At 48.7% G+C, this 71,896-nt stretch overlaps 1 pseudogene and 3 gene segments (V, D, J or C); all 4 read right to left on the minus strand.

The window, feature by feature from the left end:
• Positions 1-23,471: 23,471 nt before the first annotated feature.
• On the minus strand, positions 23,472-24,944 carry LOC123347748. The segment is given in 2 exon segments: positions 23,472-24,286; positions 24,899-24,944. Coding segments are annotated over 2 exon segments (396 nt in total).
• Positions 24,945-26,232: 1,288 nt separating this feature from the next.
• On the minus strand, positions 26,233-27,370 carry LOC123348559. The segment is given in 2 exon segments: positions 26,233-26,806; positions 27,268-27,370. Coding segments are annotated over 2 exon segments (417 nt in total).
• An 8,059-nt stretch (positions 27,371-35,429) lies between these two features.
• On the minus strand, positions 35,430-36,175 carry LOC123347158. The segment is given in 2 exon segments: positions 35,430-35,845; positions 35,983-36,175. Coding segments are annotated over 2 exon segments (402 nt in total).
• Positions 36,176-64,760: 28,585 nt separating this feature from the next.
• On the minus strand, positions 64,761-65,760 carry LOC123347749 (annotated as a pseudogene).
• Between the last annotated feature and the right edge of the window lie 6,136 nt (positions 65,761-71,896).

A 71,896-nucleotide genomic window follows, 5' to 3' on the forward strand; every position in this document is an offset into this window, starting at 1 on the left:
AATTTTTATCCAGAGAAAGAATGGCCCAAGGACTGTGCAGCATTGTTCATGGCCGATAGGTCCATCAATGGCTATTAGCCAGGCTGGGCAGGGATGGGGTCTCTGGCCTCTGTTTGCCAGGAGCTGGGAATGGGCGACAGGGGATGGATCACTTGATGATTCCCTGTTCTGTTCATTCCCTCTGGGGCACCTGGCATTGGCCACTGTCAGAAGACAGGACACTGGGCTAGATGGACCTTTGATCTGACCCAGTGTGGCCATTCTTATGGCTCTCAACCTTTCCAGATTACCCTCGGTTATTCCTACAAGCCATTCCTTAGTTACAAGAGACTGCGGAAAGTGTTTCTTTGCTTCCTAAGGAAAAAAAATCTTCTCAGTAGATTTCACCATTTAAAACCTGCTTAGTGTAAAGTACTGTCAGTATTAGTGGTTGTAACTCTGCCATAGCCAGTCCCAAGCCGGGTTGGAAAAGCAGGAGAGTTGGCATCAGGCTGGCAGCCAGCCATAAACCTTTGCCAAATAAATCCATGAAATCAATCCTCTACAAGCCTTATATGTAGGCTTGGAAGGATTTGATTTAGCAGTAGAAGTAAAAAATGTGGATTTCACCATATGCCAGACAAGCCCGGGTACAAGTACTTCCCTTGATAACCCTTTGTCTCGCTGTAAAATTCAGTTAAGAAAAATTCTGCTTGGGAACATTTTGGAGTTTGTTGTAAGGTGCCACCAGACTATTCCTTGGGTTTGGGTTTTTTTGCTTGTTTGGTTTTCAGATATTCAGGAAATCCTTTGAAGCCTTTGTGCATTAACCCAGACTTTCCCTGAATGAGCTCCGTGTGCGCACGCAAATGTAATTTATCCTGGCGGGGGGGAAGGGGGGTCTTTGGTGAGTGATTTAATTTGAATCTTTAAATGTGATGTTTGTGGAAGCGGGGATTTTCCGAGGCGAGAAAGCTAGAAGCGCAATTTCTTCTGGTAAAAAAAACATGGGACTCTCTCCTCACTGTGCACCAATAACCAAGAATTGTTGAGAAATTGGTTGTAGGGAGGTGGGGTCCTAGATTTCTCCGACATGTAATTTACTCTATGTACAACCAGTCACTGTGCTTCCAACTTAATGTAACCGCCTGCAAAGAGTCGCACTTACCAGCAAATCAAGACACGTTAAAGGAGGGTTGAGGAAGGCAAGGATGCCGTTCACAAGCAAAACCAACCACGGTTCGTTCCGAGGGCTCTGAGTTCCACATACGCCCCTCATTAGGCCAGTAGCTGCAGAAATTGGGCGAGTCTGTCACATTCAGGAAGGACGCTGTCTCTTCAGGGCTGAAGGGTTCAGGGCGGAACTGAAATCGGAGCCACTTTGCTTAAAACTATGAGCAAACGTTTGATGTTCGGACTTTTTGTTTTCACTCTATATCCAGGTAGTTGGTCGTAGAGCTTGTCCCATTGAGCCCGAATCTCTTTCTCTCTCTCTCTTTGTACACACACAAACACACACCGCCTCCCTATTCCCATCTTTCTCTCCCTCTCTGTGCAGTTTCTCTTTCTGTTCCCCTATCGCCTCTTTCTCAATCTACTTGTCTAAGGTTATCGTGGTGAGCGCTCAGACTACATACAACTAGTATATTTTATTTCTTGTTGCAGGTGCGGTGCTGGGTGACTCGGTCCTGCCCAGGGAACTCAGGGCCGCCCAGAGGATTCAGGGGGCCTGGGGCCAGGGCCCGCTTTAGGCCTATTCGCTTCATTCCCCTGAATGGGGCCTCGGGCCTAAGAGGGCCCCAAGCCTTAGGCGCCTTTTTAATTTGTTTTACTTACCCCGGCTGCCGGGGGCGGCTCCGGGCCCCAGCGCGCCAAGCGGGTGCTTGGGGCGGCATGCCACGGGGGGCGCTCTGCCGGTCGCCGGGAGGGTGGCAGGCAGCTCCAGTGGACCTCCCGCAGATGTGCCTGTGGAGGGTCCGCTGGTCCTGCGGCTTTGGTGGAGCATTCGCAGGCATGTCTGCGGGAGGTCCACCGGAGCCGCAGGACCAGCGGACCCCCTGCAGGCACGTCCGCGGGACTGGCGACCAACAGAGCGCCCCCCGCGGTGTGCCGCCGTGCTTGGGGCAGCGAAATGGCTAGAGCCGCCCCTGCTGGCTGCGGACCCCTGGGGTCTTCTGTGGCCCCGCTCCCCTGGCCAGAGCGCCGACTGGAGCGAGGAAGCCTTGTGGTCCCGGGATCCCGGCGGGAGCTCCGGCTGAGAGCGCGGCAAGTCCCATGGACCCGGCTGGAGCTCCGGCCAAAGCTCAGCAAGCCCCGCCATTCCGCAGCTCCGGCTGAAGCACAGCAAGCCCCGTGGCCCTGGCCACAGCTCCGGCTGAGAGCACAGCAAGCCCTGCAGCCCCGGCCGGAGCTCCAGCTGAAGCCCGGCAAGCCCCGTGGCCCCGCAGCTCCGGCCGAAGCACTGCAGGACTTGCGGCCCCGCGACCCCATCCAGAGCGCGGCAAGCCCTTGCCCTGTGGCCCAGCTCTCCCGGCTGGAGCTCCTGGCCCTTTAAATAGTCCCCAGAACCCTGGAGTGTGTGTGTGTGGGGGGGGGGGTTCCGGGGGATATTTAAAGGGCTGGGGCTCCAGCTGCCTCTGCCACCCTGGTCCTTTAAATAGCCCCCAGAGCCCTGCCACTTCCCCAGGGCTCCTCCAGATATTTAAAAGGTCAGGGGCGGGGTAGAAGCAGGGGAGCCCTGGGCCCTTTAAATAGTCCCCAGAGCCCTGGGATACTGGGGGGCTTGGGGGCTATTTAAAGGGCTGGGGTTCCATCTACCTCTGCTGCACCCCCTTCCCTGCTCGCACCAGCCCTGCACCCCCTGCCCTGCCCACACCAGCCCTGCATCCTCCTACCCTGCCTGCAGCCAGCCCCGCACCCCCTTCCCTGTCTCCAGCCAACCCCTGCGGCACCCCCCTGCAGCCTTGCCTGAAGCCAGCCCATCCTACACACCCCTGTCTCCAGCCAGCCCTGCACCCCTTGCCCTGCCTACAGCCAGACCCTACCTCCAGTCAGCCCCTGCCCTGCCTCAAAGCAGCCCCATGTCCACTGGTGCCCTGCAGTTCCCAGGGCAGTAACCCTGCACACCTGCTTCAATGAGGGGGAGAGAGAGCAGCTGGGACCCACACATGTGCACACCCCTAGGGAGTGGCGGGGACCCACACATGTGAAACAGAGGTCATTAATAACCAGTCTATGAGTATTGGCTCTATATCTGTATTTCAAATATTTGCTCCTGGAGTAACTAACAAGGTAATCAGCCTGCACATCTTCATGGAACCATTCAAATTGAGTGGCCCATCCAAAGGATACTTAACCTGCAATGGACCATGGGAGATGCCCATCACACTGAGTGGACTGTCATGTAAATATTCAAACTGAAATGTGGGTAATGGTTTATCAAGGTTCCTTCCTCACTCTTAACTTTAGGGTACAGATGTGGGGGACCTGCATGAGAAACTCTAAGCTCAAATACCAGCTTAGATCTGGTCTTGCTGCCACCACCCAGATTCCTCAGTGTCTGGAACACCCTCTTTCCCCCCAAAACCTTCCCCTCCCTGGGTAGCCTTGAGAGACTTCCTCACCAAGTCCCTGGTGAACACCGATGCAACCCCTTGGATCTTAACACAAGGAGAATTTAACCATCCCCCCTCCTTTCCCCCACCAATTCCTGGTGAGTCCAGATCTAATCCCCTTGGATCTTAAAACAAGGAAAAATCAATCAGGTTCTTAAAAAGAAGGCTTTTAATTAAAGAAAAGAAAGGTAAAAGAAAAAAACCTCTGGGAGACAGCATACAGCTGACCTCACAGACAACAGATAGAAAACACAGGATGTTCCCCTGGGCAAAAAACTTAATACACACAAGAATACCCAAATTTGATAATTCCCTTAATGGTACCAAGACAAGTTACAAAGAAAATAAATATAAACCTATTTATTCCTTTCTAAAACTTACTACTCTGATAAGAGGCTGGTTCCTTGATCTTTTTCACTCCGGCTGAAACTGAAAACTGACTAAACAAAGGAAACTTCCCTCCTTCCTTTTGAAACATCTTGTTCCCCCATTGGTTCCTCTGGTCAGGTGTCAGCTAGGCTAGGTGAACTTCTTAACTCTTTACAGGTAAAAGAGGCATTAACCCTTAACTGTCTGTTTATGACATGGTTTCTGCTATATTTTTCCACAATAAGAATAATGGGATTCCCTCCACATGGGAGAAGAAATAAAAGGCCCTGGGAAAATGTCCATTTTGTCTTCAATCCTGCTTCTTTCCTCTGGAGGAACTGGACTACAAACCTGAAGCTTCAAACAAAGGATTGTGGATGTACTCCAGAGACTTGACTTAAGCCAGCAGTTTATACTATCTCTGCTAGAAGCCTGAACCAAGAACTTTGCAATTATTGTCTGTATTTGATCCCTTCAACTAATTTTATCTCTCACTTTTATTTCTTTCTTTTTATGATTAAAACTTTAGATTTTAGATACAAAAGGGTTAGTATTAGTGCGATTTTTTGGTAAGATCTTAGTTGTACATTGACTTGGGTGCATGGCTGGTCCTTTGAGATCAGAAGAACCTTTTATTTGATGAGAGTGGTTGTGAAGAACCACTCATCTCTGAACCCAGTGTTTTTGGTGGGGATATAGAAACTGGAATGCTTTAAGGAAACAGCTCTTATTTCTTCTTTTTAGCTAGTGGGGTGAAACAGTTTACTTTTCTTGCTGGTTTGGTATCTGCTATGAGGGAGTAGCCACCAGTCTTGGAGTGTATCTGCCCTATTTCTCAGCAGTTCATCCTGAGTTTGGCATCCTCAGTTGTGACCCACAAAGACACCAAGTTATAGTAGGTATATGCCCTGAAACAGGGGTATTTCTGACCCTTCCAAACTTCCACCATGTGTGCTAAGTAAGAGGGGATAAAAAGAAATTAGATCCATATTCTCAGCTGCATCCGACGAAGTGGATATTCACCCACGAAAGCTCATGCTCCCAACCGTCTGTTAGTCTATAAGGTGCCACAAGACTCTTTGCTGCTCTTATGAGCAATGTCTTACATATCCGTACAGCTTCTTTAGTGGCGGGAAACTCTAGGACAGTGATCCTAATCATAAAGCAATCTGATCTCACCCTTCAATCTGACTGTCTGGCTTCTATACCATGTCTGAGAGAAAGAGGAAAGAGAAATTTGGGGGGTAAGGGGAACCACATTAAACACCAGGCTCTGAAATGACAGCCCTGCCTGAAAGGTGACTCATTGATAAAACATTGCCACACACACACACACACACACACACACACACACACACACACACACACACACACACACACACACACACACACACACACACACACACACACACCATGTGTTAAAAAGAGGAAGTTTTTCCAAAGCAGCTTAAAGTGTTTCTCTTTGTGATGGGTCAGTTGCCCTGCACTGGTGAACAAGGGGTTAAACAGCCCTTGAAGAGGCCTGTGGCAGCAGCCAATCGGGGGCCAGGGGGGAGGTTGAAGGCAGCCAACCAGGGCCAACTTTGGAGAGAGAGGGACTGGCTACCTAGACAGGGTACCTTGGCCAGAGCAGTGCTGGGGAAGGTAGGGGCAGCCAGGGGAGCTCTGGCCTGACCAACTCCAGGCCGAGGGCCTGAAACAGGGCCTTGAGGAGGTACTAGATCTGCAGAGGGGCAGCCAGGGGAAGAATAGGCAACAGGTCCACCCCCCCCCCCATGCCAGTGATGAGTGGCCAGTTCAGACTGCTCTTTGCCCCTGAGCGAAGCAGCTAGAGGAAGAATGGCAATGGGTCACTGAGGTGAGTCGTGGGATTAGGGGTAGCTGGTTCCCTGGAGGGGAGGCACTGCCAGAGAGCAGTAACCCGGGGAAGGGCACCGTGGTCTGGGAGGGACACGGGGCCTAACCTGGTGGAGGCTTGGAAAGGGCAGGTAACGGCAGGTGAGACACTGCCAGAAGAGGGCGCTCCTGGACTGTGAGAGCTAATTCCCCAGGAAGGCCAGCAGGAGGCACCACCACTGTGAGTCTGAGCCTCTGTCACACTCTTCTACCTATTCTCATGTCTAATAGCTGCAAAACCTGACTCGTGTTACGGAAAGGGATTCATGGGGGCAGTTCTTTGGCTAGTGGCCTCTGTTGTTAAACGCCTTAAGTCCCCCCCCCCCCAAAGTAGTGATCAAAAAAAGAATTATTTTGGTCAGTTCTTTTTACGAGTTACTTCCTGCGAGCTCCAGCTTCATTATTCACTCATGCCCCAGACATTTCCATCTTTTCTGGTATCTTGGGAGATAAGAACATGTTCAGCTTCCTTACCAATCTAGTCATTTATTACAAATAGTACCTAGTAGTTCCCTGAGGAATAACCTTTTCAAAGCATTAAGATGTCTGTCTAACTGCAGTAGATTTTCAGATTTCAGATTTATATGTTAAGGTAGAAATAACATTTGAGTAGAAAGTTCATAGTTTGGCCCTTAAATTGTAGCTTTCCAATGAACAAGTCTTGTTTAAACTGGTAAATGGTTCATGGAAATTCATTATCATGTTAGCCAATGACCCTTTGGAACTCATTGGCATAAAATATATAAGTGATGTCAACAGTTTACCAGACATTGTTTTTGTTTTTTAAAAGAGTGGGATGATTTTATGGATAAATTCAGAGTTTCCCTAATGAGGACTTAAAAATTGAAAGATGGATAAACTTTCCAATCTCAGACAAACTGATATTTGTCCAGGTTTAGGGGAGAAACACCCCTATCAGAGATAATCCCATAACAACTACCCATTGGAAGGTGTCTTATCCCTTCCGCTGATACCGCTGGTAGAAGATAGTCAAAGAGTAAACAATGAACTGGATGGCCCTCTGTTCTGATCCAGTGTGGTAAATGCAGTGTTCCTATCTTCCCAATTTCTAGCTCATTCCATTTCTAAAGCCTTCACATAGGAGACACCAGAGTAGTTGCAGGAGGAATGAATTGCAATTCATTCACAATGTCATATAATTTAATGGGTCAGAGCCTCCGCTGTTGCGAACTGGAGTAGCTCAACTGTTTCCTTTGAAGTGCACTGCTTCAAAACAAATGAGAAACTCGACCATTTTTCAATGGAGCTATGGCCAGTTAAAACCAGCTTGGGCTCTGCCCCATTCACTCCAGGGGCGATAGGCAGGCAGATTTCCACCACTAGGAATCTGACACATTCACTCCATAGTTGCCATACAAATGTATATCATTTGGTCAGCTAGGCCACATCTGTGTCCCATCATCTTCCCCCAGTGGGTTATTTCTGCAGCGACCCTGCTGGGTGCAATCACTGTTTCACTCATGCCACAGTAGTAGATGGCAGAGTTGCTCAGTTCACTGGAGTTTTTTTTTCAGGTGGAAGCTCTCCTGTTCATTGGGTGTGGCGGAGAACCCTCGCCTGATCTTTCTCTCTTCCTCATCCGATGCTTCATATTGCATCAGCAAGAGGCGAGGGGCTTCATTTGGGTACAGGTCGTACCACCAGAGCTTGGGATTCAGGGTGTTGTCATAGATGGAGTAAAACGTTCCTGGAAATAAGGCACAAAGCAATTCTTTGCCATTGCTTTCAAGGAGGGAGGGAGGGAGGGAAGCAGCAGAGACTGACGACATGTACCCAAAACCACCCCTGACAACGTTTTTGCCCCATCAGATATTGGGAACTTAACCCAGAATTCCAAAGGGCAGCAGGAACTGTGGGATAGCTACCCACAGTGCACCACTCCGTGACTTGATGCTACCCACAGTATTAAGGAGGCACTCTGCCTACCTAATGCACTTACTGGGGACATGCACCATCGACTGTATAAAAATCGGTTGCTAAAGATCGACTTCTATAAAATTGATTAGGGGTTTGGAACGGGTCCCATATGAGGAGCGATTAAAGAGGCTAGGACTCTTCAGCTTGGAAAAGAGGAGACTATGGGGGCGATATGATAGAGGTATATAAAATCATGAGTGTTGTGGAGAAAGTGTATAAGGAAAAGTTATTTACTTATTCCCATAATACAAGAACTAGGTGTCACCAAATGAAATTAATGGGCAGCAGGTTTAAAACACATAAAAGGAAGTTCTTCTTCATGCAGCGCACTGTCAACTTGTGGAACTCCTTACCTGAGGAGGTTGTGAAGGCTAGGACTATAACAGCGTTTAAAAGGGAACTGGATAAATTCATGGTGGCTAAGCCCATAAATGGCTATTAGCCAGGATGGGTAAGGAATGGTGTCCCTAGCCTCTGTTTGTCAGAGGGTGGAGATGGATGGCAGGAGAGAGATCACTTGATCATTGCCTGTTAGGTTCACTCCCTCTGGGGCACCTGGCATTGGCCACTGTCGGTAGACAGGATACTGGGCTAGATGGATCTTTGGTCTGACCTGGTATGGCCATTCTGTTGTTCTTATGAACTTCTCCACCGTGATCATGGCAGAGTGCATGTGTTTATCTGTTTAGTTTCAGTGATATTGAACTATCTGGTTGCACTTTCCTTCGAGAACGGGGCTGGGGGCAGCTTTCACCAGAGCTGCTCATGAGACGGGGATGTGTTCTGGTCTTTCCTGATTTTCCCTTACTTGGTGACTCGTGACATTCACCATCATTTCTGAGATCGTGACACTCCGGATTAGGGCAAAGTAGGAAAACACCGAGAGCTAAAGAGTGAATGTGTGTGGGACAGAGATTTCTGTTTCAACTTCAGTGTTTGCAGTTCTCCCGTTTCTGCCACCGAGTCCCCCCCAGGGCCGTCTCCCGGCTGCTCCGCACAAACCCTGCGCGGTTTTTGCTCAGCGCCCCTGCCGGCCCGTGTCACTGTGTCGCTCGCGGCGCAGTAATAGGTCCCGGAGTCGCTCAGGTCGCTGGCCGGTTTCCACAGGTGGAAGGATTTGTTCTTTTTATCATGGGTGGCATTGAACCCTTTTCTGATCCCTTCATCCGAGTCCTCGCGTCCCAGGTCCCTCAGGAAGAGCCGGGGGGGCTGGCTGGGGAACTGCACGTACCAGAAGGGGTAAGGAAACCCAGAAATCTGATAGGTGCAGTTCAGACGCACCGGGTCCCCTTGGCGGGTGATAACGCTGCCTTCAGTTTGGGTCACTGAGTCTGCTCCATAGATACCTTCTGTGGGAGGAACAGAGCAGAACAGACACACTCAGATAGAACCGAAGCTGAGACACTCAGAAATAACATGCAGGTAACAGATACAAACAAGGCAGCAAAAACGCGAGATAGACTATAAACATAATAGATACAATCAGATATAAGCACTTCCTGATCTTCGGCATCTAAAATAAATTATGAAGACACAATACAGACAACATGGCTCGATAGAATGTAACACTTTTGAGAACACTCAATGTTACTCACTTAGAATAGCTGTGACTATGACAGCGGAGAGCCAAGTTGGAGCCGTCCTTGGGTTCATGATTCTTTGACTAAACAAAACCAATTTACTAACCCCGAAAGAATTAATTTGTCTTCTTGGCTAGTAGCTCCAGTTTAGGGAAGGCAAGAATTCTGTTCTATAAAAGGTGCCTTTAAAATGAATGTTGTCTCTCTCAGCAGGAGCTCTCAGAACAGCATGAACCCAACTTCACACGAGTGATTCTCTCTGCTCTGTAAATCCTCATCAGTGGTACCGTATCTAAAAGGAAACGGGGGCTAGACTGGCGCCAGGGGCGGCAGAGAGCAGGGGACAGAAGAACGGGCTGTTACTTGTATTATTTATCTTCTAGGAACACACCGCCTCCAAGCGGCAACATGTGTTCACAATAGGAATTCGCTTCAGCGGTTTTTCTGATGCAAAGATGGGATGTTCCGGTAAAGACTCACTGTTTATCAATGTATCCTGGGCAAGTGAAGATTCTTCAACTGCTCAGTACCAGTTTTCCTCTAGCATATGAACTTCTACACCATGATAATGGCAGAGTTCGTGTTTTTTTATCTGTTTAGTTTCAGTGATATTGAACTGTCTGGTTGCACTTCCCTTCGAGAACAGGGCTGGGGGCAGCTTTCACCAGAGTTGCTCACGAGAGGGGGGATGTGTCCTGATCTTTCCTGATTTTATCTTATTTAGTGATTCGTGAAATTCAGCATCATTTCTGAGCTGGCAAAATTCCGGATTAGGGCAAAGAAGGAAATCGGAGAGAGCTAAACTGTGTGTGCGTGAGAGAGATTTTAGTTCCAAGTTCATTGTTTGCAGACTCCCCGCTTTCGGCCCCTGAGTCACCCCAGACCCAGGTGCCCCGCACATCCCCTCCCTGAGCGGTTTTTGCTCAGCGCCCCTGCCGGCCCGTGTCACTGTGTCTCTCGCGGCGCAGTAATAGGTCCCGGAGTCGCTCAGGTCGCTGGCCGGTTTCCACAGGTGGAAGGATTTGTGCTTTTCATCGTGGGTGGCATTGAATCGTTTTCTGATCCCTTCTTCCGAGTCGTCCCATCCCAGGTCCCTCAGGAAGAGCCTGGGGGGCTGGCTGGGGAACTGCACGTACCAGAAGGGATAAACCGTAACACTGGAAGAAAATTGATAGGTGCAATTCAGACGCACCGTGTCCCCTTGGGAGATGATAACGCTGCCTTCAGTTTGGGTCACTGAATCTGCTCCATAGATACCTTCTGTGGGGGGAACAGAGCAGAACAGACACACTCAGATATTACAGAACAGAACTGATATACTCCGAGACAACATGCATGTAACCGGTACAAACAGCGCAGCAAAACATGGTAGATAAACGCGGTAGAGTCACTAAGACAAAATAGAAACACAAAGTGTGCCCTGAGAGACCACACAAGAAAAAATAACATCTAGGCTCAGATATAATAAATAATATTGGCGTGCTCAGAGACAACACACACACAGAAGACATTCCTCTATAACAGAAATATAATATTTATACTCGGAAACAACAGGAAACATTAACCCTCATAGACAATATAAACACACTAGGTACAATCGGATGTAATGTGAGCGCTTCGTGATCTCCGGCGTTCAGACAAACTAGAGGATGGAGGCAGGATGAAGACACGGCTCGATAGAATGTAACAAAGCTGAGAACACAGAATGTTACTCACTTAGCGCAGCTGTGACTATAACAGCGGGGAGCAAAGTCAGAAACATCCTTCGGTTGAAGGAGACTGGGACTGAAGAGAGCTAATCAGCAAAAACTAATCCCTCTAGGTGTCTATGAGCGCCAATTTAGGAAAGGCGAGAAGTTTGTCCTGTAAAAGGTGCCTTAGAATGAATGTTGTGTCTGTGAACCGCAGATGCCCATGGAACAGCATGAACCCAGCCTCACGGGAGTGAGTCTCTCCCTGTAAATCCTCCTCCACGTACTGTCAGCAACGGGGGCGCGTGAAGGACAAAGGGGGCAGGTTGGTGTCAGGGCCGGGCAGAGAACATGGGACCTGGTTACTTGTGTTATTCACCTAGCACCACAGCGCCCCCCAGCGGCAAAATGTGATCACACACATGGGAAATGGTTTCCGCAGATTTTTTTTACACCTTTGCCATAAAACAGCCTTCCCGATACAGATGGTGAGTACTTTTCTGATGCAGCAGGTGAGGAAGGTCTGCTAAAGACTCTGTCTGTCTGCCTATGTACACTGGGCTGGAGAAGATTCCTCAGCTGCACAGGGCGCCAGCCAGTTTTCCTATCGAATGTGAACCTCTCACCTGTGATCAGGCTCGAGTTCCTGTGTTAATTGGTTTAGTTTTAGTGACATTAACTGTCTGGTTGCACTTCTCTTCAAAAAGGGACCTGGGGGCAGCTTTCACCAGAGTAGTTCATGGGGGGTGGGGCGGCTTGATGTGTTCTGGTCTTTCGTGATTTTACCTTATTTAGTGATTCATGACATTCACCATCATTTCTGAGACGGTAACACTCCGGGTTAGGGCAAAGAAGCAAAACACAGAGAGTTAAAGTAAATGTGTGTGTGAAAGAGAGCAAAACAGCTGTTTCCCAGCGTAATAAGCTGTGGGAGGGAGGGAGGAGGAGCAGGAACGCAGCACGCTTAGGGGTGGAGGCGGGGAAGGGGCAGGGATTTGGGGAAGGAGTCCAACAGGGGCAGGGAGGGGGCGGTATTGGGGCGGGAACAATGAGGAAGGGGTTGGAATGGGGGCGGGGCAGGGCGGGGACAGGGTGGGGCGGGCCAAGCACCCACCGGCGCCAGAAGAAGTTGGCGCCTATGAGTAGGAGGACAACGGTACTGCTGTGCCATTTAATAGTCTATTGTTTTTGGAACACACTGGTGCCCCTCATGGCAAAACTAGTTGCCAGACGTTCGTTGACGTGAAATTGCAGTATGGTGACCAGATCCCGCCTCTAATTCCCCTAGACTCCTCTGAAAATCCCTGTCACCGGGGCGTTTCTCTGTCCTTGGGCCTCCCTCCACTCCCCTCTCTGCAGCCAAATGGCAGCCAGACAATGGGCTGGTTATTATACAGAGGCAGCCCCTGACTGTCACACTGTGTCACTCTGAGCACAGTAATACACAACAGCATCTGCCATCCTCGCCCTGCACAGGGCCAGTGCGCTGGACTTTCTGTCTGGGGAGAGAACATAAGAACATAGGGATATAAGAATGGCCATACTGGGTCAGACCAAAGGTCCATCCAGCCCAGTATCCTGTCTTCCAACAGTGGCTAATGCCAGATGTCCCAGAAGGAATGAATAGACAGGTTATTATCAAGTGATTCATGCCCTGTCACCCAATCCCGGCTTCCGGCAAACAGGCTAGGGACATCATTCCTGCCCATCCTGGTTAATAGCCATTGATGGATCTATCCTCCATGAACTTATCACATTCTTTCTTGAACCCTGTTATAGTCTTGGCCTTCACAACATCCTCTGGCAAGGAGTTCCAGAGGTTGACAGTGTATTGCATGAAAAAATACTTTCCTGTTTTGTTTTAAACCTGCTACCAATTAATTTCATTTGGTGTCCCCTTGTTTTTTTTATTATGAGAAGGAGTAAATAGCATTTCGTTATTTACTTTTGCTATACCACTCATGATTTTATAGACCTCTATCATATCCCCCCTTAGTCGCCTCTTTTCCAAGCTGAAAAGTCCCAGTCTTATTAATCTCGCCTCATATGGAAGCTGTTCCATATCCCTAATCATTTTTGTTGCCCTTTTCTGAACATTTCCCAATTCCAATATATCTTTTTTTGAGATGGAGCAATCACATCTGCACACAGAATTCAAGCTCAGGCTAAAGATAAGACACTGGCCCCATTCAAGAACACTGCTCACAGCTAAGACTTGGCTGAAAAACCAAGAAAAAGGGAGGGGCTTGAATGTGCCCAAGCAGCTATGAGATCTGCAAAACACTGCCAGGCATTAATGAAATGTGTTAGGTTTCTTTTCTCACAGGTAAAGAAGCGCTGCCCAAAGACCCTAGCAGCCCTGCCACTCTTTGGAACCAGGAGACTGGATCTATGTAAAGGTCCACCAACGAAAGACTGCTTTGGCTCCATGCTGGAAAGGCCCTTATTAAGTCCTGCTGACTACCAACACCGCTGTGAAGTGCCAAAGACTGACTGCTTGGACCCATGATTCTCACTGCAAAAAGACACCTCCACCTCGGGAGGATTCTCCTACTGATGATTAGCCTATTTCTCCTTCTAGCTCTACTGTGACTTCTGGACAGCAGGGAAAAAGGACAAGGTGAAGTGCTAGTAACCTCTCCCTTGTCCACTGACAGACCTACCGTGCCTTTGGATTTTTCTAGAAGAATCAAAACAGGGTGATGTGTTGGTAACCTCTCCCCTGTAGGATGCTGAACCATGACTGTTTCGAGAAAGAAGAAGGAACACTCACTCCACTGAAATTGCCAAAGTCCAGGAATTCCTGACTAGAAAGGACATTAAGAACTGACCCTGGTGAAGAAACAAAGAATTATACACTGGCAGGAAGAAATTTGTGCGACCCATGCCTGGGAATGTGGTATTGATTGGATTTGGGGGTTATTCTACAGGCTGTGCCCTGTGTTCTGGATAAATCCTTCAGCATGTATTGCTCTCTCTACTTGGATTTTAAATGATAAGTACCAAAGGCACTTTGCCACTGCCTCTGCCATCTCCTCCATTACACTATTACCCGTGTAATACATCCAAATACAGACAGTGCCATATAGCTGATAAAACCAATGGCCAAGGCCCTCACACTTTAGTGATTTATTTAAAGATTGTTTGGAAAAAATATGTTTAAAGTTCAGGATATCCCATATAAATGAACAATTGAGTGGGGAATAAATGGATCAGTGGAAATAGAAATCTATGATATCACTACAAATGAACCCCAAGAATCTGTAATTGAAATTGTTGGGTTCCATAGTGAAGTAGATATGATGGCTATTCTTGGAATTTGTACTGTGCTACAAGAAAGAGGGCCTGGGTTATTTCCTCTGGAAGAAGAGGGACTTGACCAGATCCCTATGGGATGGGCCCAATAGTGCAGCAGCCATTTGGAATATTCTTAAAAGCCAAGAACATGATGAGAAATTGGGCCAACTAGAAAAGGCCACTAGCCTTATTGCTAGAGCTCAGCTAACCCAAGTACAGGCTGGAGTTGGTGAGTTACATGTCATTTCCACCCTTAGTTCTATGACCCAGAAGTTACTGACAGAGATGGTATTGAATATCACTGAGGCTGGGAAGGCATTGCAGTGGGATCTAGCTTGTTCGGGAATTCAGGATTTCCTGGTGACCAGCTGATGGCCATTCGGAGTGATCTTGAGCACCAGACTTGGCCCACTGCCCTTACAGACACATCAGGAACCATCTGATCTGTGGCCATGGAGACATACTTGGACGCTTTCTGGGTGGAAGTGTGAACATTTACAGTGCTCCTTCCAAGCATATGGACCGGTTATGGGGGTGTGGGCTCCCACAAACCAAATCCTGCCGGGTCCATGGGGAGGATGCATGTGGGACTGGATTATTCACCGTGACATCTGGGAGATTAGACCACCTGGTATACCTAACTGATTTATAGTCAGTGCCCCTAGAATAACACCTGGCATTTTGGATAGGAATAGGGAGTCAATGGACATTTTGGCTGTTAGAACCCCTACAGCTTCAGTGTATCCGTAACTGAAGTCAGAAGAAGTTGTCACTGTTCAAGACTGCATTATCTGGGAGGGTAGAGGACAAGGAACTATCCTGACAGGACACCTACTTTTTTCAAGTTAATGATAGCTGTGTGTATGTTAAAACCACCGCATTGCAAGATATACATTTTAATCTCATTACCACTGCAGGCAAACATATTGTTTACTGGCCTGCAGATAGAATTTTGCAAGTAGCTTTAGGTTCCAGATACCCTTTAATTGAACCAGTTTAGTACCTGATCGATTTCAAGATTTGCTTCATTGTTACCAGAGGTTCAAAGAATCTCTGAAATACAAGGGCAAATTCATATGCTTCAGAATATATATCAAGATGTATTGTGCTTTGTGACCAAAACTGTACAACAACCCCATCATATTATTGCTATGGGAATGTTATTGCTTGTATTGCTATTAGTTATTTTAGGATTATGTTGTTCTTGTTGTTGTAAAGGATGTACTAAAAGTAATACCTTTCATGTCCATGCTAATCATGCATTGTCATTACATCCAATGAAAACCCCTAAGGTTGAAACATTTGATGTAGAATCTGAGAGCCATGGCTTAATGCAAATAGAGGTTTGAAAATATTTGTTGTACTAGAAGTACAAAATGGGGGAGTATGGAAGTACAGAAAGAACTGACAGGGATTTGTAGAGGATCTTAATGCATGACAGTCTCTGTTAGCCAGAGTTAGGCTAGCTGTAACCCTAATAACGTGAGATTTGTAGAAGCGAGGATGGTGTGAGGCGAGCAGAAAAGAACGGTGTGAGACGTTGTTTTGACCTTGTGTAGATAATGTGTAGATAGACTGGCATCTCTCAGAAGTGAGAAAAACAAGATATCAGGATGACCTATGTATAAACAAAATGCAGCTGTTGCTTATTATTGTCTGTAACAAAAGTATAAATGCTGCTGTTGTATTTCATGCTGTATCTCTTGATCACACTTTTAGTTTTGAGGACCTCCTCCCAGACCTTGGGTCATGGTTTACGGGGCTCTTCCAAACAATTGTTAAGTGGATTATTTTCCTTCTTTTCTTTCTATGTGTTATTTGAATAATGATACAATGTGCCAAATGTCTGTGTAATGCTATGACCAGAAGCTCTGCTGTCCAAAAGAAAACCCAGTATCTGTCCCTCCAGCTTGATTGCAAATTGCGTAACGAGCCTGACAATCTGGGCTTGTCAGGCCCGAAGGGGGGACTGTGAAAGTTACTGGTGGCCCCCCCTTAATAGCTTACAAGCGGCCAGTAGGGGGAACCAGAAGCCTCACGTACACAGTAACCTGAACTTTTGAACTATCTTTTCTCTTCTGCCTCAAAGCAGAGAAATCTTGCTCCAAATCAGTTTTCCCTGACCAGATAACAGAAGCACGGGGTTTGACACCCACCAATGAAGTGTTAACACAGCATGGTCTTTGTCTGAAAGTGTATAAAAAGTTTGTGAAACCTGAGTACAAGGCTCTCCTTTTTTCTGCAGAATAAAGCAATCTTTCCTTATCCCTGTCAGGCTGTTATTGGCTGTCAGCTAGACGGACCCGATTTTTCGGTAACAAGTTGAACCAGGTTTCGTTGGGTTTTTATTGGGTTGTTTGGGATGTAAGCCCCTGAGCTGGCTTTGGGGTTAAGTTTAATTGAATTGAGTTAGGTTGCACTGGTTTGGGCTGGGTTTGATTGGATTGTGTTGGGATCGGCTCAGCTGGATAAAGGGTTCAGCCAGGTTGGCTTGATTTAGGTAGGGTTGGTTTGGATTACACTGGGCTCAGGTGGACTGGATTTCATGGGGTGGAGGGAGGAGGAATGAACGCATGCCCACGTGTCTTGTTGCCACATAAGATGCTAAAATTTGTCTGTGTTTACAGCGTGTCAGTTACACCTTTATTGACAGAGTTTTTCTCCTCCTCTCTAGAAGGGTCAGACTTGTTATCGATATGTATCATAAGACTGGGAGGAAAATCCTGATTCTACTTTTCATATGAAATTAGAGTAGTGACAAAATATTATTAAAAGTTAAACTAAATGTGTACCTTCGGTCTAACGCTTGTCCTTTGTGGCTTACCTTTCTTATCGAAAAATCTATTTTAATCCAAAGCATATTCATTGATAATAATAAAAAAACAGAGGAATATACTGTAGGGCAAAATGCAGGAACTAAATTGTGTTGGAGCGGACTAACAGAATATCAGATAGGAAAAAAAATTTCTTTTAAAGAACAGATTTTACAAACACCTGTCAAGGATGATCCAAGTACATTTGGTCCTGCCTCATCACAGGGGGCTGGACTAGATGGTCTTCCACCCCTGTGTTTATATGATTCTGTCATATTGCCATGAACAGCCCCCTGCTCACTTTTTGTAGGAGCGGAGATGCAGTTCTCCCCCACTGTGGGTCTCAGAGCACAGTAATACACAGCGCTCTCCTGGTGAGAAACAGCCTCAATCTGGAAGGGAACCGTCCTATTAGCCATGTACAAAGATGCTGAGAATTTTCCCTGGACAAGCGTCTGATCCAGAGCATCAAACTTCGCTTTAGTCAGTATATGCTGGGGAGGCTGGTTCGGATACTGCCGGTACCAAAACAGATACGGGTTTATGTCAGCGGTGGTGAAGTTACAGTGTAAAGTTACACTTTGCCCCTCTGAGACTCTCACTTCTGGAGGAGACTGGTCCACGGAGTCACTTTGTGCAAGACCTGTGGGGGGGAGAAAAGCTTTAAACATCGATCTATGCGTGTCTAGAACTTTTAAACTCAGCGCTACTTGGACCCCTCACTCCCTTGTGCTCCTGTGAAAATTTCAGCCTGTATGAAAATTTCAGCCTGTATATGTGTAGGTCTGAGTCACTCCTTAAAAACATCTCTGTATTCCCAGCACACTGATGACTTAGTTTGTGATGCTAACCTGGCTGTCTCTTGGCAAAGGAAAACAAAATTCCTCCTACGATTTGTTTGTTCAGAGACCTTTATTTTTTTTTCTTTGTAAATGCCTTTACTTCAAATGAACGTTTTTAGTCTCACCTGACTGAGGAAGCAGAAGCCAGAGCTGTACAGCCACGTACAAGAGCATTTTGCAGCTTCAGGTTATCCTTGTGTTGTTACTGAGATCTGCCGCTATATCTCCTCCTCCTCTGTTTCTGTAAATGACCATTCATGTCCTAAAGATGAAACCTGCTTCCTCCGTGACCTTTGTCTCCTCCCTCTCAGATTGTGACGCTACACAACGAGGCAAACTCATTCAGCTTCCGATTCCAAATTACTTTAATACACACACGCAAAATATAATGTAAATTAAAATATGGATGCGAATGTGTGGCGCGCCCCCTTGTGGATATCAAATAAAACAACAAGAAACCATGCGCTCATCTCTTGCGAAAATCTTCTGTCTCATAGGATACTTCATCTGGGGTCTCTCTCAAGAGGATTTTTGAAAATGAGGCTATTGTTTTGTCTGAATTATGGGAGAGTTACCGGTTTTTTTAAATTACCCCCCAAAATACAAAATAATCCATCTTTGATTCCTTGCTGTGCCACAAATTTCCTGGGTGACTTTTTGGGCAAGTCATTTAGGCTCTGATTATTATGGGTACTAAAGTGCCTAATGAAGCAAAATAGAGACTAAAGCCTGGTCTACGCTAGGCGCTTAAACCGGTTTTAGGAGCGTAAAACCGATTTAACGCCACACCCGTCCACACTAAGAGGCCCTTTATATCGGTATAAAGGGCTCTTTAAACCGGTTTCTGTACTCCTCCCTAACGAGAGGAGTAGCGCTAATATCGGTATTACCATATCGGATTGGGGTTAGTGTGGCAGCAGATCGACGGTATTGGCCTCCGGGCGGTATCCCACAGTGCACCACTGACCGCTCTGGACAGCAATCTGAACTCGGATGCAGTGGCCAGGTAGACAGGAAATGCCCCGTGAACTTTTGAATATTTCCTGTTTGCCCAGCGTGGAGCTCCGATCAGCACGTGTGGTGATGCAGTTAAAAATCAAAATAAAGAAAGAGCTCCCGCATGGATGATGCGGACGTGATCGCTGTAAGGGCAGGCAAATCTGTTCTATCAGCGCTCCATTACAGAAGACGAAATTCAAAATCATTTTTAAAAAATCTCCAGACAGATGCCATAGCAGGGACTCAGCGCACTGCTGTGTGACAAGCGTAACAGAAAGCCAAAGAATCAAATGGACGCTCATGGACTGGAGGACTCAAGCTATCCCACAGTTCCTGCAGTCTCTGAAAAGCATTTGCATTCTTGTCTGAGCTCCAAATGCTTCTAGGGTCAAAAACAGTGTCCGCGGTGGGTCAGGGCATAGCTCGGCAATTTACGCAAACCCCCACCCACGCCCAGAAGTGAAAGGGAAAACAATCCTCTATTGACTCTTTTACATGTCACCCTATCTTTACTGAATGCTGCAGATAGACACGATGGTGCAGCACTCAACACCAACATCCTTGCTCCCCCCACGCTATGGATGGCTGATGGTACAAAATGACTGGTATCTGTTCTCATCATCAGTCTATTAGCACATGGGGCAGTGCAAAAGGACTGGTAACCATGCTGACTAGCATCTGTTAGGTCGATCAAGGGTGCCTGGTCCTAATTTTTCCTGGTAGATGGTACAGTATGGCTGATAACCATTGTCATCATAGCAACAGGGGGCTGAGCTCCATCAGCCCCCACCCTTCATGTGTAAAGAAAAGATTCAATTGCCCCTGAACTAGCAGAGGGATGCTGGGCTCCTCTCCTACACACTCCTTACTGTCCTGTCTGGACTATCATAGCAGCTGGAGGCTTCCTTCCACTCATATCTCACTAACAAGTCACTGTGTCTTATTCCTGCATTCTTTATTACTTCATCACACAAGTGGGGGGACAATGCTACGGTAGCCCAGGAAGCCTGGGGGAACAACGGAATCAACAGGTGGGGTTGTTGCAGGAGCACCCCCTGTGAATAGAATACAGCTCATAACTGTTCTCTGATACAGTGGTTCTCTAGTACACTTGCCTATATTCTAGGCAGGACTGTTTCTACTTTTAGATACCAAAAAGGAGGGATAGACTCAGGGAGTCATTCCCAATTTTGGCTTTTGCGCCCCTGGCTAAGAGCAGCCAGGGGCACTTATGACAGCAGCAAATGGAACAGTGCAAAAGGACTGGTAGCCACGATTATCTTATTACCAATTTATGGTATGGTAGATGGTACAATATGGCTGATAACCATCTCTGCTAACATGCAAAAGCAAAAGCATGCTGCTGTGTAGCGCTGCTGAATCGCCTCTGTGAGCGGCATCTAGTACACATACGGTGACAGTCACAAAAGGCGAAACAGGCTCCATGATTGCCATGCTATGGCATCTTCCAGGGCAATCCAGGGAAAAAAGGCATGAAATGCTTGTCTGCCGTTGCTTTCCCAGCGGAAGGAGTGACTGACGACATTTACCCAGAACCACCCGCGACAATGATTTTTGCCGCATCAGGCACTGGGATTTTAACCCGGAAATTCAAAGGGGCGGGGGAGGCTGCGGGAACTATGGGATAGCTACGGAATAGCTACTCACAGAGCAATGCTCCAGAAATCGACGCTAGCCTCGGACTGTGGACGCACACCACCGATTTAATGTGTTTAGTGTGGCCGCGCACACTCGATTTTATACAATCTGTTTTGTTAAATCGGTTTATGTAAATTCGGTATAATCCCGTAGTGTAGACGTACCCTTAGTGTTATTTTAAAATCTACTAAATGCATAACTCTCACTGAATCCCTCTAGGCGCCTATCTTCATCTTAACACGCTTAAGAGTTAGAGTCACAAAGGGATTTAGGCACCTAAAGTGGCAAGTAGGTGCCTAAATCCCAGAATCAGGCTCCTCTGCTCCAATAGACTTTTTTTTAAATTATTTATCCACTGCGGAACAGCTTCAGTAGAAGACACTGAGGTTCCCCCTCCGGCCCACCCAGAACGTCCCATAACCCAGTGAGTACCTTAACTATTGGGCTAAACGTTACAAGGGATCCCCTCCTTCCTCCCCCGCAGCTTAATGGAAAGAGGGTTTGCAAGTGAGACTCTAGACTAGAGAGGTCTTTCCCTACAGCCCAGATCTAGGCGCCCATCTCCCCGAGAGAGGCGGGGCTTAGCACACACCACTCAGCTTGGTATCTCCCTGTAGGCTAGTTTAGGGGAGGAGCCGCCTGCCTGCTGGATTTTGTGGATCCCATTCGGAGGTGTCCGTCTGTCCCAGCTCATGGTATAGGGAACCTGGGCACCCAGCTTGAGTTTTGTGACTCCCAGAGATTTCGTAGGCACCTAAAAGCATGTTCAGCTTCACCGCACCCAAGTTCTTTTGTGAGCTCGCCAGACAAACCTAGAAACCTCACTCGGTACCTCACTTTCCCCGTGTATGATAAAATGGGTGTAGTGACACTTCCCAGCATCCCAGTGGTGTTTGTGAGACAAGTGCAGTAATGTTTGTGCAGTGCTGAGATTACACCTGGCTACGGACCCGGCACAGAGACCCCAGAAGCAGGGATCGGCGGTCAGTACAGTTTAGGACAGTAAAATGGTAATAAAAAACTGATTTTAATATTAATCTGAACCCAAAATCTCAGTCATAAAGCCTAACTCAGAATCCTAATGCTCTCCATAACGCCTCACTCTGACCATAACCGACACTAGAATCCTCACCCCAAACCCTAACATCTCCCTAACCGTAACTGAAAGCCTAAACATAACTGAAGGACATAAATCCACACTGTGTAGAGGCCAAACATAGGAGTTTATTATGCACAGCACTGGCGGAGTGTCACCTCGCTTATTAGGCTCAGAGACACTGTCAATCAATTGATTAGAATTGAATATATAGATTTTCCATGGGCGGGAGAAAGTGATGGGATAGGCAGTTCCACACCCCGGGATAGGTTTTGCAGCAAGACAAGATAGCACATTAGCCAACGGTTAAAAGGTTACACAATGTCTCCGCCCATGGTCTCAAGTTAGCAAGTTAACATTTAATTAATACTTAGATATAGATATAGATATACATAATACTAATAACATTAATTAATACTTTGATAAAATGTTATTAGTATAATATATATATATATATTATACTAATAACATTTTATCAAAGTATTAATTAATGTTATTAGTATTATCTATCTATCTATCTATCTATCTATCTATCTATCTATCTATCTATCTATCTATATATGTTGAATTCTGATTTGGGGTCCATAGGAATGGAGCAACTTCTTTGATTGTCCAACAGGTACATTCCTAGGGGTTAAAGCAAAGAAACAGTGAAAGTATATGACAATAAAGATTGTCTCCTTAAGGCAGGGCATTGGTCCCTGGGAAGGGAGGTGGAAGGATGTCATATCTTATACTGACATGTGCCAACATTTCATAAACTCAAGGTTGGATCTGTGGGAAGAACGTTCCCTACAGAAGAGACTGACAGAATAGGAACAGGGATCCTTTGTTCAATTTGCAACTCTGAATAAGACACAATTATTTAGTTCTTAGTTCCAACACTTGGCAATTTGCTGACCAGGCCTATTTTAGGAAAACAAGATTATCTGTTTACTCAGCTTTCTCTTTGCTAATCACTATTCACTAGGCCTCTGGTCTCTTGACCAAACTCTGGACTTTGGGTCTGAGTAAGAGCTGGCACAATTCATATACCAGGTTGTTATATAAAATGCATATGGATTTTAACCCTTCAATAACCCTCACCCTAAACATAACTTCAGCCCCAGCCTTCAATCTAACCTAACCCTAAAAAATAATCCTGAAACTAACTCCTTCACCCTAACTTTCTTCTAATCTTAATTTTAAATCTCACCCTGTCCCTAATCTTAAACATCGCCCCAGTCCTAAACAGAACCCTAAACATTAACTTCTACCCCTACTCTGACACTAAGATTTATTTACCCCAACCATAACAAACTATATACATACCCCGAACCTAATGCTAATCCTACACACTAATCTTAAATACTAACCCTTAATCCAGCGCTGGGCAAACTACGACCTGCGGGCCAGATCGTCCTGCCCCACTAAGCAGTGGACAGGGAGCAGGGGGCAGTTGGTTGGGGCGGAGGTTGGGGGGACAGTAAGGGGATGGGGAACAGGGGGGATTGGATAGGTGTGGGAGTCCTGGGGGCCTGTCAGGGAGCGGGGGTGTGGATAGGGGTCGGGGCAGTCAGGGGACAGGGAGAAGGAGGGTTGGATAGGGGATGGGGTCCCTGGGGGCAGTTAGGGGTGAGGGTCCCTGGAGGTCTTGGTCAGGGGACAAGGAGGGGGGGTTGGAAGGATCAGGGATTCTGAGCTGGGCAGTCAGGGGGCGGGAAGTGGGAGGGGCCGATAGGGGGCGAGGGCCAGGCTGTTTGGGGTGGCACAGCCTTCCCTACCCGGCCCTCCATACAGTTTTGGAACCCCAGTGTGGGCCTCAGGACACAAAGTTTGCCCCCCATCCCCCTTAATCGGTGTAACTCTAATCTCCACCCCTCTAGCTCCTGACTGTGCCCCAACCCAAAGCGTTAACTCTAACCCTAATCCTTAAACTGACTGGTATTCCAACCCTAATCCTTAACCTCAGTGATACACATACATTTAACCTACATTAGATAAAACCGTAATAACCTTTAATCCCTGACTCCTAATTGTAATCCAAATGCTACCCAGGGCTAGGGTAAAAAAAAAGAGTTGGGGGAGAAGGTGAAGAATAAAACAAAGATATGAAGGAACAGAGATTGCACTCTGAGGGCTTGACACGCGAAATCTTGGCTATTTCAGCCCTTTGTGTTTCTGTCAGTCAGGGAGGTTTTTGTTCAGCTCCCAGGTGGCTTTGCTCACTGTGTCTCTCAAGGCGCAGTAGTAGACAGCAGAGTCGCTCACTTCGCTGGAGTTTTTCTCCAGGTGGAAGGATTTGGAGTCTTTCTCCAGTTTAGCAGAGAACCCTCGCCTGCGTCTCTTCTCCTCCTCGTCCGAGGCTCCATATTGTGTCAGCAACAGGCGAGGGGCTTCATGGGGATACTGCTCGTACCAGTAGAGTACAGGAGACCCAGAGTAATCATAGGTGCAATAAAGAAGCACAGGTTTTCCTTCATGGATGGGAACGATGCCTTCGGGCTGAGTTACTGAGTCTGCATCTGACCTTTCTGCAAAAGAAAAAATAAAATTGGTAATTGATCAGGGCTGGAAGTTTCATAGAATCTTAAGGCACTTGGGGTCCCAAGCTGAACTGTAGATCGGCTCCTCACTTCCTTAAAATCCTTCCAAAATCTCAGCCAAACATAACATGAAACATCCTCTCACGTGTGCCTTACTTCCAAAGCTCTCCTTCAATTTACTCCTACAATTACCTATCTTAAGAACATTAAAACGGCCATACTGGGTCAGATCAAAGGTCCATCCAGTCCAGTATCCTGAATGCCGACGGTGGCCAATGCCAGGTGCCCCAGAGGGAGTGAACCTAACAGGTAACGATCAAATGATCTACCCCTCTTAAAAATGGTGTCCAGATTCCTTTTACTCTTAAGCAATTTACAGCAGAAATAAATAACCATTTACACAAAAGGAAGGAATCCATCTCTTTTTCACACGAATAATTTTCTATGTCCTTCTGTTGTGTCTCTCTCAGCTAATAGTTTCATATTTAGGCACTGAAAGATTGGAAGGTAAGAAAAATAGAATAGAATGTCTTGGCCGCTGCAAAAATGCAATTTAGAAAATGGAAAACAATAAAATAGTTCAAAACAAATTATACTCACTTGAACAAAAAAATATCAAAACCACGAAGGAGAAAGAGAGCGGCATGGCCGTTTTAACTATTTGTTGTTTAATAATTTTGCAAAATCTGCCCTTTTCCCACATCCACAGCTGTGTCCTTTTCTTTCCCTGATGCACAGAAGAGCAAAGACAAAAGTTTGCTTTGGATGCGATGCCTTTAAAAATATTATATTTCTGCTTTTGCAATAGCTTAGCAGCGGTGCTAGTTGTATGCTTGTGTCTCTTTTCTGTCTGCGAGAGACCTTGAACTTTTTCTGACCGTGCCTGAGGAGAAGAATTACAGGAAGCTGCGGATGAAAGGAAACAGGCTCTGTGCCGCAGACAAATGGAATAGGTCTTGCAGCGGTAACAGCGGCCCCTTGTGTGCAAATCTGTTAAGCAGTGGGGAATACGTCGCAGAGCAGATGGAAAGCTTCAGTCGGTCTGGGCTCCACATTTGACGTTGTAGAGAGGATGTTTTATTTGTTTGTTTGGGTTTTTTTAGGGTCACTTAGTTTTACCCAAAATAAAAACTGAGGGGGTCAATTAAAATATTATTTGAGTGAGTATAGGAGGTAAACTTCCTGCTCTAGGGTGTAAAATAATGTCGAATGAGGGGGAAGTAGAAATACATTTTCTCTAAGGGCAGGTTCTCCCATATCGATCCAGCAAAGGGTTCCTTGTACCTTCCTCTGAGGCATCTTGTGCAGGCTCCTTCTGGAGACAGAATACTGGACAAGGTGGAGCCTGACCCACTATGAACCTGCGTTTCCTGGTAACTCTGAACCTTTATCCCAACCCCTTACCCTAATCCCCCCAGAGCTGTAACTTAATGCTGAAATCCTAAACAGGACACCAACCTTAACCTTAAACTTAACCTAAAAATTGCCAGAACCCTCACCCTAACCTAACCCTAACCTTAGCTGTACCACTACCCTTACCTAACCCTCACGCCAGCTCCTAATTCTAATCCTAATTTCCCCTAATCCTGTCCCCAACCCTCATCAAAAATTTAACGCTGACCCTAACACTATATGGAAACCCAATCCTAATTCTAATCCTAGTCCTAACCCTAAATCCTAACCTGACACAAAAATTGCTCTAACCCTAAGAAAATGGTAACTAGAAATGCAATCTTACCCCTAAACTACTGCTAGCACTAACTGCTTAGCACTAATCCTAAACCCGAAATTAAAACACTAACCCCAATTTCCACCCTCTAGCTTCTAACCACGCTCCAATCCTAAAGCTTTAACCCAAATCTAAACTGAAACCTTAAAATAACCATAACCTTAATCCCTAACCCTTACCAATAACAATACATGTAACCCTAAATTCTAACTCCTTGCCATATACACAATACCCCAGCCCCTTACCCCTAACCTTTGACCCTACCCCTCATCTGGACCAGAGTAAAGAATGGGGATTAGAACATGTCAGAGTTATTGAAAGTGTTAAAGAGAAAGGATTTGCATTCTCTGGGTCCGGTTATGAACATTCAAACACTTTTGAGTTCTTGAGACACCCACAACCTCAGCTATTTCAGTCCTTTGTGTTTCTCACTCAGGGAGGTTTTTGTTCACCTCCCCAGGTGGTTTTGCTCGCGGTGTCTCTCAAGGCGCAGTAGTAGACAGCAGAGTCGCTCACTTCGCTGGAGTTTTTCTCCAGATGGAAGGATTTGGAGTCTTTCTCCAGTTTAGCAGAGAACCCTCGCCTGCGTCTCTTCTCCTCCTCGTCCGATGCTTCATATTGTGTAAGCAACGGGCGAGGGGCTTCATGGGGATACTGCTCGTACCAGTAGAGATATGGAGCCCCAGAGTAGTCGAAAGTGCAGCGAATAAGCACCGGCTTTCCCTCGTGGACGGGAATGGTGCCTTTTGGCTGAGTTACTGGGTCTGCACGGGTCCTTCCTGCAATAGAAAACAAAATTGCTAGTTGATTAGGGCAGGGGTTTTCATAATTTCCTAAGGCAGGTGCGATCCCAAATGTAATTGTAGACGGGTTCCTCACTCCCGTACTTCTCAAGATCTCATTCAGTTTACTCCCACAAGTATCTATCTTATCCCGTTTATCCCGTCCCCCAGAAAAAATTGTGTCCTTTTTCCTTTTATAGCTGAAAACTATTTACATCAGAGATAAAGAACCACTTTCACGAAAGGAAGGGAAGCCCATCTCGTTTTCATTTCTCCACATTAATACTTTTCTGTGTACGTCATATTGGATCTTTCTCAATTATCAGGTTTCACATTTGGGCGTTGGGAGGTTGAGAGGTATGGGGAACGGAATACAATATAGGATATGAGAATATAACTACAGATTATAAAATGAAAATTATATAATATTTAAAGTAGCGGAATTGAATCACACTCACTTAAAACAAAAACCACTACAACCCATAAAGCAAAAATCAGAGGCATTTTCATTGTAATAATTGTTAACATTACACCTCTTCTCGTCCCCTGATCGTCTGCACAAAGAAGAAGCTGTCCCCTCTTTCTTTGCCAGATTAAAAAAAAAAAAGCACAAAGCGAAAATATTGTCTTGGCGGTGATGCCTTTAAAATCTATATCGCATCCCTTGGACTTCTCCTCTCTCCTAGCACTATGCAGGTGGGCGTCTTCCTTTTGTGCCCTCCCCTTGCTCAAGAATTCTTTCTGAGTCTCTCCGAAAGGAAGGAGGAGGTGGGGACTGTAGAAGGCAGAGTTCCAGAGCGTACAGATTTGAGAAACTGTTACTGATAGATGGGATGTATCCTGCAAATGCAACACTGCCACCACGTGGGAGTTTTCTCTTCTCTATCACTGGTTATAAGGCTGTTTCCCAGTTGAAATTGTACCACCAAAATGAGGAGAGTATTGGTATGGTGTTATCTTTTTCTTTCTTTCCTGTTTTTGTGGGATTGTTATGTATTTGTTTTGGAATGAACTAAACTCTTATATTTCAGGGCATGAGCCAACTTCTAGCTAACAGGAGTTCGGGGGGGGGGGGGGGGAAAGGCCCTGTGGACACCTTACTCAATGAGAGGGAAAGACAATAACAGAAAATGTGGAAATGGAAGAGGTGCTTAATAACGTCTTTGTTTCGGTTTTCACCAAAAAGGTTGGTGGTGATTGGACGTCTAACATAGAGAATGCCAGTCAAAATGAGGATCAGAGTCTAAAATAGAGAAAGAACAAGTCCAAAATTACTTAAACAAGCTAGATGTCTGCAAATCACCAGGGCCTGATGAAATGCATCTTAGAATACCCAAGGAGATGACTCAGGAGATATCTGAGCCATCAGCAATGATCTTTGAAAAGTCCTGGAAGACAGGAGACATTCCAGAAGACTGGAAAAGGGCAAATCTAGTGCCCATGTATAAAAAGGGAAATAAGGACAACCTGGGGAATTACAGACCAGTCATCTTAACTTCTGTACCGGGAAAGATAATGGAGCAAATAATGAAGCAGTCAGTTTGCAAACACCCAGAATATAATGTGGTGATAAGTAACAGTCAGCATGGATTTATCAAGAACCAGTTGTGTCAAACCAACCTGATAGCTTTCTTTGATGGGGTAACAAACTTTGTAGACGGGGGAGGAGCTGTAGATTTGGTATATCTTGAATTTAGTAAGGCTTTGGATACTGTCTCACATGACCTTCTCATAAACAAACTAGGGAAATACAACCTAGATGGAGCTACTATAAGGTGGGTGCATAACTGGTTGGAAAATTGCTCCCAGAGAGTAGTTATCAGTGGTTCACAGTCAGGCTGGAAGGACATAACAAGTGGGGTCCCTTGGGGATCAGTTCAGGGTCCAGTTCTGTTCAATATCTTCATCAATGATTTAGATAATGACATAGAGAGTACAATTATAAAGTTTGTGGCTGATACCAAGCTGGGAGGGGTTGCAAATGCTTTGGAGGATAGGATTAAAATTCAAAATGATCAGGACAAACTGGAGAAATGGTCTGAAGTAAGTAGGATGAAATTCAGTAAGGACAAATGCAACCTACTCCACTCAGGAAGGAACAATCAGTTGCATGCAAATTGAATGGAAAATTACTGCCTAGATAGGAATATTGCAGAAGGGGATCTGGAGGTCATAGTGGACCAGAAGCTAAATATGAATCAACAGTGCAACACTGTTGCAAAAAAAGCAAATATCATTCTGGAATGTATTAGCAGGAGTGTTGTAAACAAGACACGAGAAGTGATTCTTCCGCTCTACTCCGCACTGATTAGGCCTCAACTGGATTATTGTGTCCAGTTCTGGATGCCACATTTCAGGATAGATGTGGACAACTTGGAGAAAGTCCAGGGAAGAGTGACACAAATGATTAAAGGTCTAGAAAATATGAACTATGAGGGAAGATTGAAAAAATTGTTTAGTGTGGAGAAGAGAAGACTGAGAGGGGATATGATAACAATTTTGAAGTACATAAAAGGTTGTTACAAGGAGGAGGGAGAAAATTATTGTTCTTAACCTCTGAGGACAGGACAAGAAGCAATGGACTTAAATTGCAGCAAGGGTTTTAGGTTGGACATTAGGAAAAACTTCCTAAGTATCAAAGTTAAGCACTGGAATAAATTGCCTAGAAGGTTGTGGAATCTCCATCGTTGGGGATTTTTCAGAGCAGGCTGGACAAACACCTGTCAGGGATAGTCGCTAGATAATACTCAAGTTCTGCTTTGAGTGTAGGGGACTGGACTAGATGACCTCACAAGGTCCCTTCCAGTTCTATGATTCTATTATCCTACAACTGCTCATTTGAAGGTTTCCTGCAACTTCTTCTGCATCTTTCTTGGAGGTGGGAGACTGGGGTATATTAAACACATGATATAGTATGGTCCTATGTCTCCTGACTTAATTAAAATTTGTGTACAATAATTGTTAATTCTTAACCCTAATCCCAGTCACTAATGCTTTTTTGCCCAAACTTTACCACAAAACCACTAACACTTAATCGTAACCTTCATCACAAAGCCCGACCTAACCATAACACTAACCCTAAACCAGAACCATAAACCTTACTGTTAACTTTATCCATAAATTTGAACCATTACTCTGATCCTGATGCTAACTCTAATGATACATATACCCTAATACGAACCACAATTATCAGCACTTTCCTTAATGATAACCCCAGTTATAACCCTATACCTCACCCTAATCTAAAACCTTGACCCCTTAAATGTTTACCCTAATGCTAACCTTTAGCCCTAACAGTAACCTGGCCTAGGATACACGAGGGAATTGGAGCATGGTAGAATTATTGAAAACATTAAAGAAAACGAAATTTTATTTTGTCTGTGTCCTGTTATGAACTTGTCACACGATGAGTTCTTGAGTGACCCAGACTTCAGAGGCATCAGTCCTTTGTGTTCCTAAACACTTGGATGGCAGGAAAAGCCTGTGTATTCTTAGCGCAGGGCTAAATCTGCTGTGGGATCCTTTATTATACTCATGGAGAGGCAGTCAGTCTTTAGGTAGCTCAGGGCGCTTTCCCCCCCACCTCGAGACTCTGTATAGACCAAGGAACGCTGAAGTGAAATGAGCAGGGCCGGCTCTAGACCCCAGCGCGGCAAGCACGCGCGTGGGGCGGCCCTTTCCCGGGGGGGCGGCAGGCTGGGCCGGCGGACCTGCCGCAGTCACGCCTGCGGGAGGTCCACCGGAGCCCCGGGACGACCGGACCTGCCGCAGGCATGACTGCGGACGGTTCGCTGGTCCCGCGGCTCAGCTGGACCTCCCGCAGGCATGACTGCGGCAGCTCCAGTGGAGCCGCCGGACCTGCGAACCGTTCGCAGCTGTGGGAGGTCCAGCCAAGCCGCGCAATCAGCGGACCCTCCGCAGTCATGCCTGCGGGAGGTCCGCTGCTCCCGCGGCTCCGGGGCACCTCCCGGGCATGACTGCTTGGGGCGGCCAAAAACGTAGAGCCGCCCCTGGAAATGAGGCCCTGGGCACAGAGCGAGGGGCTACTTTAGCCTATTGTTTCGAGATGAATGAAGGCGGAAGGAGCTCCTGGGTGGCTGGGGAGGTTTTTGTACCTCCTGGAACACCCCGTGGCTCAGTGTGGGGCTCATGGCGCAGTAATACACAGCAGAGTCACTGAGCTGGGTGGAGTTTTTGCACAGAGGGTAGGAGTTTTTGTCGTGTTTGGCTTTGAATCCTTTCCTGTATCCCTCCTCGTCCTGCTCCTCAGAGTCTCTCAGGAGGAGCCGGGGCGCCTCTGTGGGATATTGGACGTACCAGAAGCTACGAGCAGGCACAGAGCTCTGATACGTACAGTCCAGAAGCAAAGATGCCCCTTCAGAGAGAAAGATGCTGCCTTGAGTCTGTGTCACCGACTGTCCATGTGTCTCCCCTGGGTGGGGAAATAAATGTGTATGAGTTGTGATAAATATGGTAGATAGATGGAAAGAAAATGGGAACTTACTAATTTCTCTGAATCGCTGGGTGAAACACATAATCTAGGTGCCGAAGGCATCACATTACTTCGGATAATAAGGTTGGAGGGTTTTTTGTTGTTTTGTTTTTGTTTTTGTTTTTTTCAAAAGTTGCACAAGGTAGAGCCATGAACATAAACCATGGACGTGTTTACTTACTGCAAGGAAGGAAAATTATCTTCCTCCATTAGCCTTCTTCTGCCCTACCCCCCAATACATTTTATAGCTTAACTTGCTGGATCGAGGGGTGAAAAATCACTCCCCTGAATGCAGCAAGTCTGAGCGCCAGCGCACACAGGCTCATGGAGGTGGATTACCAGTAGCGCTGGGAGACCTCTCTCCCAGCACTGGCGCGACCACATTCGCACTTAGCACTGCCGTGGGAGCGTTCCCCCGACAGTGCTGTGATATTTCCAGTGTAGATATACCCTTGAGACAGAGGATTACCCTGCTCTGGGTCACCTACCTCCCAGAGCATCCTGAAAGCAATGAACAACATTGACACTTAAAGCGAACCCTAACAGTGTATACACTGGCATTTGGGAATATTTCATCTCAGCTTCGGCGATGGAAAAGGAAGAATGCAGCGCTCGAAATGCAAAAGTCTGGACTTCTGCCCCCCAAAAATACTATGAGGAACTAATAATTTCCACCAAGGACAAAATAAAAAGTATATTTCCACAAGAATATTGCCAAAGTGGCTGGTATGCCTCATGGTTTCAATGCTTCCTTGATCAAAAAGATAAGTAGCTATTTTTAACAAAACTGAAATATAGTTCTCTAGTTCCTTGATAAATGCTAGGGGTAGTGGAGGAAAAATATTGTAAGCCCCGATACAATGGTTAACTTTATCATCCTCTCTTGGAAATCTTGGAATTCCCAAACAGGATCAGATCAGAAGTCCTCCCAGGACTGTGGCCAGAGCAAGTTACTTCAAAGGAAGACAGGTGCCAAACACCCTTCCAAAGCCAATTATGGGTGAAACTATCCTCATTTAGATCCCTCTTTCTACAAGGTATTTTATAGCTCAACCAGAAATGCTGGTATTATTGCAGGAAAGACTGGTGAAATTCTGTGGCCTTTATCACACAGGTTGTCTGACTAGATGAGAATGGTCCCTCCTGTATAAAATCTAAGAATCTATTAATCAGTTTGAAGTAGGTTTATGCCCTGAAGCAGGGGTATTTCTGACCCTTCCAAACTTCCACCATGTATATTAAACTAGAGGGATAAAAAGAAACTGGATTCAAATTCTCAGCTGGCTTAACCTGATTTAACTCGGCTGAAGTCTGAGGATCTGGGCCAATAGTTCTGACACATTTCTGAGTTAATACGCACCGAGAATGGAAAGGATCACAGTAACTGAGATCCAGTTGACGAACATTGTCCGGCTACCAGCTGGGATAGAACCTTCTCCCCAACACCAGCGAATTAATCTTCCTCCTTTTTCTTTCTCCAGAGATGAAGAGGGGATGGGAAGAGAGGTCTTATTCTGAGCGATGCCTTACATATATGTACAGCTTCAGTGGTGAGAAACTCTTTGATCTGTAGAATGACAGTGATCCTAACCACACAGCAGTCTGATCTCGCCCTTGAATGATACTGTCTGGCTTCTCCACAGTGTCTGAGAGAGCGTGGGGAGGAGAAATGGCGGGGATAGGGGAGACCACATTGAACACCAGGCTCTGAAATGACAGCCCTGCCTGAGAGGGGAGTTGGTGATAAAACATCGCCCCCATGCGTTAAAAGGGAGGAAGTTATTTTTCCAAAGCAGCTTAGAGTGTTTCTCTTTTAACTACTCCCATGTGTAATAGCTGCAAAAGCTGACTCATGTTATGGAAAGGGAATTATGTGGCCAGATTCTCGGCTAGTGGCCACTGTTGTTAAATGCCTTAAGTTGCCCCCTTTAAGTAGTGTTCAAAAAAGGAAAAAGAACAGGAGTACTTGTGGCACCTTAGAGACTAACAAATTTATTTCAGCATGAGCTTTCCTGAGCTACAGCTCACTTCTTCGGATGCATAGAATGGAACACACAGACAGGAGATATTTATACATACAGAGAACATGAAAAGGTGGAAGTATGCATACCAACAGGCAGAGTCTAATCAATTGAGATGAGTTATCAGCAGCAGGAGAAAAAAAACTTTTGAAGTGATAATTAAGATGACCCATAGAAGGTGTGAGGAGAATTTAACATGGGGAACTAGATTCAATTAGTGTAATGACCCAACCATTCCCAGTCTCTGTTTAAGCCTGAGTTAATTGTATCTAATTTGCATATTAATTCGAGTTCAGCAGTCTCTCTTTGGAGTCTGTTTTTGAAGTTTTTTCTTGCAAAATTGCCACCTTCAAGTCTGTCACTGAGTGGTTAGAGAGGTTGAAGTGTTCTCCCACTGGTTTTTGAATGTTATGATTCCTGATGTCAGATTTGTGTCCATTTATTCTTTTGCATAGAGACTGTCCGGTTTGGCCAATGTACATGGCAGAGCGGCATTGCTAGCACATGGCACAAAAAAGGAGTTATTTTTGGGCAGCTCCTTTGGGAGATAAAAACGTGTTCAGCTTCCTTGCTAATCTTGCCACTTATTATTAATCATTCCATTTAGTACCTAGTAGCTCCCCGATGACTAGCCTTTTGGAGGCATTTACATGTCTGTCTAACTGAGGTGGATTTTCAGCTTTCACACTGACATGTTAAGGTGGAAATAACATTTGAGTAGAAAGTTCATAGTTTGGTCCTTAAATTGTAGATTTCCAATGAACAAATCCTTGTTTAAACGGGTGAATGGTTCATGGAAATTCATTATCACGTTAACCAATCACCCTTTGGAATTCATTGGTACAAGACTATATATGTGATGTCAACAGTTTACCAGGATTTTTTGTAAGGATGATTATATGGATAAACAAATCCCAGAGTGTCCCTGATGAGGTCTCTACAATTTCAAGCAGCAAAGAGTCCTGTGGCACCTTATAGACTAACAAACGTTTTGGAGCATGAGCTTTCGTGGGTGAATACCCACTTCATCGGATGACATGTATCCTACGAAGTGGGTATTCACCCATGAAAGCTCATGCTCCAAAACGTCTGTTAGTCTAGAAGGTGCCACAGGACTCTTTGCTGCTTTTACAGATCCAGACTAACACGGCTACTCCTCTGATACTTGATACAATTTCAAGGTGGATGAAACTCTGCAGTCTCAAACAAATTGACATTTGTCCAGGATTAGGGGAAAAACTTCCCTATCAGAGAATATCCCATAATTACCCAGTGCCAGGTGTCTTGTCTCGTCCCTTCCTCAGAAGCATCTGGGAGCAGATACAGTTAAAGAGCGAACAGTGAACCGGATGGCCCTCTGTTCTGATAGAGTCTGGTAATTCCAATGTTCCTACCTTCCCAATTTCTACCTCATTCCATTTCTAAAACCTTCACACAAGAGACACCTGGGGATTTACAAAAGGAACTAATTGTGGAAAAAGTAATGACAGGATTTGCATTTTTAGGTATCCTGTTGGGGAAAAGTAACACGTTGCATTTTTAGTTTCACAATCCCATAGATATGTAACGGGTCAGAGCCTCCGCTGCTGTAAACTGGAGTAGCTCAAATGATTCCTAGGACGTTCACTGCTTCAAAATAAATGAGGAACTGGACCATTTTTTAGCGCAGCTATGACCAGTTAGCGCCAACGTGGGATCTGCGCCATTGACTCCAGGGGACATGGGCAGATTAACACCATCTTCAGGGCCGGCTCCAGACCCCAGCGCGCCAAGCGCGCGCGTGGGGTGGCATTTTGCCGGCAGGGCGGCAGGCGGCTCCCGCGGACCTCCCGCAGTCATGACTGTGGAGGGTTCGCTAGTCCCGCGGCTTGGCTGGACCTCCCGCAGGCATGCCTGCGGATGCTCCACCGGAGCCGCAGGACCAGCGAACCCTCCGCAGCTGCGGGAGGTCCACTGGAGCCGCGGGACCACCAGATCCTCCGCAGTCATGCCTGCGGGAGGTCCGCTGGTCCCGCGGCTCCGGTGCACCTCCCGCAGGCATGACTGCTTGGGGCGGCCAAATTCCTACAGCCGCCCCTGGCCATCTGGAATCTGGACCGTTCACACCATAGTTGCTACGCAGATTAAAACCATTTGGGCAGCTAAACCACAAAATCTTTGTGTCTCCTCATCTTCCGTCAGCGGGCTTTTGTGCAGCGACCCTGCTGGGCGCAATCACCGTGTCGCTCATGGCGCAGTAATAGACGGCGGAGTCGCGCAGTTCACTGGAGTTTTTCTTCAGGTGGAAGGTCTTCCCCTGTTTGTCGGGTGTGGCGGAGAACCCTCGCCGGCTCCTTCTCTCCTCCTCACCCGATGCTTCATAGTCTCCCAGCAAGAGGCGAGGGGCTTCATTCGCGTAGTGCTCGTACCACCAGAGTGTAGGCACATAGGAAGTGTCATAGGCGCATTTCAGCAGCACTGGCTCCCCTTGGGATACAGTCACTCGGTCATCAGGCTGTGTCACGGACTCTCCATTAGCCCCTTCTATAAAAATTATAATAAAGCGCTTATATAACCACGTAGACGCCTCTTGGTTTGAACATGAAATGCTTATCTACCTCCCAAGCTGAAATACTGCAGACACCCTGTTCACCCGGACACGGTGCGGACACGCTACTCACCCAGAACCGGAAGTAGTGTAAGAACAGAGACCCAGGGGAGGAACATATTTCAGGGATGAAGTGGGATGAAAAATTCTCCCTAAAGCCCAAGAATGAAGCTTCTTCCTCTCCTTCCCCAGCTGTGAGGAGGAGCTGGAGGGGCGGGGGGAGGTTTTACTCAGGGAGGAGATGCCTTAAAAACATAGGCAGCTGGCGCTGGTCTCCTCTGCTGAGTGACTGCGGTGCTAACCACGCAGCCAGTCCGGTGCTGCCCCCGCCCTCGGCTCTCTGGCTGCTGCACAGAGCTGGAGGGGAGGGGGAGGAGAAATTGCGGGGGCGGGGGGGATCCGAGACCACGTTAAACAGCGGGGCTCTGAACTGCCCGCCTGAGACCGCGCTGCCTGGGAGGCGAGTCCGTGGTCGAACAGCGGCCCCTTGTGGGGAACGTTTTGCTAAGCAGCTCGGAGTGTTTCTTATCTTTACGCCAGTCGGACTATCCCGTGTTTAGTAGCTGCACAATCCGTCTGATGCTCTGGGAAAAGATTCAGGGTCAATCCCCCAGCGGCAGTAAATCAGTGTAAATCGGCTGGAATCACTCGAGCTACACCAGTCCGGATCCGCTGTGTATCTAGCTAAGAATGTTCACAATAACTGGGAAGAAAAGATTATCGTCTGAAAGTGCAGGGAGGATTCACAGTCATACAGGGCACAGACATGGCTGCGCGATCCTTGTCTTTCCGAGGCCAGTTTCTGCACGTTCTTTATGTGGCTAAATCCCACACACTTTCCCTCTCTATCATCTAGCCCCGTTTAGAACTGCCCAAAGGCATGTGCCCAATGGCAGATGCTTTGGCTTCATTCTGCACACGTGTCCCGGCTATTTCCATCTTCTTTCCTGGATAAATTTGGCAATGAGGAGTTGTTCAGCTACTTGATAATTCTCACCATTTGTTATAAATCCGCACTTTTAAATAACTAATGGTTCCCTGGGTTAATCCTTTTGAAAGCCTTTAGATGGCTGTTTGTAACTGTGTGGATTTTCAATTTCCATGTTACTAGGTTAAGGTGGAAATCACATTTGAGTTGAAGGTTGCTTGTTTGATCTATAAGTGGGATATTTTCGAGGAACAAATCTTATTACGGATGGTAAATGTTTTATGGAAATTCATTGTCAAGTTAGGCAGTGACCCTTTGGAACTCATTGCCACCAGATTCTCAAGTGAGGCCAAAAGTTTACCATGATAAATAAACCTTGGGACATTCTTATAGATTAAAAAACCCTTTCAGAATTTCATTAAAATTGACTTTAAAATTTGGAAGGTTAAGGAGACCCTTCTACTTCAAGACATAAATCTATGACTTATTGTCAATGGTTAGGATGAAAGCGCCCGTAAGGGAAGTTCTCATAACTACCCACTTTCACCTTCCTCTGAAGCAGCTGGTAGTAGCTGCAGTCAGAGCAAATACTGCGCTAGATGGCTGTGTGCAGTAACCACAGTGTAATGTCAATGTTCCCATTTTTCCTGACTTCGCTTCCATTTCTGGATGTTTCATTTCCGAAACCAGCAAAACCGTCACACAATAGACGCCAGGGAAGTTAGCGGAGTGAGGAATTGTGGAAAAATTAAATTTCAGGATTTGTATTTTGTGTGTTCTGTTAGGAATATGTAACATTTGAATGTCGCTAGAGACCCGCAATGTCCTATTTTAATGGCTCAGATCCTCAGCTGATAGGAACCAGTGCAGCTCAGCTGACTCCTGTGCAATTCCTCACTGATTTTTAACATTTTGAGGAACTGGATCATTTGCTTCCACTGAGCTCCACCCAGTCCCAGCAGCCTGGGATCTGGCCCGTTGACTCCTGTGTAGCTCTGCACATTTACACCCTGGGGATGGGATTCACTGACTCCACTGGCGCGCTGCAAAGTCTGTTCCTCTGGGGCTCTAACCCACACATCCTTAGTGCCGCCTCCTCTCCCCCCCGCGGGTTTCTGTGCAGCGACTCTGCCGGGCGCAATCACTGTGTCGCTCATGGCGCAGTAATAGACAGCGGAGTCGCGCAGTTCACTGGAGTTTTTCTTCAGGTGGAAGGTCTTCTCCTGTTTGTCGGGTGTGGCGGAGAACCCTCGCCGGCTCCTTCTCTCCTCCTCACCCGATGCTTCATAGTCTCCCAGCAAGAGGCGAGGGGCTTCATTTGGGTAGTGCTGGTACCACCAGAGCCTTGGAGACTGGGTAGGGTCATAGGTGCATTTCAGCAGCACTGGTTCCCCTTGGGACACAGTCACTCGGGCATCAGTTTGGGTCACTGGCTCTCCATTAGCTCTTTCTGGAAAAAAAAGTCACATGGATACAGACGGCTCTTGGCTCTAACCAGGGATGTTTATCTACCTTCCAAACTTCCAATAACGGAGGGGAGGGGCTAAGATTTATAAACTGGTGCTTTAATAACAACAAATGGGCTCTAACTCCGCATCTCCTGGGGCTTGTTGTTACTCCACTGCCTTCCACGGAGTTGTGACAATTCACAGCAGCTAAGGATCTGGCCCAATAGACCTGAGATTTTACTCACCGAGAGTGGAAAATATTGCAACAACTGAGACCCAGGTGAGGAACATCTTCAGGGGCTCAGGTGAGCTAGAACCTTGTTCCCGAGCTGCAGAGAGACGCTGCTTCCTTGCCTTCCCCAGCCGTGAGGAGAAGTGGGGAAAGATGTCCGTAGAATATAGAGCCACCGCTTTCTTTGCGGTGCAGCTCTCCTCTGCTGGGTGCCTACGGTGCTAACCACACAGCAGCCTGGTACTGCCCGTGAACTAGGCTCCCTGGCTTCTGCGGGGTGTCTGAGAGCGGGGGGGGGGGGGGGGAATTGCGGGGAATCCGAGACCACGTTAAGCAGCAGGCTGTGAAATGACAGCTCCGCACTTGGGGGAGGGGCTGGTACAACAGGGCCCTCTTGCGGCACTTCCGCGGGGGAACTTGCTCAGCCGCTAACACGGTTTCTTTTACAACACCCCAGCCATACTAGCCAGCTGTAAAACCTGCCTGGTGTGATGCTGAGCCGGGTTAGGCAGCAGCTGTTGTGCTGAGACCGCAGCCTGTCGTGTTACCCAATGTCCTTTCTGTGTTTCCTTTGTGTTCCTCCCTCTGTTTCTCTGCACCCACATGTTGTCTCCGCTTCCACTTGCAGTGTAAGTGGAGTCAGGGAAGACACCGCCTGTGTTTGTTCTGTATTTGCCTGGCACAGCAGGGGCGCCTACGTGTTATCATAATCACAGGTGACCCCGGGTCCCTTCCAGAATTGCCACGTTTACGGGCTAAATCCTCAGCTAGTGTGGATTGCTGCAGGTCCCTTGACTCTGCCATGCGCATTTAAACCAGCTGTTCCCATTCCCTCATTTCATTTAAAATTGGGGCGGGGGGGTTGTGACGTTAAACCTCAATTTACAAACCAGAGAAAACCCTGCATTAACGCAGACAGGGGGCAGAAATAATCAAAAATAGGCACCACAAGGATTGGTATTTAATGTACCCTATCCCCAAATGGCCTAAAGAGCCATAGCTTCATTGAGATAAATGGATCCACACAGGCTTCCACCCGCTGAGGTTTCATACTGTTACAGATAATAGAGGTCTATGAATCATGAATGGTGTGAAGAAAGTGAGTAAAGAATTGTTGTTAAGCCCTTCACATAACTCAGAAACGCTTAAGGGACCACATCTAAACCAAAGCCTAATAGAGTCTGACCAAGTTGGGAGCGGGGTTCCACTGAGTATTGGACTTTTCAGCTTGGAAAAGAGAGGACTAAGGGGCGGATATGGTAGAGGTCTATAAAATCATGACTGGTGTAAGTAAATAAGGAAGTGTCATTTACTCCTTCTCATAACGCAAGAAGGAGGGGTCACCTAATGAATTTAATAGGCAGCAGGTTAGAAAACAAAAGGAAGTATTTATTCACACAGTGCACAGCCAACCTGTTCAACTGATTGTCAGGGGATGCTGGGAAAGCCAAAGGTATAACAAGTTGAAAAAAAGAACTAGATAAGTCATGGAGGATGGGTCAATCAATGGTTATTAACCAGGATGGTCAGGGATGCAACCGTATGTTTCCTAAATCTAGCACTGCTACAAACTGGGGGTGGAGCACTCAATACATTGCCCCGTTCTGTTAATTCCCCCTGAAGCAGCTGGCACAGGCCGCTGCAGGAAGACAGGGCTCGGGGCTGGATGGATCGTTGGTCTGACCCAGCACGGCCATTCTTATGTACATAGATTGGTAGAATCATAGTTTTAAATCCCTGAAGGGATGAGTAGATTATCTAGTCTGACCTCCTGTGTAACAGAACCTGTAAGAACATCACCCAGTTACTCCTGCCTTGAGCCCAATAACTTGTGTTGGACAAAAGCACAGATTCCAGAAAAGCAAAGAGTCCTGATTTTTAAGACTTCAAGTGCCGGAGAAGCCACCACTACCCGTGGTGGTTTGTTCTTCCCCCACCCCCACTCCCTTTTTTTTTTTTACCAGTATGCCTCATTTCTCATTTGAATTTGTCTGGTCTTATCTTCCAACCGTTGGTTCTTTTCATTCCTCTCTCCACTAGATTGCAGCTCTTTCCTCTGCTTTCCCTGCAGGTGCAGTACTTATATACCACAATGTGTCTCTGAATGTGCAGTAATAGACCGCAGAGTCGTTCATGTCACTGGAGCTTTTCTTCAAATTGAAGGATTTCTTGTCTTGGACATGGTCAGCAAAGAACCCCTGTTTGTCCCCTTCATCGTGGCCACCCCCTGATGTTTTATCTCTCAGCCATAACTTCGGTGCTTTATGGGGGTGTTGAATATACCAGAGGAGATAAAGGAATAGGATAGACTCATAGGTACACTCAATAACCAAGCGTGCTCCTCCTTTGACAATAGCTGTGCCTTCAGTTTGTGTGACCGAGTCTCCGAACGTCCCTTGTGGTGGTGGTGGTGGGGGGGGGAGAACAGATATTTATTTTAAACACTATCACTTTAGGGTGAGAATATGTAAAGTTGCCTAAGTGATTTAGATGCCTGTACCCCGTTATTTGGGGGTAACCCTAATCTTAATTGCATCCAGCCCCTTTTAAACATTTAACCCTTCCCAGCCTAGACTTTTAAAGAGTGGTTGGGTTTGGCTAAATGACAATAGAAAGTTTTTCAAGCTGGACAAATGAAAATGCTACTCACTTGAAATCGCAACCAGCAAAATAACTGACCCTGAGGCAAAGAACATGGTGGGAAGTTAATGGTTCTTGATCCGAACTGTTCTTATCACCCCCGGGAAACCCCTCCCCCCCAATAATGAAGAAGGGATCTGCCTTTTCATTTCCCACACCTACCAGGCAACTGTGTGTTTCAGAGTAAAGCCCTAAAATCACGGGTTGGTTCTCTCCTGTTTCCGTTCAGCTGTCTGTCTGGGTGCTAACAGCCTCCGAGTGGGTGGTTCCTTCAGATCTGACACTTCCCTTGAGCTGCAGTGCCAGCATTTTAAACAGGGCTCGAACAGAAAGAGGAGGGGTGGGACTGCAAGAGGCTCAGAGTTCATAAGACACCAGAGAACAGAAGAAAGGGTGGGTCATGCAGGCAGGGGCGGCTCCAGGCCCCAGCACGCCAAGCACCTGCTTGGGGCGGCAAGCTGCGGGGGGCGCTCTGCCAGCGCTGCGGGGGTGGCAGACTGCCTTCGGCGGCTTGCCTGTGGAGGGTCCAGTGGTCCCGCAGCTTCCTCAGACCTACTGCAGGCACGTCTGCCTAAACCGCGGGACCAGCGGACCCTCCGCAGACAAGCCGCTGAAGGCAGCCTGCCTGCCTTGCTTGGGGCGGCAAAATGCCTAGAGCCGCCCCTGAGTGTCCATGTTCTGTTCCTTAAATGCCTGAGTCATTTCAGCTCTCTCCCCGGGTGGGACCCCTCTGCCCCTCTCTGGGCGCCCCCCACTGCTCAGCCCTGGAGTGGGATATTAATCGCACGGAGCCTCCCCTGTGCTCACAGCACAGTAATACACCGCTGCGTATGCCAGCCTTGCCCTGCACAGGGACAGGCTGCTGGATTTTCTGTCCTCAGAGGCGTTCAAGGCTTCCTCTGGGTCAGGGCTATGAACAGTTTCCATGTGTCCGTGCCCTATATATTGGGGCCCTTGGTTCAGGAACTGCTGGTACCAGAAAATCCATCATCTGTAACTCAAGGGTGAGTACAAGTCAGGTTCAGGTCTCGTCCCTCAGACGTTTCTGCAGTGACGGGCTGCTTGATACCAGTTCTGCCCAGGGCACCTAGGAAAGGAGACAGGGCAGAGAATACATTTATTGGGGGGATGTAATGTATAAGCGGCCTGAGTGTCAACACCCCAGTCCCTTCTCATCCTTTATGTAGCTCTCATTAACCTCACAAAGATCCCTACTAAGCAGCTTAACAGAGAGAAGAATAATTTCAGAGAGCTCAGTCCATAGCCTATGGTCCTGCTTCCAGGTTCACGCTGTGTCCTGGGAACACTGGAGTTTCTATCACAGAATCGTAGGACTGGAAGGGAACTCAAGAGGTGGTGGAGGCCAGTGCCCTGCACTCAATGGCAGGACTAAGTGTGATCCCTAGACCATTCGTGACAGCTGTTAGTCTAACCTGCTCTTTAAAATTCTTCAGTGATGGAGATTCCACAACCTCTCTGTCCATCTACCTGTCTATGTGTATGTCTACATTGGGTGTGGAAGGTGTAACTTCCACGTAGAGCAAACACACCCTGTCTCACTTTGATCTGCTTGCTAGCAAATAATCAGTCCATCTATTTGTCATTTCCTAGATGAAAATAAAGTAAAATAAAAGTCAACATGGATTTGTCAAGAAAAAATCATGTCAAACCAAGGTAGTATCCTTCTTTGACAGAATGACCAGTCTTGTGGATAGGGAGAAGCAGTAGATGTGATATGTCTCAACTTTAGTAAGACTTTTGATACTGTCTCACATAACTTTCTCATAAACAAACTAAAGAAATATCATCTAGACCAGGGGTTCTCAAACTTGGTCCATGGCTTCTTCAGGGTAATCCCTTGCCGGGACATGAGATGCTTTGTTTACCTGAGCATCCACAGGTACGGCCAATCGCAGCTCCAAGAGGCCATGGTTCGCCGTTCCTGGCCAATGGGAGCCGTGGGAAGCTGCACGGTCCAAGCCACCACTTCCCACAGCTCCCATTGGCTGGGAACAGCATGCCGTGGCCACTGGGAGCTGCGAGTGGCCATACCTGTGGATGCTCAGGTAAACAAAGCATCTTGTGGCGTGCCAGGCGCTTACCCTGAACAAGCCATAGACCAAGTCTGAGAACCAATGACCTAGACAAACCTACTGTAAGGCAGGTGCACAACTGGCTGGAAAACTGTACTCAGGGAATAGTTATCAAATGTGGTTCACAGTCGAGTTATTAGGGCATATGACAAAGGCATCTGTCCTGAGTCTCATTCTATTCAGTATCTTCATAAATGGTTTGGATAATGGCACAGAGAGTACCTTTATAAAGTTTGCAAAGGATACCAAGCTTAGCTGTGAGGGGTAGTTAGCACTTTGGAGGACAGAATTCGAGTTCAGATCTTGACAAACTGGAGAAGTGTTCTGAATTAAATAGGATGAAATTCAATAAGGGTAAATGCCAATACTCCATTTCGAATCAATTGCGCAAATACAAAATGAGTCCCAGGTATCTTAATTGACCTGGAGCAGCTGCCATTTACTTATCCTGGTACCAGGGATTTGTTTAACCTGCGGCTAATATATCTATCTCCCACTACTTTTCTATAGCCATCTGGCCTTGCCCCATCACAGTTAACATTAGGAAAAGCCTCCTGTCAGGTTGTTAACCACTGGAATAAGTTAGCGAGTGAAGTTGTGGAATCTCCATCATTGGTGGTTTTTAAGACCAGGTTAGACAAACACCTGTCAGGGATGGTCTAGATCAGGGGTTCTCAAACTTGGTCTGTGGCTTGTTCAGGCTAATCCCCTGGCGGGCCGCAAGGCACTTTGTTTACCTGAGCGTCCACAGGTATCAGGGGCAGCTCTAGGCATTTTGCCGCCCCAAGCACAGCAGGCAGACTGCCTTCGGCGGCTTACCTGTGGAGGGTCCACTGAAACCACGGGACCAGCGGACCCTCCACAGGCAAGCCACCGAAGGCAGCCTGCCTGCCGCCCTCGTGGCGACCGGCAGAGCCCCCCCTGCGGCTTGCCGCCCCAAGCACGGGCTTGGCATGCTGGGGCCTGGAGCCGCCCCTGGCAGGTATGGCCACTCGCAGCTCCCAGTGGATGTGGTTTGCTGAGAGCTGCTTTTCAAATCCTCCATTCGCTCACCCATGAACCACCCATCAGTGACTGTCTCCCTAGCATTGAGAGTCATCAGGCGGCCAGCCCGCTCCAGGGGAGCTGCTGGTACCACCGGAAGGTTTGGTAAACACCGGTGTAAGTCCAGGTCACAGTGGAGACGTCTCCTTCCCGCACAACCCATGACTCGGGTCCCTAAACCAACAGGGACTCACAGCAGGAGACTGGAGGGAAATAAAATTACAGCATTAGAGCGATGTATATCAGAGTGTTACAGTATCTATTTAACCTCATGTCTGTCTTTCTGCCAGAAGCTGGGAATGGGTGACAGGGGATGGATCACTTGGTGATTATCTGTTCTGTTCATTCCCTCTGGGGCACCTGGCATTGGCTGCTACTGGAAGACAGGATACTGGGCTGGATGGGCCTTTGGTCTTACCTAGTATGGCCGTTCTTATGTTTCTCTCCCAGTCTATCTATGTATCTTTCTTTCTTCTGTTGCCTCTCTCTAATTTCTTAATTATCCTATCTATCCATGCCATCTGTCCTTCCTCTGCATCATCTATCCATACATCAATCTGTTGTAAAATGCAGTTTCCATCTCTCTCTCCCTCTCTCTCTCTCTCTCCCTCTCGATGCTCTTCTGAAGTCTTGAAAAAAGGAGGTAAGAAATGCCAACGAATGTTCCAAATCACTACAAACACTGAAATAGAACAGTGATGCCTCCAGTTGGCAGCCCCCTCTCTCTTTATGTGTGCAGTAACTCTTAATCATCCTAAACCCTGAATCAAATGCTGCTTCAGCCATTTCTGATTCAGCATCCCAGAAGTGAAGCAGCTGGGTTGGGAGAGGCCAGAGTATTCTGAGCACAGACTTACATTAGAAGTGAAGAAAGACCCAAGGGCATTTTCAGCCTCATGGCTCTGAGTTGAGTGGCGTTAATTTAGTGACACCTGAGACATTCAAAGCACTGAGATACACTGGCTCCCAGTCTCGTCTCTGCCTGAGGGCTTGGCTACACTCGAAACTTCAAAGCGCTGCCGTGGGAGTGCTGCCGCGGCAGCGCTTTGAAGTGCGAGTGTGGTCGCGGCGCCAGGCTGGGAGAGAGCTCTCCCAGCGCTGCAGGTTCTCCACCTCCCCGTGGGGATTAGCTTAAAGCACTGGGAGCCACGCTCCCAGCGCTGGGGCACTGTTTACACTGGCGCTTTACAGCGCTGTAACTTGTTGCACTCAGGCGGGTGTTTTTTCACACCCCTGAGCGAGAAACTTGCAGCGTTGTAAAGCGCCAGTGTAGCCAAGGCCTAAAGTGTTTGTGCCTCAGGCTCATCACATGACACATAACCCAGATTGAAGTACCATATTTGCCTCTGCTTGCTAGGCACCAAGCTGAACTGCTTTCTTGCCGCTCTGCAACCCTGTCCATAGGGACTCCTCCAGCAGCCTCATCCAAGAGAGTGGGAGTACATTTGATGTGTGTAAGTTTGATTGTATGAGTGAATTTTGTGCGGGCCAGTGGTGTGTGGTTGTGTCCAGAATATACTGGATCAATGTCAAGGATGACATGAGGATTTATGCTGATATTTGACATCAGTCTAGTAGAACAGTGGTGGAAAACTTCATAACAATTTTATACAAATTTTCTGTAGATGTGAACGCTAGATGAAATGGCCATTAGGTGGCAGCACTTCATTATGAACCTGTTATTTCCTTCCAGACAAGGACAGGTGTGATGAAGTGAGAATATTCTTGATGTGTTCTGTGGATGCTGAGTGGGGAGTATTAACCTGGGAAGGTTGCAGGGGAGTGTGGGATGGCCTGCATTGGGGAAGGGCGCATACCTGAGCATGTAACCTGAGAACCCAGGTGGGGGGTTGGAGGTCAGGTAACATCTCTTCCCAGGAAACTGGTAAAAGGACACAAAGGCTGGGGGAGGAGCCAGGGGGAGGCTGAGTGAGAGGCTGGAGGGAGTTTCAGTTTGGAGCTGGCTGGGAAATGGAGAGGGGCACCCCGATGGGGCTTGGGCTTCCCAACGGGGCTGTGGCCTCCCTGGGGCCCCCAGATGGACTTGACTGAGGGGGTCCTGTTGTCTGTACCTACAAGCTCTGTTTTGGACTATGTTCCTGTCGTCTAAATAAACCCTCTGTTTTACTGGCTGGCTGAGAGTCATGGTGAATCGCAGGAAGCCAGGGGTGCCGGGCCTAGTCTCCCTCACACACTTCATGACAACAGGTCACACTTTTATTAAATTTTATGTACAAATAAACACACTGGGTCTTGAAACAGTTCTATTATTTCACTTTTGATTTTTGGTTATGGGGACCCTTCTACTTTCAATCCATTTTATATTTCCCTGTGATTTGAAAATGCAGGCTGTAACAGTGAAGACTGCCTAAGGGTAGGCAGGTTAAATAATACCTAAAGTTAATGGGGTTTGGGCATTCAGGATGGGATTTCCAAAACAAATAAAGAGAGTTAGGTGCCCAAATCTCTTTTAATTTAATTGGGATTTGATCATCCTTTGAAAATTCCAGTATCAATATGACTCTGGGCGCTATTTTTTCAGTTATGCCTAACTCTTCTTAGGGTACAGTGGTGTTTGCCCCGATTCTGTCTGATTAAGTCCATGCACTGAGGGCTGAAGTAAGACTTGAATGGTGCAAAGGCCTTTTTGCTGATCAACTGAACATTTTCAGCTGTGATTTTCAAAGGAGCCATTGGGAGATAGGCACTTAAATCTCCCTTGAATTTCAATAGAATGTGGGTGCCTAATACCAGGAGGAGCCTGTGACAATTCCAGCCTTCACAACCAGGGATTTATTCAGCAGGTTCATGGATTTGTAAGGCCCGAAAGGACCATTATGATCATGTGATCTGCTCTCCTGTATCACACAGGCCAAAGAATTTCAGCCAGTGCTCCCTACGCCTATAGAATGTCCTTCAGAAAGAGAAATCCAGTCTGGCTTTGAACCATCCAAGCGATGAAGAACCCACCACCTCGTTAGATAAGTTGGTCCAATGAGTAACTGAAACACTCTTGAAAATTTTCACCTTCTTTCTAGCCTGAGCTTGTCCTGCTTCAGTTTCCAGCCATTGGATCTCAGCATATTTTCAAAGGTGGCATTCTGGCCATCTTTTTTTTTTTTTTTTGCTTTGGGTGGCAAAAGCCTAGATCCGGCCCTGGCAGCAGCAGCACATCGTGCACGAGGGCACCCTCAGGCCACTGCGGTTCATGCCGCGGGGGAGCAGCACCCGCACCTTCTGGCTGGGCCAGGCAGGCTCCACGCGGGGGACACTCAGGCTGGGGGACACGGACACCCCACGTGGCACAGGGAGCCACCTGCAGATGCCACAGGGCATCCGCCTCCCATGGCCACAGCCGGGGCTGAGCAAAGCACCCCGAGCTGCCCAGGGACTGGGGCAGGGTGGCCAAAAGCAGCAGCAGCAGCGGGGCCATAGAGGGCTGGGCGCTGCCCTGTGGGGCCCGCATCCTGTTCTCTGGGCCTCCGCTCCCCCTGGGGCTACCCTGCCTCGGCTCCTCAGCCCCCTGCCAGGGCAGTCCCCCGGCTCTGCCTTCCCAGGTCCCGGCCGGTCCTGGAGGCGGGAGCCCTGGCTGGAGGGACCCTGGGCTGAGGCACAGCCCAGGAGCCCTGCTGCTTACCCCGACCCTGCCAGACCTGACCAGCTGGAGGAGAGGGGGGAGTGGGCAGAGCCAGCACTGGTGGGGGGGGGGTAGGGCTGGGGCAGCAGGGGGTGTGGGTGGGATAGGGCGGGGGGAGAGCCCAGAGCTGGGGTGGCAGGGCATGTGGGTGGGGAGGGCACTGGTGGGGTGGTGAGAGCCCAGGGCTCAGATGGGGGCAGCCAACATTTTTTTTTCTTGGGGTGGCAAAAAACCTAGAGCCGGCCCTGGGCAAAATCAGTACTTGGTCCTGTTAGTGAAGGCAGAGGGCTGGACTTGATGACCTTTCAGGGTCCCTTCCAGTTCTGTGAGATAGATATAGCTCCATATATTAAATCTTCTCCCAGTAAAGGTCCCAGGGCCGCACAGAGGATTCCGGGGGCCTCGGGACTTCAGCGGCGGGGGGCCCTTCCATTCCGGGACCTTCCCCCAAAGTGCCCCAAAGACCCGCGGTGGGGGCCCCCCACCATTGAATTACCGCCGAAGCGGGACCCACGCCGAAGTGCAGCTAGGTCTTCGGCGGTAATTCGGCGGTGGGGGGCCCCTGCCGCGGGTCTGCGGCAGGGGTGGCTCTAGGATTTGCGCCGCCCCAAGCAAGATGGCATGCCACACGGGGCGCTCTGGCAGTCGCCGGTCCCGCGGCTCCGCTGGACCTCCTGCAAACGTGCCTGCGGATGCTCCACCGAAGCCGCGGGACCAGCGAACCCTCCGCGGGCACGTCTGCCAGAGGTCCCCCGGAGCCGCCTGCTGCCCTCGTCGCTGCCCCAAGCGCGTGCTTGGCGCGCTGGGGTCTGGAGCCGGCCCTGGTTCGCAGGGGAGGGGGTGAGCACTCTAGCGCCATCTGCTGGCCTGGCACAGAAGGGGGAGGGGAAGAAATTCTCTGCTTCAGGGGGATCCCAGGTAGAAGATGGTAGGAATGATAGAGACCCACCAGCAGGGCCGCCCAGAGGGGGGGGCAAGAGGGGCAATTTGCCCCAGGCCCCGCGTCCTGCAGGGGCCCCCACGAGTGTTTTCTGGGGCCCCTGCGGTTCCGGTTGAGCTCCCGCAGGCATGACTGCGGCAGGTCAAGCGGAGCCGCGGGACCACGGCACCCGCCGCAGTCACTCGTCCCGGGCTCCGGTCGACCTGCCGCAGTCATGCCTGCGGGAGCTCAACCGGAGCCAAATGCCGCCCCCCAGGTCTTCGGCGCGCTGGGGTCTAGAGCCGCCCCTGAGCGGGGGGCCCCCCGCCGCCGAAGACCCCGGGCCCCCGGAATTCTCTGGGCGGCCCTGCCCACCAGGGCCGGCTCCAGGCACCAGCAGAGGAAGCACGTGCCTGGGGCGGCACATGCTAAGGGGCAGCATTCCCACTAGTCTTGGGGTGGCACAGTCCAAGCGTTTTTTGGTTGTTGTTTTTTGTTTTGTTTTTTGCGCGTCGGCAGTTCGTATTTTTGTTGTTGCTGTTGTTGATTGGTGCAGCAAAAATGGTAGAGCCGGCCCTGAGAACCAGCACTGCTTCACCGCCTTACTCCAATGGAGTTACAGCTGATTTACACCCCCTGAGGATCTGCCCCATTAGCTACTATAGAGAGCGTCTGAGATTTAAAAGGCTCTGGGCTCCGCGCTGCTGCTGGCAGCCCAGAGCCCTCTGATTCCTGGCCGCGGCTGGGATTGAAAAGGCTCTGGGCTCCCGGCGGCTGCATGCTCGTGGGGGCCCCTGCGGGGCCCGGTGCCTGAGGCAAATTGCCCCACGTGCCCCCCTTCTGGGCTGCCCTGCCCAGCCCGCTGCTTTGTCCATCCCTCCCTCTTGCTGCACTGTCTGTTGTGCTGACACTCATCTCCGTGGCATGCGAGCGCTGAGAGTAAAATCGTTTCCCACACAGGCCTTTGCACGTACAAGTCTTTGCACGCACGCGCACACCCACCTCCCTGACAGGCTGCAGTGGGTTTTGTACTAGTGCAAGTACACGGCTGAGGGCCCAGGCTGGCTTCTGGGGAAGCTGAGCGAGCTGCACCGGTGGGTGGTTTCCAAGGACCCGGTGAAGGAATCTCCCTGTTCCCAGCCACCCGTGATCCTTAATATCATGAGCTGCGGGGAACCGCCTGGGACCTGGTGTGGGGGAAACAGGGCGAGGGAGGCCAGCGGAGGTCACGCCCAGGGAGGGGCGGGCGTTTGGCTGGAAGTCCCCTTACAGTGGAGGGCTGGAGATGAGCCTCCAGGAAACAGATGGAGTTTTACAAACTGCACGTGTCTGTTGTGCTCAGTAGAGCTGACAGGAAGAGATGGGACTGGGGTAAACTCAGCTCTTTGCTTGTAAAATACCAAGGGACGCCAAGCTCTTAAATCCTGCCTGAGGGTGAGAGGGAAGGTGTGTCAGTGTGCGAGAGAGAACAGCAAAGCTCAGAGAACTAAAGGGTGCGATACCTCGCAGCAGTGCAGTGAGCAGAAGCAAGTCCATGGGTGCTGTGGGGTCTGTCAGACCCTGCAATGAAAGGCAGGACTGGGTCCCTTTGCCGAGAGATCTAAGTCTGACACAGGAAATTCTCTGGGTGTGGGATACATTCTGGGGGCCAGGATGTTTATCTAGGAGTGTGCCGTGTTGTTGTAGCTGTGTTGGTGCCAAGGTGGGTGAGGTCATATCTTTTAATGGACCAACTTCTGTTGGTGAGAGAGAGACGCTTCCCAGCGGAGGAAGAGCTCTCTGTAGCTGGAAAACTTGTGTCCCCAACAGAAGTTGGTCCAATCGAGGATATTATCATCTCGAGTGTGAATGGAGCTGTTTACCTCTGAGATTAAGTGTGTGTGTGTCATGGTGTGTATGCATAGCTATCTATATTTCTGAGTGTGTATGAAGGGGGGATATATGTCAGAGACTGTGCGTGTGTGTGTGTGATTTCAGTGAGTAGGTTTCTGGCTTTGTGTTAGAATCTAGAGAGTGGTTGTATGTGAGAATTTTTATGTGTGTGTGTGTGTGTGTGTGTGTGTGTGTGTGTGTGTGTGTGAGAGAGAGAGAGAGAGAGAGAGAGAGAGAGAGAACATGTGCGAGTGTGTCCTGTGAGTGGCTGTATGTGAGAATGTCTGTGTGCATGTTGCCAGTCTGACAGTGTCTGACCCGAACAACAGAGAAAATCACATGGGAATTACTGAGTTACCGGATTGTCTCCCCAGGGAATGCTTCCCCATCTGCTAGTGTTGTGGGGCAAGGAGGCTATTTTTTTTATATAAAACCACCAGATCCAGGCAATTGGGGAAGGCGAAAAGGCGAAAATGTCTATAATTTTCCAGCTGATTCTTCAGGTTTCTTCCTTAAATTACTGACCCCTGTTCTCTTCTCTCCCCTTTATTCTGTTCACATCGCTCCTGTTCCGGTCCGTTCCCGTGTGTTCTCTTCTGTTCCATTCTATTCTTATTGCCTCTCGCCGACTCTGTTCTACTTTCCTTTCTTCTCTTCTGTGCTCATATCCTCTGCTCTATTCTAACTTCTGCTTGTCTCCTCTCTCGGGTCCGTGTGCCCTGCCCCCACCCAGGGTTTTGTGACGGGCTGCCTGTGCTCACCTGGCACTGTGCTCCAGGGCGCACAGATACACAGCAGAGTCTGCCAGGCGGCTGCTGTTCAGGTACAAGAAGCTGCTTTTGGTTTTGGTGTCCAGGCTCATGGTGAAATTCTCTCGGGTGTCTCTGCGACTAGAGGACAGGAGCGCCAGGAACCGCGGCTGGCCCCCCTGGGGCTGGCGGTACCAATGCACGCTGTACTCGGTGCCCGTGTAGGAGCAATTGAGCTGGATGGGTTCTCCTTCATTGGCAGCGACCTGGGACGGCTCCTGGGTCACCGTGTATTGGGCCAACGCACCTGGGGGGAGGAGGTTGGTTTTAGTCCAGGTTTTCTTGCTCAGCAGTGACAGGAAAATACATGCACCTCTGTGCAGACAAAGGAGAAAGCAAGCAAACAAAAATCCACCTTTCCCTCTGTACTGTCTGCCTGTCTATCCATCCACCCTTCCCTCTGCCCATCCTCCCCTCCGCACTGTCCATCTGTCCACCCACGGGCGCCCATCCCCGTGGTATCGGAGCGCCTTTCTTTCAGAAAAGCCATTCCCCAACCGCCTGGAAATCCCAACCCGTGCGCCCTGCTCAGAGCAGAGCCTCGAATACCTGGAGCCAGCACCAGCAGCAAAGCGGCCAGGCTCATTGTCAGGGACTCAGCCGCAGAATGAAGTGGCTGCAGCTGAACCTGGATGAGGTGAAGCTGTGACACCGCTCAGCCTCCAGGGGTGGCCTTCAGGCTGGAAGCAACTCGGTACATTTACCCTGTTCAAGTGGGTGGGGGAGGGAAAGGGTTTTCCTTCTGAGAGCACTGGGCCTGGTCCTCCACTGGTGCAGATTAATTGGGTTCCATCAGAGTCATTGGGCCGGTTCCCCAGCCGGAGCAAACTGGCCACAGTTCCACTGGAGACCATGGGCAGATCCATAGCTGATGTAAATCAGTGGAGCAGCATTTAAATCTGGGGCAGCTGGTCCAGTTTCTACTAGTTAAGGCTCTGTCCCTATAATTCATGGGTTTCCCTCTATGCTTTGCTCTCCTGGGTTAAGCAATATTTATGTAGTGGGCGCACACCGACATCAAGGAAGCAAAAAGATGGTTATAAGCCACTGGCCGAAGTGGGTAACACGGCGATGTCCCAGCCTGTCTCACTAGCAGGCACAGAAATGTATCAGGATTTTTTTGTAAAAGATGAGGGGAAGTCAATGCAAACAGAATCAAACGCCGATTGATGCAGCTGTAAGTGGTTGGAGTGGAATAGCCACTAAGTGGCACAGAAGTTGAGGAATATGAAGACGCCTGATGTTACCTTAAGGCAGGGGCAGGCAAACTTTTTGGCCTGAGGGCTGCATTGGGTTTCCTAAATTGTATGGAGGGCCGGATAGGGGAGGGGGTCGTGGCCCAGCCCCCACCTCCTATCTGCCCCCCCAACTCCTGTCCCATCAACGGCCCCTCTGGGACCCCTGCCCCATCCACACACCCCTGCTCCCTGTCCCCTGACCACTCCTGGACCCCCACTGCCCCATCCAACCCTCCCCTCATTCCTGACGGCCCCTTGGGACGCCTGCCTCATCCAACCACCCCTTCTCCCTGTCCCCTGACTGCCCCCCAGGACCCCTGCCCCCATTCAACCCCCTGTTTCCCCCCCAACCACCCCCTGTCCACCCCCAACCACCCCCTGTCCAGCCCCCGAACTCCCCTGCCCTCTATCCAACCCCCCACTCCCTGTCCCCTGACTGCCCCCCAGGACCCCTGCCCCCATTCAACCCCCTGTTTCCCCCCCAACCACCCCCTGTCCACCCCCCAAACGCCCCTGCCCTCTATCCAACCCCCCACTTCCTGTACCCTGACTGCCCCCCGGGACCCCTGCCCCCATTCAACCCCCTGTTTTCCCCCCAACCACCCCCTGTCCACCCCCCAAACGCCCCTGCCCTCTATCCAACCCCCCGCTCCCTGCCCCCTTATCACGCTGCCTGGAGCACCGGTGGCTGGCGGCGCTACCACCTGGCTGCCCGGCTGGAGCTGGGCCATGCTGCCACCGCCCAGCACAGAGACCGGGTCAGGCTGGGCTCTGCAGCTGCGCTGCTCAGGAGCTCACAGCCCTGCCACCCAGAGCATTGCGCCGGCAGCGGGGCCAGCTGAGGCTGCGGGGGAGGGAGAACAGTGGGGGAAGGGCCGGGGGTGAGCATCCCGGGCCAGGAGCTCGGGGGCTTGGCAGGACGATCCCGGGGGCTGGGTGTGGCCCACGGGCCATAGTTTGCCCACCCCTGCCTTAAGGTGTATTCTGAGAATGGGTTGGAGGATCCGTTGGGCGTGGTGTCCCAGTGCGCACTGTGATAAAGACTGCCAGCCCCTAAGAGATTACATGGGAAGTAGGGGAAGGCAGACAAGGGGTGGGAGGGAAAACGGATGTGCAGAGAGTGGAAAGGACTTGCCAAGGTCATATTGCAGAGTCAAGGTGACTTAGACTGTTGGTTCTTTAGGGAAGGGCCTGGGCTGTCTGGCTGTGCATCTGCACCCCCTCAGCACTACTGCCGATAATAATAAAACCCTCCTATTGTCTGTGCTAATGCTCAGTCCACCAGACCAAGCTGCTTTCCTACTTGCAGAGAAAGGCAGAACGAGAAACAATGGCTGGATGTTACAACCAGACAAATGCAAAATAAGTAGGCTCAGCAGAATTCAGTTTTTATTTTTTTATACTTTTGATGGATCACGTCCATGCTTATTTTAAAGCATTTTAAAAATTATTTTTATCTAGTTGTACACAATTAGCTGGGCGAGGGGGCGGGGGTCAACATCACATATGAAAATATACTAAGTAAGTATCCTTAAATTAAACTATAATAAATTCTCAAGCAGAATTCTACCTATCTTTACCTATCTGTAAATTTCAGTTTTTATAGCTGGAAATATTTTTTCATCGGTTGGCGTGCACAGGGAAATCAATGCTGACCAACATTTGCCAATAACAATCTGATTCCTCCACGCCTAGAAAATAAAACATACTTTTTTTTAACAGTGAGGGTGATTATCTGTTGGACTCAACAATCAAAGGAAGTGGTAGATTTTCCATCTCTTGAAGTCTTTGGACCCAGACTGGAGGCTTTTGGGGAAGATGTTTTTTGCCATGCAAAATTTATTGAGATTAATACAGGGCTCCTGAGAGAAATTTTCCAGCCTGTGATAGCAGGAGATCAGACCAGATGATCTAACGGTCCCTTCTGTCCTTAAATGCTCTGTTTCAGAAGACGTCAGTCCCTATACTTCATTGTATAAAACTAGCCTGGAGGGAGGAATTTCATCCTGGGATTCAGTTTTGTCCAAAGCAGATGGGATGCTAATAGCAGCCTTGTGGTTAAAACAAATGGGCCGGAGCCTGGGAGATCTAAGATGTGAGCCTCCTGCTTTCCCGAGGGCATCCTCGCGCTTATCAGCAGTGTCCTCGTTCTCATTTAGTGTCACCTAGATCCGCCTTCAGCAACCCCGGCCCAAGCAGAGGGTTTACTCCCAAAAAGGAGACGGGTCAGAGACTCCACAAAGTCCACCCAGGACTCTGGCCCAGATCCTCCAAGATATTTAGGCACTTGACTCCCGTTGATCTCAGCAAGGACTTGGGCTTCTATTACTGATGTTGATTTTATATGAGAGTTGCTCAGAGACCATGAGGATAAGTAACAGCATAAAACCCTAAGGAAGGCCACCCAGGTAGCTGCAGCAGTAGTTAAAATGGACAGGCTGTTGCTTCCTGTCAGGTTCTTATTTTGTGTGAGACACTTTATCCTTCTTCGCAGGACGGTTTTGTCTTTGAAAAAGGCAGAATTAACAGCCCAGACTAGACAGGGGACCAGGGGACCAGCTGCTGTAAATCGGTCATAGCTCCACTGGAGTCAATGGGCCAGATCGGTAGCTGGGTGAATTGGTGTCCCTGCAATAAACTCAGTGATGCCAGATGCCCAGCTGGTGTAAATTCAAGTAGCCAAATTACGCCCGCTGAGCCTCTGGCCCGCTGATGGCTGTGAAGCAGACAGAGCCGAGAAAGCGGCACAGCAGTAACTAGGGCTTTAACGAGCTGCACAGTGTTTTCCTGTTGCTAGGGCAAAATGTTACCATGTAACTTCTGGTTCTCATTGCGGCTCGTTAAACATCTTGCAGTCCCTCCCTGCGATGACTTTTTAATTGTTGCCTTTGCTACCTGCTTGCAAGGTGTGCAATCCCCAGGGTTAATTAGAGAGAGCTTTGAATTTAATGCCCCATGGGGCTTGTTAGCAGCAGTGTGAGAGGTTGGCAAACAGCGAGTGTATGTTTGGAAAAGGCGGCAGTTGTACCTCAAGGGAACACGGCTGTGTGCAGAGGAAAGCTAAGCCCAGCGGAGATATTAGCAAGGCCCAAAGTCCCTCGAGAACAATTACGATGTAGCAGGCAGAAGCAAAAATATAAAGTCAAATCCCCACCAGGTGTAAATCAGCCAGAGGTCAGTCGAGTTCAGTGGGATTCAGCTGATTTACTCCTACTGACTAAATGGACCTGGGGTCCATGGAGAATTTCTCAGCAGCATCACTCACAAACAGATGCTAAAGACAAGCAGAGTGGCACATTACGCTTAAACACCCTGTGACAGCCAGATGGCTCGTGGGTGGTCTGGAAATGGGATACGGGGCCTTCCTCCTCCAATCCGGGCCTGGAGCAGGAGGATTGGCTGGCTCGGGGGCAGCTGGCTCTGATCTGGCCCTAGGTCAGGGCACTACCTGGCTCAGGGGGTTAGGAAAGGATATGAGGCCTTTCCCCACTAAGTGATGCCGGCTTCAATCTGTCCCCAATCCAGGGAATTTGGGAATGACATATGGGGCAGTGGTTCCAGTCCACTAGTGGCTGTAGGGTAACCAGATGTCCCGATTTTATAGGGACAGTCCTGATTTTTGGGTCTTTTTGTTATATAGTCTCCTATTACCCATCACCCCGTCCTGATTTCTCACATTTGCTGTCTGGTCCCTCGAAGTGGCTGAGGGTCATTAAAGCAAAGTGGCTGTTCGACTGGCTCTGTAAAAGTATCTGGCAGTGGCCCAGGCATGTAATAGTGGAAACACTGCAACATCGGGCACCAGCTCCCAACTCCGTTGTATCATTTGTCAGAGACGCCAAGTGTCAAATGGGGCAGTGACTCTGAACTCCCATCTCACTCCTGGTGCTGATCGTGCTGGGGAACGGGTCTGAGTCGGTGCTGGCCCCAGTGCCCTAGGGGGCTCTGTGCTGCAGGGAGCAGGATGTGAGGTTCAGTAGGGGGCGCTCTCCCCTCACAGTCGGTGCTGACCCCAAAGCCCCAGGAGGGCACTAGGGGGCACTGTGCTGCAGGGAGCAGGATGGGAGATTCAGTAGGGGGCGCTCTCCCCTCACAGTCGGTGCTGACCCCAAAGCCCCAGGAGGGCACTAGGGGGTGCTGTGCTGCAGGGAGCAGGGTGGGAGGTTCAGTAGGGGGCGCTCTCCCCTCACAGTCGGTGCTGATCCCAGTGCCCCAAGGTGGTGCTAAGAGGCTCAATGGAGTCGGACTTTCCCTCTTTGGGGTTACACTTGACACCAACACTTTACTTCTAGTGACCTTGTTGCTTTTCCTGAGAGCTAGCTCTGGTATCCAGCCCAAACTCAGACTTAGCTTGTATCATTTTGCCTTCTTCAGTTCACATTTTTGGTTTAAACTGGCTACAGGACTCTTCTTCCTCTACTATAAGGCACTGTTATAGTGTGCTGTTAAATAGCCACAGCATCCCACCCCAGAAGTGGTTACTCTAGAGCCGCCAATGAGGCATCTCACAGCTGGATTATTTAGCTAACATTTCTCAAGCAGTCTGAAGTCTTTGGATGAAAAGGCCTGAGGACTGGCAATCAATACAATTATTATTAATCATTAAAAGGATCAGGCAACAACTGCAAGTGATGTTTAAAGTATTGCACAGGCTTTTTACTGAAAAAAAAAGTATCAGTCTTTATTAACACTCGGCATAAATATATGACAGGTTTCCACAAGGGGAAAATGTGCTGCGGTCATTACAGCTAGGCTTCAACACTCTTTAGCTGAGTTATACAGACCATGAGGGATGGATTGATCAATAGATTCAATATTGTTTGCGGTGTTGTAGCCATGGTGGTCCCCGGTCTGGGAGAGAAAAGGTGGGTAAGATAATACCTTTCGTGGGGCAACTTCTGTTGGTGGAGGAGACAAGTTTTCGAGCTAAGCAAAGCTTTTCCCAGGTCTGGAGATGGGAATCAGTGTCACACCGCTAAATACAAAGGACATGGGCCCAGATCCTCCCACTGATTTCAATGATCTGGACTTGTATTATTGTTATTGATTTTATACGGAAGTCGCTCAGATACTGCAGTGATAAGTAATAGAATAAACAGGGCCCTCACATGGCGGGGGGGGGAATACACTTTACCGGGGCCCAGAGGCCCTGGGGGGCCAGCCTAGGCTGCAATCCCCATTACCATGAGGAAAAAAATTAGGCCAAATTGTAGATCATCCCTGAGGATATTTATAGAAACGTATTTCCCTGTATCTATATATCTATTGTCCAGATCTTATGAGATTTGCTGGAGCTAATCAGAAGCAGCCTCAAGCCACATTCTGAACAGTGAGTTGCTGGGCCTCATGTCCTCCTCTGGAATACAGAACGTGCTTGTGCCTTTAAACTAGGCAGGGGCGGCTCCAGACCCCAGCACGCCAAGCGCGTGCTTGGGGCGGCATGCCACGGGGGCGCTCTGCAGGTCACCGGGAGGGTGGCAGGCGGCTCCGGTGGACCGGCGACCGGCAGAGCGCCCCCCACAGCATGCCGCGATGCTTGGGGCGGCAAAATGGCTAGAGCCGCCCCTGAAACTAGGACATGTAGTTTGAGACTGAGAAACAGAGACTTGTGCTCCTCTGTGTGACGTGGCCTATCGAGATAAGAACTACCAGTCCCAGAGTTCCTTGTGCATAGGCAGGAGGGAGGGACAGCTGGTGCGGGGGCAAAGCACCATAAGACAGTGGGAGCCTGTCCTCCCCCACTCTGAACTTTAGGGTACGGACGTGGGGACCTGCATGGACACTTCTAAGCTTAATTACTAGCTTAGATCTGGTAACACTGCCACCATCCAGAAATTTCAGTGTCTGGATCACTTTCTGTCCCCCCAAAACCTTCCTCTCCCTGGGCAGCCTTGAGAGGCTTTTTCACCAAGTTCCTGGTGAACACCGATCCAACCCCTTGGATCTTAACAAGAGGAGAATTTAACCATCCCCCCTCCCTTCCTCCACCAATTCCTGGTGTGTCCAGCTCCAATCCCCTTGGATCTTAACACAAGGAAAAAAATCAATCAGGTTCTTAAAAAGAAAGCTTTTAATTAAAAGATGATAAAGTCATTGCGGAGAAACTAAATGGATTCTTTGCCTCAGTCTTCACGGCTGAGGATGTTAGGGAGATTCCCAAACCTGAGCTGGCGTTTGTAGGTGACAAATCTGAGGAACTGTCACAGATTGAAGTATCAGTAGAGGAGGTTTTGGAATTAATTGATAAACTCAACATTAACAAGTCACCGGGACCAGATGGCATTCACCCAAGAGTTCTGAAAGAACTCAAATGTGAAGTTGCGGAACTATTAACTAAGGTTTGTAACCTGTCCTTTAAATCAGCTTCGGTACCCAATGACTGGAAGTTAGCTAATGTAACGCCAATATTTAAAAAGGGCTCTAGGGGTGATCCCGGCAATTACAGACCGGTAAGTCTAACGTCGGTACCGGGCAAATTAGTTGAAACAATAGTAAAGAATAAAATTGTCAGACACATAGAAAAACATAAACTCTTGAGCAATAGTCAACATGGTTTCTGTAAAGGGAAATCGTGTCTTACTAATCTATTAGAGTTCTTTGAAGGGGTCAACAAACATGTGGACAAGGGGGATCCGGTGGACATAGTGTACTTAGATTTCCAGAAAGCCTTTGACAAGGTCCCTCACCAAAGGCTCTTACGTAAATTAAGCTGTCATGGGATAAAAGGAAAGGTCCTTTCATGGATTGAGAACTGGTTAAAGGACAGGGAACAAAGGGTAGGAATTAATGGTAAATTCTCAGAATGGAGAGGGGTAACTAGTGGTGTTCCCCAAGGGTCAGTCCTAGGACCAATCCTATTCAATTTATTCATAAATGATCTGGAGAAAGGGGTAAACAGTGAGGTGGCAAAGTTTGCAGATGATACTAAACTGCTCAAGATAGTTAAGACCAAAGCAGATTGTGAAGAACTTCAAAAAGATCTCACAAAACTAAGTGATTGGGCAACAAAATGGCAAATGAAATTTAATGTGGATAAATGTAAAGTAATGCACATTGGAAAAAATAACCCCAACTATACATACAACATGATGGGGGCTAATTTAGCTACAACGAGTCAGGAAAAAGATCTTGGAGTTATCGTGGATAGTTCTCTGAAGATGTCCACGCAGTGTGCAGAGGCGGTCAAAAAAGCAAACAGGATGTTAGGAATCATTAAAAAGGGGATAGAGAATAAGACTGAGAATATATTATTGCCCTTATATAAATCCATGGTACGCCCACATCTCGAATACTGTGTACAGATGTGGTCTCCTCACCTCAAAAAAGATATTCTAGCACTAGAAAAGGTTCAGAAAAGAGCAACTAAAATGATTAGGGGTTTAGAGAAGGTCCCATATGAGGAAAGATTAAAGAGGCTAGGACTCTTCAGTTTGGAAAAGAGAAGACTAAGGGGGGACATGATAGAGGTATATAAAATCATGAGTGATGTTGAGAAAGTGGATAAGGAAAAGTTATTTACTTATTCACATAATATAAGAACTAGGGGTCACCAAATGAAATTAATAGGCAGCAGGTTTAAAACAAATAAAAGGAAGTTCTTCTTCACGCAGCGCACAGTCAACTTGTGGAACTCCTTACCTGAGGAGGTTGTGAAGGCTAGGACTATAACAATGTTTAAAAGGGGACTGGATAAATTCATGGTGGCTAAGTCCATAAATGGCTATTAGCCAGGATGGGTAAGGAATGGTGTCCCTAGCCTCTGTTCGTCAGAGGATGGAGATGGATGGCAGGAGAGAGATCACTTGATCATTGCCTGTTAGGTTCACTCTCTCTGGGGCACCTGGCATTGGCCACTGTCGGTAGACAGATACTGGGCTAGATGGACCTTTGGTCTGACCCGGTATGGCCTTTCTTATGTTCTTATGTTCTTATGTTAAAGAAAGAAAGGTAAAAATTATCTCTGTAAAATCAGGATGGAAAATACTTTACAGGGTAATCAGATTCATATAGCCCAGAGGAACCCCCTCTAGCCTTAGGTTCAAAATTACAGCAAACAGAGCTAAAATCCTCTCAGCAAAAAGGAACATTTACAAGTTGAGAAAACAAAAATAAGACTAACACGCCTTGCCTAGCTATTACTTACAAGTTTGAAACATGAGAGACTGATGCAGAAAGATTTGGAGAGCCTGGATTGATGTCTGGTCCCTCTTAGTCCCAAGAGCGAACAACCCCCAAAACAAAGAGCACAAACAAAAGACTTCCCTCCACCAAGGTTTGAAAGTATCTTGTCCCCTTATTGGTCCTCTGGTCAGGTGTCAGCCAGGTTTACTGAGCTTCTTAACCCTTTACAAGTAAAAGAGACATTAACCCTTAACTATCTGTTTATGACAGAGCCAGTGCTGCTGCTTCTTCTGGTAGGAGTTACAGGCCCAAAATATCTGTGAGTAAGTGTTTAATTCACTCACAGTCACACGAACTAAGGGTGTCCAGATGTCCCGATTTTAAAGGGTCAGTCACTTTTTTGAGGACTTATTCTTATATAGACACCTATTACCCCCCACCCCCATCCCGTTTTTTCAGAGTTGCTATCTGGTCACCCTACACACACCCCATACTGCCATGTCTGGTGGTGGCTCTAAATACAAATCAGGCAGCCAGAAACGTAAGGAGGTCAAAGAAAGGGAACTATCCTCCAGGTTTTCAAATCAGACAAGGCCTTTCTGCAGTCAGGCAACATACTAACTAGGGAAGAACTGAACAAAATAAGATGAAAATGCTTTCAATATAGAGACTGTGTGTGTGGCACTGGCAATTGATGACAAAGAGAAGCTGCCAGAACATGCATCACGTGACTCCAATCTAATGCGTGAAGATAGTCAAGTAGTATCACAGTTAGCGCCACCCCGTTCAGAAGGTTTACAAGACACAGGAGAGAGTCGTGCTCGTGAGATTGTATGTATGCGGTGAGGGATCGCGGTATGTGTATGTACATGGGTACATGTATGTTACATGTTTGTACTGGGCCCCAAAAAATAATGCTTGGGCCCTGAGAATAAAACCGTAAGGAAGGTAATACAGGCAGCTGCAGCAATAATTAAAATGCTCAGTCTATCACTTCTCTTCAGGTTCTTATGCCGTATGAGACACTTTATCCTAAGGGGGTCACACACGTGGTTGGAGACCACTTGAAATGAAATGGTCACTTCACACCTCCGCAGGCATAGGACAAAGGAAGGCACCACAGTATGTTACAGCCAACTGTTGTAATGAGCCATAAACCCAGTGACTCTGCTTGCTGGGATTCCCTCCAAAACCTTTTCCACTCAGCTGATCCAGAAGAGCTTGACACTTCATCCAGCTCTCTGTGATCCAAAAACTCGCTTCTACTCCAGATCTCATCACTCAGGTCCCTTTATTCGGCATACAGCAAACCTACACTGAGTTGATCCGACTCAAGTGTAGGGGGTGACATACCACACATCCAAAGTTAGACAGCCAGCATGTTCCTTTGAATACATTAGATAGATATACACACACATGACATTGCATGTACTATACATTGCAACACACGTTTGGGGGTTGGCTTGGTTACTTTGCAGCATGCTCTGTCCAAGCATTGTCCACACTCAACCAACTCTTTACCTCATCTCTACATTCCTAACTTACCTTGTCCACTGTTATCTCCTTTGCAGTAAATGGGCGTCCTTGGGTGTTCTCCCTCTTATCTTACCTGACTCAGAAACTGACTTATTTTATTTAGCACAGACATTCTGTTTTCAGCCTAATGATCTGTTTACCACCCTAATTCTATCCTCCAAGAAATGAGACCTGCCTCCATGTGTTAATTACTCATGTCTGGCCAGGCCTCAGCTACATGTCCCTGCTTCTGTCTTTCTCTTTTATATTAGCAGTCGTTTCAGCTGCATCGTCTTCCTCCCTTTCTGGACTCTCTTTTTCAAGTTTACCCAGCAACACAAACTCAAGACCACAAAAGTTGTACTTATTTGAACCACCTTCAATATTAGCTTTAAGTACAAACCACAGAGTGCAAGTTCAGCTCCTCTGGGACAGCCCACTAGGGGGCAATTCCACTTTATAAGCTTACTTTGCTTTTAAAGCATCCTTTGGTAATTGTAACTTCGCTTTTTATTTTAATGAGAGTATGAAAAGATTTTAAATATAAAAATCTTTCCATTTATCACCCCAGGAAATTGAGGTGTGAAACAGAACCTGGGCCAATTGGAATAACATTCCCTGGTCCATACCAGACATGATTCTCTTCAGCCATCACACAAGACTCATTATCAGCAGCATAGGCAGTTTTTACTTACCAACGTCCCAGTGTCTCAACCACCTTGTGCAATTTGAAGCCTGTTCCCCTAAAGTGAACCCACATGCCGGCAACTCATTCCACCTGCACGTGTAACCATCCCCCAGGGACAAACAGATGCATGAGTCTCGGACTTTCCAGACCTTGCATTGTCTTGTAACACTATTGGGGGAGGCAAAGCAAACTTCTTCCACACTGTAGGAGCTGTAGCACTTTCCACATTGAACTTCATGGCGTTGGACCCTTGTTAATTTTCTGACCCTGTACCTCCCTTCTACCACATTTTTATCTTTTCTGTGGTGATAAAAGAGGGCAGACTTTGTTCTCTGCCACTTAAGGCCTCTTTTACTTTACATAGCATATATTTCCCATTTACTGAGCATCATTGGCTTTGTTTTTTACCTTTCATGATAGGAAATTAACTTTAACTTATACGTTAAAAACACATTTACAACATCATACATACAAAACAGTTAATAACTCTTACTGAATTCTTTCAAAACACAGTTAGAACCCTTGCTCATGCAATGGATACCGTATGTCTGCTGCTAGCTTCTGTTGAAATGCTTGGCCATGTTTCCACAGCATCTCTGTCAGCTTGGTTTCAGAGTGACTGTCATACCAGTTCTCATGTTACGCTCCTTCCAGTTTAACTGGTGTCTCACTGTGGCAGCCTTATGCATTTTAAAAGTTTATTTTTTTGTCCATAAAGTACTTTCTGTTGTGTTTTTTAACCATTTTTAACCAAACCTTAGTGACTGCAGATAGGTGGAATTCAATAGCAGTTGGCACATTCATAAACTATACATTGTTAAACAACATTTTCTCCATAGATTTAACGCCAAACCATTTGTTGGATTTGTTTCCAATCTAGGGCATTTCAATCTTTTGTATAATTGCTTCATTTAAATACAAATATTCTTTTTCCATTTACAAATCACTTCCATGCAGGTTTTTACTTCCTAATCACATTTACTTTACACTGCAGATAAACAGAACGCTTGGAGAAGCGTGATAATGGTTAAGCTCCACTTCTTATATTCATTGATGTTTCTTGGTGCCAGGTTGGTTTCTGCTTCCAAAGCGCAGCCATCTGCAAAAGAAAAAACAGCCCCTTGTGGCTCCTCCTTGGAGTCTCTGTAGGATTTTGTGTTTCCCCTTTTATACTGTACACTCATGTTCTGAGAGAATGCACCTTCCTTCCACAGTGCAACCCTTACCCTTGATTAAATCCTGTTAGCTCCATGTCTGATCTATCAGGCCTCATCCTCAAAGGAGACCTGCACAACTTGGGAACCTCAATTCATAACGTGGCTGGACACTAAAAAACAGGGACTTAGAGACACTGGTTATATGGCTCATGACAACAATTTGTAAAACTCTGTTGCCTACTAACCCTGCTTTGCCCTACAACTGCAAAGACATTAATTGCATTTTAAGTGGTGTCCTACAACATGTGTGACCCCTTATGCTTAACAATCTGTCCCTTCCTGATATTTAGCTGTGACACTCTGGTTTCCTTCTAGAGAGCTGAGGAACAGCTCTGTGAGACTGTGAAACTCAGAAGTCAAAGGCTTGTTGTCCCCTGCACCAATAGATGTTGCTCCAGGAGAAGATATTACCTCGCTCACCCACCTTGTCTCGCTCCAATAAACAGACATTCAGCTGGAATTCTCAAAGGTGGCTAAAGGAATCGGACACCCTATGGAAATTCGGCATTTATCTCTCTTGGGATTCTTTGAAAGTTTCAGCTTTTGGTTCCATTCTGAGACAGCGCTGATCCATAACCAAGTCGCCTAAGGGCCTTTTTCATCTCCTTGTTCCTCAGCGTGTATATGAAAGGGTTCAAAAGCGGGGTGAACATGGTGTAGAACACAGCCACTGCCCTGTCGGCTACGTGACACGAATAGGAGCGCACGTATACAAACAGCAGTGGCACATAGAACAGCAGCACCAGGCTGAGGTGGGCGCTGCAGGTGGAGAACTGGGCCCGCAGCCTCCCCTGGGCCGTGTGGATCTTCAGGACGGCAGATGCGATGTAGGCGTAGGAAATGCAGATCAGCAGGAAGCAGCCAGCTGCCACCACCCCGATGTTGGCCAGAATGACAGCTTTGTTGGCAGCCGTGTCGGCACAGAGGGAATGTCGCAGACAAAGTATTCCACCCGGCTGGGGCCACAGTAGGGCAGGCGGAAGGTCAGGGTGGTGTGGATCGTGGCACAGAGTGAGCCGGTGAGCCAGGGGCCGGCTGCCAGCCCCATGCAGGCCCTTCTGCTCATGACCACGGTGTAGCGCAGAGGGTGGCAGATGGCCAGGAAGCGGTCATAGGCCATCACCGTGTAGAGGAAGCACTCGGTGCTGGCCAGGAAATGGAAGGCGTAGAGCTGCACCGCACAGCCGCCGAAGGAGATGGTCCTGCCACCAGGCCCCGCCAAGCCAGCCAGGATCTTGGGCACGGCGACGGAGGAGAGGCAGGCGTCGAGGAAGCAGTACATGGGCAGGGCGTGGAGTCGGGGATCGCAGAGCACAGTCAGCAGGGTGAGGGCGTTGCCCAGCAGGGCGAGCAGGTAGAGGAGGAGGAAGAAGAGAGAGGGAAGCTCCCTGTTGTTTGAGAGTCCCTCCAGGACGAATTCTGTCACGGGCGTTTGGTTTCCTGCCTCCATCTGCTCCGCCCCATGCAGAGCAACAACAGCTAGAACAGAGTGAATTATTCATCTCCTCCAGTATCTATCTAGACCCCATGACTGTTGCATCTCAGATTTTTAAATGTATTTATCCTCACAACAGCCCTCCGAGGGACGGAATTAGCTTCCCATTTTTACAGCCAGTGATTGGAGGCACAGAAAAGCTCATAGACAAACAGGAACCCTGTGTCAGGCCAGGAGAGTTGAACTCAGGTTTCTCAAATCCACAGCTAATGACTTAACCGCTGGACCATCCTTCCTCTCATCTTGCCTCCTCTCACATCAGTTGTGAACAATGTCCTGCTAGTGTAGACAGATAGTTTGATTACCAGTCTGTCCCCTTCTGACCAATCAATATACACCTCCACCCCGATATAACGCTGTCCGCGGGAGTAAAAAAATCTTACTGCGTTATAGGTGAAACCGCGTTATGTCGAACTTGCTTTGATCTGCCGGAGTGCGCAGCCCCGCCCCCCTGAGCACTGCTTTACTGCGTTATACCTGAATTCATGTTATATCGGGTTGCGTTATACCGGGGTAGAGGTGTAGTTAGATTATCTATCTATCCCCATCCACCCCCTCTATCTATCTATCTATCTATCTATCTATCTATCTATCTATCTATCTATCTATCTATCCCTATACACCCCCTCTATCTATCTATCTATCTATCTATCTATCTATCTATCTATCTATCTATCTATCCCTATACACCCCATCTATCTATCTATCTATCTATCTATCTATCTATCTATCTATCTATCTATCTATCCTCATACAAGACCATCTTGTGTCTCTTGCACATTATCTATCTATCTATCTATCTTGGTTCTTCTCTTGTCCCCCGTCCCCAGCCCGTTGAATTCAGGGGAGGTGCGGTGCAGAGATGCCGAGTGTTACAAAGCACTGAGCGATGCTGGAAGCTGACTCTGTTGGCCCCTGTGTCTACTGCACAATTTCCGCTCAGATTCCAATGCCTGCCCATGCAGGAAAGTCAGCGTCCAGAGAGCCTGCACAGGTGCCAGGCAGCATGAAATCCGGGAGGCCTGCATAAAGCAGGAAGGGTGGTAACCCGTCCTGACCCCAAACTAGAGAGGTTGGGGAGAAATGACCCACTAGAGGTAGGTGAACTCTTCGCTGCCCTCTGTAGGGTGTCTCTTGTACCATCCTATGAAGCAGCTGGTATCAGCCACTGTCTGAGAGCAGACCCTGGGCTGGATGAACCTTGGGTTAACCTGGTCTGGCAGTCCCTCTGTCCCTAAACAAAAGCACGTTCTCTGGCTCAGATGCACTCACCTCTCTCACGCTACAGGGATGAGGAACAGCCGCTTCATTGTCTCCGCTGTGGCAAAGTGCCTGACTCACCCATGTATTTGAATTCTACTTTCACCTTTGAGCCCATTAGCTCCCAGGAGTGTGGGGAGCAATTGTCTGAAGCAAACACAGGCTAATCCTCGCCCTGGTCTCCTGTTCCCAGGCCCTGTCAGCAGGGGAGAGCAGGCATCCCATCGGAATTCTTCATTCAGTGTCTGACATTCGCTACCAGGGCTGGAGTGTTGCTAGCTACATGGAGATCATTTTAAGATGCCTCTGGCAGCTTCCAAGGTCTCGGGAGCTTTCCTGGAACGAGTCTGCATCAAGCATGATCTAGTTGTGTAAAACCAGCAGGGGATCACTCAGACAGGCCAGGCCCTGTGGGGAGAATCCCAGCGCTGAGATCTCAGAGGGGCTGTGGGGCATCAGCCAGACTAAAGCTGGGGGAAGCAGTAGGTACCCCCAGCAGAGCCCCATCCAGTGTAAGTCAGCCACAGCTCCACTGTATTAGATCAGATGAGCATGTGGCCATGATAATACCCCCAGATAAATAATTCTTGCCTCATTTACCATCTGTGGGAATGGGAAGGAATTTTTTCCCAGGTCAGATTGTCAGTGACCGTGGGGTTTTCTTGCCTTCCTCTGCAGTGGGGGTCACTTGCCAGGATCATCTGGGTATGTCTCACTAAATCAATTCCCTGCCAGTGCAGGGCTTTCAGGTGATGGTGCACCTCGGTCCCTCCTCTTCTCTGCCTGGGGCCCAGAATAGTTTTGTTTGTTGAGAGCTGTAACACCTGGGTCTAATTTCATGTGTTGGGTCTAGTGGCAGGATGCTGGGTGGTGGTGGTGGCCTATGAGATACAGACGGGCCGACTGGCTGTGCCGATGATCCCATCTGGACGTAAACTCTGTGGCATTTCACAAAAATTCCAGAAGCCTCCATTCTATGTCATCTTCTGCCTGGACAGCATGTTACTGGCGGTTTGTATAGAGAGACAGTGTGTGTGTGAGAGAGACAGACAGACAGAGACTGAAGGGTTAAAATCCATGTGCATTTTATATAACAACCTGGTGTATGGATTGTGTTAGCTCTTTCACAGGCCCAAAGTCCAGTTTTGTTGAGAGACCAGAGGCCTAGCAAATGGTAATTTGCTAAAAGAAGCAGAATAAACGAAGATAACCTTGCTTGCTAAGATAGGCCTGGTCAGCAAAATTGACAAATGTTGGAACAATAACTGAATATTGTATCTTATGCAAAGTTGCAAATAGAACAAAGCAGCCCTGTTTCTGTTGTGTTAGTTTTTTCTGTAGAGAGATGTTCTTCCCACACTTCAACCTTGAGTTCATGAAGGGTTGGAACATGTCAGTATAAGATATGGCCTCCTCCCATCTCCCTTTCCCAGGGACCAATGCCTGCCTTAAAACACAAAGGAGACAATTTTTATTGCCATATACTTTCACTGTTTCTTTGCTTTATCCCCTAGGAATGTACCTGTTGGACAATCAAAGGAGCTACTTCATTCCTATGGACCCCAAATCAAAATGCAACATCTATATTTTATGCTAATACACATAGGCATGCGCAGCACATTTCATTAGGGTGTGCACTCACCCAGGGAATTTTTTTTTAAAGGCGAACATCATAAAGGTTGGGGTGCGGGGGGGAGTGCAGGGTGCGGGGGGGGGTGCAGGGTGCGGGGGGGTGCAGTGTGCAGGAAGGGGCTCAGGGCAAGAGATTGGGGCAGAGGAGGGGTGCGGAGTATATGAGGGGGCTCAGGGAAGAGGTTTGGAGTGCAGGAGGGGGCTCAGGGCAGGGGGTTGGGGTGCAGGAGGGGTGCGAGGAGCAGGCAGGGGGCTCAGGGCAGGGGGTTGGGGTGCAGGAGGGGTGCGGCAGGGGGCTCAGGGCAGGGGGTTGGGGTGCAAGGTGCAGCAGGAGGCTCAGGGCAGGGGACTGGGGTGCGAGGAGCAGGCAGAGGGCTCAGGGCAGGGGGTGGGGGTGCAGGAGGGGTTCGGCAGGGGGCTCAGGGCAGGGGGTTGGGGTGTGCAGGAGGGGTGCGAGGAGCAGGCAGAGGGCTCAGGGCAGGGGGTTGGGGTGCAGGAGGGGTGCGGCAGGGGGCTCAGGGCAGGGGGTTGGGGTGCAGGAGGGGTGCGGCAGAGGGCTCAGGGCAGGGGGTTGGGGTGCAGGAGGGGTGCGGCAGGGGGCTCAGGGCAGGGGGGTGGGGTGCAGGTGGTGTGAAAGGAGCAGGCAGAGGGCTCAGGGCAGGGGGTTGGGGTACAGGAGGGGTGTGCAGGGGGCTCACTGCAGGGAGTTGGGGTGCGAGGTGTAGGCAGGGGGCTCAGGGCAGGGAGTTGGGGGGTGCAGGAGGGGTGCGGCAGGGGGCTCAGGGCAGGGGGTTGGTGTGCAGGAGGGGTGCGGCAGGGGGCTCAGGGCAGGGAGTTGGGGGGTGCAGGAGGGGTGCGAGGAGCAGGCAGGGGGCTCAGGGCAGGGAGCTGGGGGGTGCAGGAGGGGTGCAAGGAGCAGGCAGAGGGATCAGGGCAGGGGGTTGGGGTGCAGGAGGGGTGAGGCAGGGGGCTCAGGGCAGGGGGTTGGGGTGCAGGAGGGGTGCGGCAGGGGGCTCAGGGCCGGGGGGGGGGGTGCAGGAGGTGTGCAAGGAGCAGGCAGAGGGCTCAGGGCAGGGGGTTGGGGTGCAGGAGGGGTGCGGCAGGGGGCTCAGGGCAGGGAGTTGGGGGGTGCAGGAGGGGTGCGGCAGGGGGCTCAGGGCAGGGAGTTGGGGGGTGCCGGAGGGGTGCGAGGAACAGGCAGGGGGCTCAGGGCAGGGGGTTGGGGTGCAGGAGGGGTGCGAGGAGCAGGCAGGGGGCTCAGGGCAGGGAGCTGGGGGGTGCAGGAGGGGTGCGAGGAGCAGGCAGAGGGCTCAGGGCAGGGAGCTGGGGGGTGCAGGAGGGGTGCAAGGAGCAGGCAGGGGGCTCAGGGCAGGGGGTTGGGGTGCAGGAGGGGAGCGAGGAGCAGGCAGGGGGCTCAGGGCAGGGGGTTGGGGTGCAGGAGGGGTGCGAGGAGCAGGCAGGGGGCTCAGGGCAGGGGGTTGGGGTGCAGGAGGGGTGCGAGGAGCAGGCAGAGGGCTCAGGGCAGGGGGTTGGGGTGCGAGGAGCAGGCAGGGGGCTCAGGGCAGGGGGTTGGGGTGCAGGAGGGGTGCGGCAAGGGGCTCAGGGCAGGGAGCTGGGGGGTGCAGGAGGGGTGCAAGGAGCAGGCAGGGGGCTCAGGGCAGGGAGGTGGGGGGTGCAGGAGGGGTGCGAGGAGCAGGCAGGGGGCTCAGGGCAGGGAGCTGGGGGGTGCAGGAGGGGTTCGGGCTCTGGCCCGGTGCCATTTACCCGCAGCGGCGCGCTCCCTGCCTGCCTGCCCTGGCCCCACACCGCGCCACTCACCATGTCCCTGCACAGCCCCTGGGGGGCAGGCACAGGGCTCCACAGGCTGCCCTTGCCACGCCTCCAGGTACCTCCCCCGAAGCTCCCATTGGCCATGGTTCCCCATTCCCGGCCAATGGGAGCTGCGGGGGGTGGTGCCTGGAGCAACACACGGAACCCTCTGGCCCCACCCCACCCCGGGCCCCAGGGACGTGGTGCCACGCCGGCCACTTCTGAGAGCAGCATGGGGCCTGCGGCATCACGGGGGGCACCTCAGGGCTTTGGATCCAGCCCGCGGGCATTAGGCTGTGCCTGGGCACACCCAGCACACCCTGTGCACACGCCTATGCTAATACATTTCATTAAAGTACTAATTAAATGTTAACTTGTTAACTTAAAACCATGGGCGAAGACATTATGTAACCTTTAACCATTGGCTAATGTGCTACCTTGTCTTGCTGCTAGAACCTATCCGGGGGTGTGGGACTGCCCACCCCGTCACTTTCCCCCACCCATAAAAAATCCATATATTCCATTGTAATCAATTGATTAACAGTGTCTCTGAGCCTAATAAGCCAGGTGACACTTCTCCAGCGCTGTGCGTAATAAACTCCTGTGCTTGACCTCTACACAGGTGGATTTATGTCCTTCACAGACAGAGTGGAGAGACTGGTCTCCGCTGTGAAATGCCCTATTGGTTGTGTGACTGGATGTGTCTTTTGCACATAGTATCTTAGGAGGGAATCTTAAAAGGCGTAAAGAGCTCTGGGGCGCTGGCCCTCAGTTTCTAGCTGTCCTTCTCGTCAACCCACTTCTCTGTTCAGGGTTTGCAATTTTGTTTTGTTTTGTTTTTTCTCTCAGACAATCGTGATTCATGGGTTGGGGACGGGGATTCCCTCCTCTCTTACTTTTCCAAGTCTGGGGTTTTCTTTTCAGTTTCAAGCTGTTTCAGCGTTTCCCCGTTAACTCTAATGGGCCACCATTGACTTTTCCTGGCTGGACAAGGGATGGGTAGTTTTGTGTAAACCACAGGCTTGGGAGAACCCTCCTCCCCCTGTGAGGTGTACTGGAATTTGTAGTACCGGTCATGAGCATATGATTAAAGACAGAGATTGATAACCACAATCTGTATTCATACCTCATCCTGGCCTCAAGTTCAGAACATTACAAGCTTTCATACAAGACCTTACCTGGTATATATTTTTTGCACAATGACGTTGTATGCAACCAGTGGATTCGATTGTCTGTTTGGGGGGTTCAGACCCCCCTGTCTTCCTGTTAGGTGTCTGGACCCTTCAGTTCCCTCCCACCCCCACTGTTACCCTTAGACCCAACTCCCGTCCCAGCTCTAGGGGTAGAATCCAGGAGTCTGGATTCCCAGCCCCTCGTCTCCCCACTCTAA

This window comes from Mauremys mutica, chromosome 13, assembly GCF_020497125.1.
Source record: "Mauremys mutica isolate MM-2020 ecotype Southern chromosome 13, ASM2049712v1, whole genome shotgun sequence".
In the NCBI taxonomy this organism is placed as follows: Eukaryota; Metazoa; Chordata; order Testudines; family Geoemydidae; genus Mauremys; species Mauremys mutica.